This window comes from Diorhabda carinulata, chromosome 2 (genome assembly GCF_026250575.1).
Source record: "Diorhabda carinulata isolate Delta chromosome 2, icDioCari1.1, whole genome shotgun sequence".
Taxonomy (NCBI): Eukaryota; Metazoa; Arthropoda; class Insecta; order Coleoptera; family Chrysomelidae; genus Diorhabda; species Diorhabda carinulata.
Window position 1 is genome coordinate 14,930,578 of NC_079461.1, and position 72,089 is coordinate 15,002,666.

General features: G+C 30.1%; 2 protein-coding genes across 5 annotated transcripts; one reads left to right on the forward strand and one right to left on the reverse strand.

The window, feature by feature from the left end:
- Nucleotides 1-2,452: 2,452 nt before the first annotated feature.
- Nucleotides 2,453-10,847, reverse strand: LOC130890729 (uncharacterized). The gene is made up of 2 exons (XM_057794981.1): nucleotides 10,405-10,847; nucleotides 2,453-2,607 (listed from the first exon to the last, which is right to left on the reverse strand). Exons 1-2 carry the CDS (start codon nucleotides 10,680-10,682, stop codon nucleotides 2,571-2,573), a joined length of 315 nt encoding a protein of 104 aa, XP_057650964.1. The 5' UTR covers nucleotides 10,683-10,847; the 3' UTR covers nucleotides 2,453-2,570.
- On the forward strand, nucleotides 2,790-58,156 carry LOC130890699 (S1 RNA-binding domain-containing protein 1). 4 transcript variants are annotated; one of them, XM_057794931.1, is made up of 13 exons: nucleotides 2,790-2,990; nucleotides 9,365-9,442; nucleotides 9,552-9,753; nucleotides 17,879-18,051; nucleotides 21,285-21,520; nucleotides 35,278-35,437; nucleotides 37,059-37,239; nucleotides 37,665-37,739; nucleotides 37,797-37,947; nucleotides 50,449-50,648; nucleotides 53,845-54,034; nucleotides 55,298-55,833; nucleotides 56,577-56,676. In XM_057794931.1, the coding sequence occupies exons 1-13, from the start codon at nucleotides 2,931-2,933 to the stop codon at nucleotides 56,609-56,611; spliced, it is 2,277 nt and encodes a 758-aa protein (XP_057650914.1). In that variant the 5' UTR covers nucleotides 2,790-2,930; the 3' UTR covers nucleotides 56,612-56,676. The 4 variants fall into 4 exon arrangements, with proteins under 4 accessions (XP_057650914.1, XP_057650913.1, XP_057650912.1 ...); XM_057794929.1 differs by lacking the exon at nucleotides 56,577-56,676 and adding an exon at nucleotides 57,737-58,156 and having other exon boundaries at nucleotides 2,792-2,990; XM_057794930.1 differs by having other exon boundaries at nucleotides 2,791-2,990; nucleotides 37,665-37,947.
- The last annotated feature ends 13,933 nt before the right edge of the window (nucleotides 58,157-72,089 follow it).

Sequence of the window (72,089 nt, forward strand, 5' to 3'; positions counted from 1 at the left end):
AATCGATCATAAACCATTATAACAGGTTCTACAGACTAAACCAATCGACGAATTAACACCGCGTTTACAACGCTTCAGACTATACTTAATGAGCTATATTATCAAGTATATGTAGTGGATGCCTTAACGCAAAATACGCTAGTTTCCGACAGTTGCAACATTCTAAAAAGCTGCCCTCTTAGGAATGTCCTAAATAATTTTACCGTTCTTTTTAAGCAGCTGTGAGAGGCCCTAGAAGCTCTGAAGGATTTCGACAAAGATTATATACTTGGAATAAATCTACTAGAAAAATTTAACATGCCCAAGTATTGCAAAACTAGTTTACAGGACTGGGTATTCACCAATAGCTCGAATTATTTCTTCATCTACTAAAATTCCTGTTCTAGGAATATTGTGACCTAAAAAAGTTAAAGACTGAACCCCAAAGATTCATCTATGTTGATTTAGAGTTATACCCTCTTCTTATATTCTTTTTAGAACTTTTCAAAATATTTTGTTATGTTGTTCATGCGTAGGTGCATAGATTAAAATATCCTCAATGTGACTAACCGCTCACTCTATACCTTATACATTGAAGCCATTATAAAGAGAGGGGTGTAGGGTCGTTATTCGTTCATTGTTAAAACGAAAGTATCTGAAAACAGTGTTTAATGGATTCCGATAAACAGTCACACTTTTATTTCTTGATATTCGTTCAAGAAAATCCGTTTTCTGTCTAATTAAAATAAGTGTATTATTATTAGTGATGGAGAGTAATAATGAGGAAAGTTTAAACTGCACACCAGAAGATGTTGAGTCAACAACTGCAGCGACTATGAATCTTCTCCCTGAGAAATCTTGGGAACAGCATTTAAAGGAATATAATTCTTTTATGAACTGGCGTACTAAAAAAGTCATAAACAGCTTCAAAGAAAGACTGTTACTAGCTTACTTCGAAACTAAATCCAAAATGTGGAAGTCTTCAACACTTTGGTCGACTTATTCAAAACTGAAAGTCACCCTAATAATGGTAATTAACGACGTAGACATCAGTGAATACACGAAACTTATTGCATATTTGAAAAATAAATCAGTTGGCTATAGACCCAAAAAATCTATAACATTTGCCCGTGAATAAATTCATAAGTTTCTGTTACAAGCTCCAGACCGATCATTATCTCATGCATAAGTTATGACAACAAAAAATTTTAATGTAAGCTTAGATATTATTTGTAACATCTTTCAGGTTGCTTCAATATTCTGAATCACAGGACATCTGGGGATGGAGGAATTATATAAAATGAAGTGTAACGATATTAATAATACCGGAAATGTTTTAATTATCACAGTACCTGATAGAAAAACTAATGTTCAACGTCGATTAAGTGTTATTTACTTAGTAAATATTTATAAAAAATATAAAAACCAACGACCCACAAATGTCCAAACAGATAATTTCTTTTTGCAGTATAGAAATGGAAAATGCAAAACCCAAGTTGTGTATCAATATCTTTTCAAAAATTCCCTCGCTTATCGCAACATATTTGAATTTACCTCATTCAAAACATAGACGACTCAATAAAAAACAAAATGGATTCCGCAGTGAAAATTTTAATAGGAACAACTAATTCGACTTCAAGCAGTATTGTGAATGTTCACGATCCTACCAACAATCCAATAAGTACTAATACAACTATAAACGATGTTATTTCTTTGAACTCGTTAAATGCTGCAAATTCAATTACCAATAGTAATGTAACTTCTCTACTTCAAATTAATAATGCACACAGTTGTATTTTTAATATTACTATTCCAAAATAAAAATTGATAAAAGTTTTGTCGAATTGTTCCAAGTCTACGGACGTAGAAAAAAATTTTTATGAAACTCGTGAGTAAAGTAACTTTTTTCACTCGTTAGAGAGAGTAAGAGGAAAAAAATTTATTTCAATTAACTATCTTATACTCAGATAATGACGTCACTGCTCAGTGAATAAAAGAACGCGTAATGAGAGTTAATATTCTCAATAACCACATAAAATTAACCATTATCATTGATGATCCAATCGACTTATTGGCAGCGAAAGAAAGGACATAACTAAAATAATATTATTTATAAGATTATTTACATTAATGACTATTTGTAATCTTTCAGTATTATGTACTTTCTTGCTGAACTCCTTGTTCTTGAACTTTCTTGCTTCTTGAACTGAGTTATGACGTCAGAAGTGAGAATAATCTGAGTTTTGATGTGAATGGAATTAGCAGCTGATATTAAATAATTACCTAAATCAGGCCAACTTCAAGAAGTTATAAAATTACCGTAATAATTGGAACGAATCAGGTTAGGTTATTTAATTATTTATTATTAATTGAAATAATTACTCTCCAACAATTTTTTTCTCTCTTACTCGGTCTAAGGAAAAATTAAACGTCCAAGTCTATTTAACGGCATCAGATAGCCAACTCCACACAATAAATTGAAGTCATTTTTATATCAAAAGTAATTACTGGCTAAAACACTTTTGTTTCTTTTTTAATCTTCTTTAACGATGAGCACGGCCGCACGTAGATAAACTGTTTTCTTAGATTGCCTAAATCTTGATCCATTTCAAAAGACTTACTAATTTTCTGAAAATAAAAATGTTTACAATACAATAACAATTCCAAATATTGAGTTAATGGACTTCGGGACATACATAACACTGTTAAAGTCAGTCGACTAAACTTCAGCTCAGAATCATGTACTAAATTAATTGTAGAGGCCATTCGCAAATGGCCACAAAATCAAATAAGAAGTCTTCAACCATCCGATTAACTGTCAATTTTCAATTGGGACACCATTTTAGTCACAGAATTTTAGTACTGTGCATAAGTGTGACTGTTATGAACGGTTTTGTTTGAATAAACCTAATGACCACTTTGTGAATTTTTGAGAAATTGAATAATTTAAAATGACTACGTGTTGTTCGGTTTCTATATCTGATGAAGATCATAATTCAGTCAATAAACAGGTCAGTTAATTTGATTTTTAGTTTGATAATGTAAGGGGTTATTCGAATTTGTTTACAAGAAGTAATAAAAAGAGAACTCTAGCTACGTACATCAAGTTCTATAGTGTCGACAATAACTTATCCAATGATGATAGTAATCAAGAAAATGATAGCCAAACATATATATTAGTAGAATCCAAAGAAGATATGACTAATGGGCTTTCATTTTCTTGTGTTTTTTACTGTAAAATCGTTTTTAAAATATACAAAAGTTGAGTTTAATTTAAATAAGTATACAACACTAGAGCTCAACAAAGAATAGTTGAAAATTTAACAGTCAAATTAAGTAATAGATTACCACTGAAATCTCTGCACTTCTACCAATCCATCAATTTGGAAAATGATTACCCAACCAAGACGTTTAACATTAAAACTAATATCTAGAATAAGTCATTCTTATAAAACTCCAGGTACATATCATCACTTAAATTTCTAGGAGGAATGTGATAATCTATTAATTTCTAACTTAAGGATGCTGCCCAATCATTAACTTTAATGGGTATTGGTAATGTGGATCCTGATGAATTAAAAATAATTAATACTTTCTTAATTAATAGTTTGTTGTTCTTGGTCTACCAGAAATCATTTCTTTTTGTCTCACATTCCCAGTTTCTCGGCAACGACTTTTAATAGATCTAAATATATTTTTACTTGAAAAGTTTATTCTAGAAAACTTTTCTGTATAATAAGTAACAGCTGTACTAGAGTTTCTTAAACACTCGTCTTAAGTTGATAACATATCAGTGTAATCAACGTTGAGTACATTGTAATTATCAATTTGATAAAAATAATCAAGATATAAGTACTGATTAATGGATTGTTTTGAAACACAAGAAAGGAAAGACCTCAATCCCAATTTTAAACATGTATCTGATTTATCGATGAGGTCGAATTTATGCAACAAAAATTTTTTAATTTTACTAATGCATATTATACACAGTAAATGAGCGTTAAATCAATTACCTTCTTGATATAAAACATTGACTCTTCAGTGATATACATAATATGGAGTATGAGTGCAAAACCCTACACATTGACAAAGGTATTCTCATAAACGAAAATATGCAGCTACCCAACTGAGTATGCGCCTAGCCTTATTCCAGACAATCAACACCTTTTGGAATCCTGAAATGGACAAAAACAGAGCTAGAAGGTATTCAGAGGTCAACACAAGCAATGATAATGGAAAACAATAACCACGCTATTGGAACATTACCCTAAAAAGAGGTCGAAAGAGGCCTCATTGATCTTGTCAACCTACACTTTCGACAGGTAATGGAACTAAGTGAATTATTTTACAGGAAATCAGAAAACTCAGCCCTAAATCAAACTACAGTTATCCAAGGCGGATAAGAATTACTTAAGTAGCGGAACGCTTATTTCAGAAACTGAATGCTTTATGATAGCTATCCAGGATCAATTTATCGACACAACAACATTCAACATATAACATCTGCTTGTAGTTTGTTAGCTAGTACTGACTATCTGCACTGACATAATCAAGCGTGCTACACCATTGATCAAAAACAGGCCATAGCCATAACGAACACTCATAACATTATCAACAAACATCAGGAGAAACTGGCCAAGTATGCGGATCTTGCAATTGAGATTGAACAGATCTGGCACAGCAAAAATGTGGAAATAGTTCCAGTTATTATGTCAGCAACCGTAGTCGTGCCTAGGACCCCACATCATAGCATCGTCAACCTGGGAGTACCAAAAAATACCTTCGCCGACATCCAGAAGGCTGTAACACACAGTGTGCAAGTTGGTTACGTCATCAGTCTTTCCATAATAATTTATTTATATATTATAATTAATAATTTATCATCAATTTTTACCAGCATTGATTATTACTTCATAATTTCAAATAAAAATATTTTGTAAATGGTACACAGTATCGAGTTTTACCTAGAGTACCATTTTGGTGTTAAATTGAGTGATATATTTTTCTCAAAATTTTGTAAGAGTTTCTTTTTAGTTTATAAAGTTTTTTTTTTAATCAATCAATTCCCATTTTCAATATATAAAACGTCTAAAATGTGAACGTAATAATAGTATAGGTAGTCGCACCAAAAAAACGACAAATCAATAAGTTAATGTCTGGAACAAATGTATTGTAGAAAAATTCTGTCCAACAAACATTTGAATTAGTTACATCGACTGATAAAGCACCATTCAAATCATGATAAAAAATTCCTAAATAATCAGATCAAGCTCACTAAATCCCAATTTACAAGCACATTATAGAATTATAGGCTCAGTCAATCTACCTTTTATTTTCAGATCAGCTACATATTATTGTAATTTGAAATAGATGAAGAATTAAAAGAATTTATTTATTTATTAAGTACATCTCAAGTTGTGAAAATAAGTTGTAAATCATTGTGAAAATTAAAGACAATTGATATACATGAATTAGATTTTTTTACTGAAAACAATGCAGTTTACCATTGCCATTTGAAACTTACTTTAAGCTAGGGTTCTTTGAATTATGTCTTTCGCTTAGACCGTTAAGAAAGAAGGGGTGAAGTAGCTATTCTAATTTAAAAAAATTTCAAAAATATTTTTATCTAATATTCCTTACATACCCAATAAATGGATGATTATTTGTTGTGATTCGTATAATTAGAACATTCACGATACACGAACTATTTATTGCTCCCTCTTAAGAATAGTATCAACTTTTCTCCAGGAAATACCAAATACCCAATGTAAACCAATTTAATCAAAAAACTTAGAAGAACCACCCGATAATCATCAATCTAGAACCATATCGTGTTTTAGAGACGTATAAAAAGCTAAAGATCACCTAGAATTTTGGTTAGAAAAAAACTAGTTGTTACCTGAATCCCAATACGGTTTCAAAATTGGAATGTTCTACATAAGATATTCAAGGATATGATAATGTAAATCAATCATCAACAGCATGCGACAGTCATAGATAAGTTTACTCCAAGGAAGCATACTAAGTTATCTACTTTATTCAATGTACACAAATGAATTAGAATTAGAAATCTTACTAGGAAACTTAAAATAGATCGTCCTGGAGTGTCCCAATAAATGCCTACATGTCAACAAATTCTTCCATAATATAGTGCAAAGCAAATCCCATTACCAATTAACATAAGCTATCAGGTTTGTTTTTCTGCTTTACGACGATATATAAATGAAGCAGGTATAGAAGTTTAAATATACAGTAAGTATCCAAGAATTAACTGTATGTTTACACCCATGAGGTCCTCTGGCGATTACATTTTCCCACCTAGTATTCCGGTCAAAAAAATGAATTTATAACTGGATAACGTCGAATTAGTTGAAATAATAATGACAAACATGAAGTGTATAATACTGAACGACAACTGTCAAGCTATGGAAGCTAGAATGCTAATTGTCAAAAATTGAAGATCAATTGTAAAAATAAAAGGTAAAATAGAATCAATAAATAAAGAGACATATTTATAAATAAAGAAATACGAGTTGTTAAATTGATTGTGGAAAAGAGATGAGAGTATTCTTATTTCTTAGATCTTTTGATATGTTTGTTTCTAAATGCTCTTGATTTTAAGTCTCTTCTGTTTCAATATTAGTTTTTTTAATAAATTTTAAAAAATAGATAGATAAAAATTGACGTTGCGACTTTTCTTCAAGTCTTTAGCAAAATATGATATCAACACTGAGAAGTTGCGTATTTATATTGATCAATAGATCACCTTCATGGTGAATATCAAAATAAGTATAAAATCAAAATAGAACTTTGTTCTAATAAGAAAAATCTATTTTTCCTTAGTCCTTACATCTGAAATATGTAGCAATAATTAATTAAATTATTTGTAGTTTTATTAGAATTTACAAAATAGAGCTATAAATTTTACTTAAATTATTTAGATCTTTTTTATCATTTATACGAGTAGCGTTCTCTTTCTTATGAATGTGAACCATTTCTAAAAATTCTCTTTTTCGTTTATTAGATTCCGTTTCAAGAATTCTGGAATCTTTATTAATGAATTCATGTTTTTTTTTGATATTTCATAGTTCGTTAATGATTTTTAATTTTTTTTATCGTATTGATGACCTCAATAAAAGGATAAACAGATACTACAATCAATTAAAAAATAAATTAGGAACAAAACATAAAACATTTTTCCTTACCATGTACAAGGACTTTCCCAACAATTATCGAATTATTCCAATAAATATGGTATTAGTGCATCTAAATGCTCTGGACTTAGGTCTCTTCTGTTTTAAAATTAGTTTTTTTTGATAATTTTTAAAAGAAAGATAAATTTTGACGTTTATAGCAGTAATCAATTAAATTATTTGTAGTTTTATTAGAATTTACAAAATAGAATTATAAATTTTACTTAATTTATTTAGATCTTTTTTATCATTTATAGCTTTTTCGTTCTAAGTTGATTTCATCCTTATTTTGATATTCATGATGAAGGTGATCCATAAATCAATATAAATAAGTAAATTGTCAGTGTCAATACCATATTTTGATTAAGACTTAAAGAAAAGTCGAAACTTCAAAATTTATTTTTTAAAAATTATAAAAAAAAAAACTAATGTTACAGAAGAGACATAACTAAAATCAAAAACAATATATATATATATATATATATATATATATATATATATATATATATATATTATCACTATTAAATTTATATAAACGTTCTTTAATTACCGATACGAAATTTTTTAATAATTACACATAATTAGATTCGTATTATCTAAATTGTGCAAAAAGTCTGCAATTTGTAATAAAGACAAAACTAGTTTGATAATTTGATGCCGTGAAATATTAATAAATAATAATATATTCTCTATTCGATACCAGATAGTGATTAGGTATCACTATTACTAAAGTCATATTCGGAATAATCATTAATATCACTGTCATTGTTGATGTTTATCATCAGCTCATCAACTACAGTATCTATTAGAGGTTCCCTCCCAAAATTGTTGAAATAATACATTCATGAGTATTATTTGAAATATAAGGAGCTAATCTTAAAATATCATTATATGATGATTTTATACTATAGTTTGTTCATCTGAATCAATACAAATAATTCATGTTTTACTACATCTCATGAATTTTGGTCGTTGCAGATGTAGGACTTTTTTCTTACTGTTTGTTGTAATGTGGCGCATTGTCTATGACTACAACATTGTTGGGCGGTAATTTGGGAATTAACTGACTCTAGAATCATTTCTTAAAATTTTCATAATTTTCACCTAACTCTTCATTAGATTGCACCAAGCCTTCGATTGCGTGTGGCCACCAGTATGCAACTTTGGCCCGTATATATGATATTACGTTCTTCCGCCTCCATTTGTAAAAATATCTGTACTACCTAAATGTCGAATTCTACAAATATTTGGTGAATTTTTTTAAGCATCGTTGCTTGTTTTTGGGTGACATTAAAACTGTTTTTTTTATTATAATATATGAGAAAATGACAAACGATAGAAAACGGGTAAAAAACTAAATCGGCCTCAAAAAAAGCTATGAAATTTCCCTTGAATACAATGCACTTTGTTCGCATTCCGCCGGTAAAGACACTTCACTTTTAACGAGAAATGCGAAATACATAAACACAATAGCGTACGCTGTTTAATATCGTTCGCTAAATTTCTTGATTTATTTCTCTGCTATTCGGGTTACTATATCTAATGTTGTTTAAACAAATACCAAACTATTGCCAATTTACAGAATCAATGAAAGTATTTCATAGTTTCATTACATAAATTATTATTCCTTTTTTTTAAATTAATCTTGTATAGGACCGTGTTTATTACATTATTAACTTGATCCCTTTTTTATTTGGTGTGCCTCTATTGTCAACTAACTTGTTCTTTTTTCATTCTAATTAATTGTTACTGCACACTCAAATCTCATATACCATCCAACTTTTGGCGAAAAGTGATATATCTTAAAGTCTGATTGCTTACTTTTTCCTAAGAAATAAGTAACTAAGGAGTGTTATTGAAAAGAAGTTTATTTTATAAAAATTAATGAAATCAGTAGCATGGAAGGCATAATGATAAGGGAAGAAAAAGACTTTCGGTATAATTAAAATGAAATAGAGAGGTGGGGTTGTCAAAAAATGAAGAGCGAATCAAATGAGGAGCGTTCCCGATTAGTAGAGATTTTCGTTAGGTTTATTTTTGATATAAGATTTGGTTGATTTTGGATGGCCCTGATTCGTTTCCTCTTCAGGGTTTTCCGATTAGTAAAAAAATATATAATATCAATATAACATCATCATGAAAGAATGTATCAAGATTTTTTTTTCTTATTTATATATGTATTTCATTAATAGGCTCAAAAAAAAGAAATGAAATGGACAAAAAGAAAAAATATGGATCACATAGAATCGGAAGAACCAACTGTACCGAAGGTAATGAGACAACATGTTATTTATAAAAATATATATGGTTGAAACTCGATTTTTATTTGAAGTAAATTTTTAAAAATCAAAATATGAACGAAAAACTCAATTTTTTCAGGTCAAAAAACGTCGAATCGCTGAATCTAGATTAGATGTGAAAAATAAAGATTGTGACAATATATCTGAAACTTTATGGACAGATTACGAACTTTTAGCAGATAGAATGAATTTAAGCTCCGAAATTGCTAAAAATGTATCCAATCTTTTTGATAATGGTAGTACTATACCATTTATTGCTAGATATAGGAGAAATGTCACAGGTAATATCAACTTCAATAATATTAATAAAAATACTAGTATTAAACGATAGAAATATTGTTAGAAGAGGCCGAATGTCAAGTTTATTAATTCATCAATAATCATAATGTGAATTTTCAATAAAATTTTGTCTACTTTATCAACTATCTTTGATTGTACACACTGTTTATACTACTACTATACCAACACTCACAATTATACAATAAACAGTGTGCTTAGTATGAATACCATTGGTTTAGAAAATTCCAACTTAGTTACTATCAGATATATCAGACTATATGATTTATCAGAAATGATGTTAGACATCAAAACTGTTATTAATAAATTAATAATTTTGGCAAGAATTAGCATAGGAGTCTTGTTACATAATGGTGTGAGAGCTTTAGTTATAAAGACGTTTCAAGTTCAAGCTTGCCTTCTCAATATAGGGATATAATATGTTAATAATACAACCTTCTGTCGTAATCACGATCAACCAATTGTTGACGCAGTACTATAGGATATGGATGAAATTTAAAAGAAATATAAAGTCCTATTAAATATATTTCTGGAATGATCAATGAATTATTATGTTAACATATAACGATGCCCACAAATAATATTATGCGGGTATATTTTGTTTAAGAAATATATATTTTTACATCATAATTTACCTGTGTCCTGTCAAAATACGTTGAATGGTTGTTCTGCATATTCCCAAGTCTCTACTTATTGCTCTAATATTTAAATGCGGGTTAAACTGCATATATGCCAAAACATTTATTGTGTTTTCCTCTGAACGACCTATGCCGCGTCTTCTAAATACAGGAAGATTTATATTTCCAGTTGTTCTTAAACGGTGTATGAGTCGACGAAAAACTCTGCTACCGGGATGACGTCTTTGGGGATATTGTATGGCATATACCATAGCCGCAACAGTTGCATTTCTCATACATTCAAATGTATCATATGCCTATCATATCAAATGCTTCTTAGTTTGTAAGAATCACCTTAGATATAACTTTTAAGTAAATGTTATATCGAATTTAATGCACACAAATCGCAATGACATGTAAATGAACTAATTTCTAGATTTATTAATTTGACACAAGACATATCTTTTTGTTTTGTTTTTTTCATGGCCCACTACTTGTTTTCATATATTTCCATTTTAACTTCCTTAAGGCAGTTTCCCGGTGACAGCATATTGACATAATAATTGGAACTATTATTAATAGAACAAGAAAAGATAGTTTTGAGGAGTAAAAAAATGTTAAAATCCGTTCATTCAACCCGGAGTAAATTATGTTTAAAGGAAGATGCTTAAAATTTACACACTTCTTAGGATATCTCGTAATATGAAAAAGATATCGACATGCTGTTTTCACTATTCTGGTTTTCAAGGATAGCTAGATTTAAAAAAATAAATAAATAGCGCCCTATAGCGTATACATTACTCATTAGATGGTTTCGTAATTATAACTCTTACATTGGTAGAAAGAAGCTCTCTTCAAAAAAGTTTGCATAGATAGGTTAAGTAGAACTGGCCTTACAGGATGAATTTGCTTAATCAGGCAAAATTTGTGAATTATTCATTTTATAATTTTTGGTATTTAATTACGCCCTCTAGCGGTGGAGCTACAACTCTGTAAATAATTTCCACTCGTTTTTCTCGAGGTCACTTTTGTTATTAATTTTTTATTTTCCCGAAGCTGTACTATAAACAGTTCCCGAGATTTGGCCGAGAGCCATTCTTATTGGGACACCTGGTACACTTAAATATATGCGTACATAAGGAAAGAAAATAATAAAATTTTAATTGACTGGTATAGGAAACCAATAAGTTCTGGAAGATATATCAATTATCATTCATATTACCCATGTAACACTAAAATTAAAATACTTTACTAAACTTTTTATGAAAATTCATATCCTGTATATCTTTTGAAACGAATTTTGTATAATTCATTTGACATTTTGAACAAACAAAATCTATAAAAATTCAACAAAATTAACAACCAACTAACCTCACCTAACCTATAAATTTCAACTTCACTTATAACGACCTAACCTCTATTCAACAACTTTCTTAAAGACCTTACCTATTGAAATTTAATGTTATCGCGGTATCGCATATTTTCGGCATGTTAGCCTAATTGCCGCTCCATTCTTCACTTCTTCTAGAGCCTTTTGTATACTCTCTTCGGAATATTGATGAAACTTTCGTTTCCTTTGGTTGGGCATTATCTGAAATCAATAATTTCAAATTTATAGCAAAAAAATGTTGCGGAGGGCGGTTTGAAATCTTAAGGCCGACTACTGGCTCAATGATCTGGCCGACTCACTGGCGCATTTACCCAATATATAAATGCATCTCAATGTTCTTGATTTTAGAACATTGAGATGCATTAATATATCAAAAGGTCTAAGAAATAAGAAATTAAAGAAATATGAGGTTGTTCTAATTTTTATACAAATCACTTTTTATGTTGGCATGTGCCTTAAGGCAACATTATCTATTTCAAAATATCCATAATACAACGTTCACAAATTCATGATGTAAAGACTACAAGGTGTGCTATTGCGCACCAGCTGGGAAGCAGACAATGAGAATTCGCCCCCAAAAAGACGTGCCAATTTGAAACATTTGAATTGAATACATGATGTGAAGACTACAAGGTGTGCAACAGTGCAAGAAGTCTTTTTCCGTCAGTTCCTTCGAATCGTGCATCAGACAGTGTAAATTGTATAGTGACTGCATACAAAGTGTTTCATTACATGGAAATTTATTTTTGATTTGTTATTTTTCTCTAAATTTTATATCGCTACTGATTTTTTGTTGTGTATTTCTAGTATTTCAAAAGTACTGATTTTCTCTTTTTCGGTATAGACAACGTTAACCTCACACATTTTCGTGTAAGAATGGACTCCATTCTTAAACGATTCTTGGTAATTTTCTCTAGTGGATTGGTGCCCCTGAATATTAGTTTAATTTTAACAGCTGACTGGAAGATGTATCCTAAGATTATATACTCGATAGATCTGCCACTCTGTATAAAAATTTGATGACAAAGTTCGATCCTAGCGACATCTCTCGAACTGGCTTCGTACTAAGGAAAAAGATTTCTATAATTAAATATTTGATCTAAGGTTCATATCCATGCTAATTTCGCGGGAAATTTAAAAATAACTCGAGTAATTTTAAATGCTCGAAGCTAGTTGTATCAAATTGTGAATGAAACAAAAGTATTATGCAAAATACTTTCATTTTGCTAACATTTAAAATTCAAATATTGTTGTTTACAAGCAAATATAAATACCTGAAATTAAAATGCTGTTTAAATGAAGTATTTTGTAAAATATTTTGGTTTCATTTTCAATTTATGTGACAACCAGGCCCGACCATCTAAATTTCACAATTAAATGGTTTATATAAGATATAGGTAGATGAAATATTGAAACATAGGATGATTATTATAATTTTTATTTTGTTTTTGACATTTTATAACTATATCCACAAACAAAAAATTTTCCTCCACACTTTAGCGGGCTAAGGACTGTCAACAGTGAGATGTTGGCATGTTTAAAAAATGTTTCTGTTTGTACAACAAGTCCACAAAGACTTTGTGGACGAAAAAAATGCAGCAAATGAAGGATTCGTATTCCTAATGCCATGACTTCTTACCATGCCAAAGAAATTCTCAATAGTATCTTGATTTAAGTTTCCGGCACTCAAATATTTGATTTCTTCTTGCCTCAACTTTTGCCAAATGTACACAAATCCTTTAATGGTGAATGGTAGTTTCTTAATTGATGGTGTTATACATTTACCACTCTTTTTGATGGGTCTATAAAATGAAATGAATTTAAAACTGGCAATGCATTGAGCCAAGTATCTAGATGTTTGTATGTGGCAGTGATAACTCCCCTCAATTCTTTCCATAAAGGAGGATTTAACAAATTTCCATTAAGGCTGTCGAACAACATGTCCAAAAACAATAATAAATCTGCAGTTTCAGTTGCTATGGGATTCAAGTAAAGGCGAGATTCTGGCTGCAACTCATTGCTGATCTCTGTACAAGTTTTCATTGTCGTTGCTACTGTCCGACTAAATATTAGCGTACAAAATTTTCGCCCTCATCTTCTTAATTTTGTCTTTAAAAATATGTTGATCCGTTAATCTGGGGAAGCTACTGAAAAATCCTATTTGTTTATCCATACTTTTGAAGCCTCATTCTGAAAAAATTGTAGATTTTTATTTATTAATCCATTTCTCAAACATCTGAATAAATGAGGATAATCAAACAAATGGACTATTTCTTCCTCATCTATTAAATACCCCTGAAATTTATTATCTATATTATTCCTGATACAGTACGCTTTTGTATCATCCAACAGTTTATTAACAGTGCTAACATTAGTATATCCCAAATCACAAACTGGCGCAACTATTTGCCATTACTACGTAGTGCTCTCACAACTTCCTTAATAATTCTTACTAAATCCACAGTTTTTGTGGATAAAATAAAATGCTATCGGTTGCTTCCAGCTTCTACGTATACCTTTAACCATAAAAAGTAGAGCATGATCAGCAAAGCCAGCTCTCCTATCCCCTTTTTCAAAATCAATTAACCCTTCAAAACAATCTGCCACCCGATTATATGTGAGCTCAGTATCTAATGACGTTTCATCAAATATTAATACGCAATATTTATCAAGACTGACTATTTTCTCTACAACCCTTTTTAAGTGATTAAATATATGTTCGTTTATTCCACAACTGAAAGGCATATGATTTAATAACCTACTTAATGTTCTTCGGCTCGGTAAAGAAAATATTTTAGAAAGAAACCTGTAACCTTTTTCACTATTCTTGTAACAGGATAGTGAAAATATCTTGTCATCTAAGGTAAATCTTCTTCCTCTAGATTTTAATTTTTGATTCCTTTGCTGTTGCATAAAAAAATTGTGAGTGGTTATATTTACATTTTTAAGCCATTTTGAATGTTCGATATTTTTTTCTAAGTATTTTATTATTGTTTTTGGACGATATTTTTGCGCTTTATTAGCAGCTGACTTCCACCGACTGACTTTGCGTCGCAAATATTAATGCTCCTGAGATAGGGGCTACGTCTTTTATTATGTTTCCTTGGTTGATTTAGATCTGAAAGGATATGACTATACTCACCTGTCACAGTCGAGTGCCCTTCAAGTTTATCTGTTTCCATATTAGTCGATATTGATGATTGACCTACAAATTATATAAATTCATGACTTCAGGTTCAATTCAAATTTATTATATGGACAGTGTCAATAGTTGTGACTACGACTATTACAATTATATATAAAAATATTGCCATTTTGAATTCATACTTACAAGGTTCTTCAACAAGGGCTTGAAATAATCACTTCCTTGTGTACACCTTAACAGGTTTTTTTGTTCCTTCTATTGGGCTGTTACCAGTAAAGGTGCTGACAGAGGAACTAGAAAAAGGAAATCGGTAAGTGAAAATAAACAATTGGACAACTACATTATAGAAAATACACAATGACATTTATCTTTCACCTAAATTATTATTGAATAATCCTCTTGGTTATTAATATGAAATAAAAACATGAAACCTGTTCCCCAGATGTTAAACACATCAATCCATTTCTACCTGCTTATAACTGCCATAAATAGTTGAGTCATGCCTATTCCCAAAATGTACAATGAATCAAACAATTTAGCATCCTGTGTTTAAAAATGTCCATTTTTTTAAAGCATAATTTAATTTTTGTGTTCATTTTCTTTCTAATTTTAAAAGAATTTTAAGTTTATGTTGTCAGTTAGTATAAGAACATATGGCACTACCTTAGAAGGTAGTGTTGGTAGTTTTGGACATCTGTATTTTATCGTTTTATTACTTTATTGTAGGCACAGAAAATACTTTATCTGGCAAACACATGGCTTGTCTGTTTCTCGTCTTCTAACCTTTTTCTTATTTACCAATCACAATTGTATTTTTGGTTAACACCATGTCAATGGGTGTGCTTCTTTTCTTGCAAGACTTCAGAAGGAAAAAATAAAATGCAAAAAAATCAGTCTCACTCAACCAGTTCATACCGAAGTACCAAGTTCCAAATTCGCATACCGCGGCTAGTAAACCGAACATACCGTTCAAGTTACCTACTTTTCAAATTATTATAATTAAAACGCTAATTAATAAACTATTAACTTAATATTAATTTATTTAGTTAATCTCTCTGACTTTAATTTTTGAATCTCCATTTAAAATTCGAAACAAGTTAGAGATTAAAAACAACTTGTTTACATGACTAGAAGAATTAACAGGCAGATTTTTGTGGAAATAATATACTACAATTCATACCTACCTATCAGCTTTTTTGGAGTTGAAAATGAAGATGGTTGCTCCTGTACGTAGAGTTGGCAGTGAAAGTTTTTTTACGTTCCATTGGGGTTTCTACAACAAATTGGTTCAAAATGAATGGATAGTTCAATATATTGATATTATTATGTGTTACGGAGTAATTTCCCTAATGTTTATTTTTAATAATTTTTCTATTAACAAAGAATGTGAATAAATGGCGAAACAGAGGAAATGACACTTGAAAAGTATTTCAGCATTGTTCCTTCCTATGGTGTAAACCACTTTGTTTTGTTTATCGAATTAATATAATAACATCAAAAGGTAATATACTGAAGGGGCGTTCGTTATGATAATCCACTGAGTTTATTGAAATAATGTAGAATATTATCTTTCTACGTATCCGTTACTTTGCGGTAACCGACACTTGAATTTAACTCAATCAAATGTATTAGAAAGAAAACTGATATTTTAAAATCAGTGTAGCGGTTAGAGAATTTATAATTCTTGACATGACTTTCGACATGTGAAACTCAGAACCACTGTCGTTTAAAACAGTAAAAAGTCTAAATTAAAATGCAGTAGTACGGAGTTAAACTTAAAACATGGCCACCATTTAGTTGGAATTTTACGAATTTAGTACTGGTACCAATTTTTCTTCGAACCAAAACTAAAAAAGGGTTCCTTCAATACCCTGGTAGTAATCTAAAGAGCTATCCTTAACATACTTCAAACTTAATAATAATGCATCATTCGTTCAACCTTGCCCCCTGCTCCAATGTTATATGCATATGCGTTTACCTCTGTACTTTCTAATTATAAGTTGTCCAGGCTTTACGAACAGTATAATGGCTGTCAAACCATGTTTCATCCAAGTAATAGATTTATTTTTCTTCATTACGATACAAATGAATTTTTGTTATATACTCGTTTCTCCACTTTATCAAACGACTACTTTTCATTGCTGTTTGCCTTTTATTTACTGTTTTATATCTAAAACCATTTTGTTATTCTTCCCAGTGTTCATACCGAACATACCTCAAGGACATTTTCCTTTTCAGCTCTGCAAGCCTTGAAGATTGGGCATTATTTTTGATGAGAACATGTTGTAAATTGTTTCGCATATTGGAGTGAACCTATCAGATTTGATTTCCCGAAATATTCCCTTTTCGACTCAATGTCACACCTTGCTTTGCAATTTTGTAGAGTATAGTCTGAGAAATATTTGTCAAAAACATTCTTTCCTGGATAGCATCTTTTCTGGACATTCCTCGACTACAAAGTCGGTTAATAACAGTTAAAATCAGACTCCAGTCGAAATCCTGATATTAATCGTGATTTAGATTCAGGATTTATTGGAATCATAATTACAAGTATTTTCCTTATTGTGGTTAAAAAAAAAGTATTATAGGTTAATAGGAGTACTAGGGTTAATGTCTTGACAATCAATTATCAAAGTATTAATCTGGATTATCATAATAATTTTGAATATTGTCTATATAATAGCCATAATTGTTATACTAGTTATAAGAATCATGATTTCTGAGAGATTGAGATTGAAGTAAATTGCTGACTTGTGCACAATTTTTCAAAAACTCTATATTTTTATATTCTTCTAATTTCTAGTTAGTCAGTTGTTAATGAGATTTCAGATAAGTTATCAAATTCATTCCTTTTCCTTAGAAAAAAATGTGCTTGTTATGGAACTAAAAAAAGCTTGATTCAGAATTAATACTAGCGTTTCTTTATTAATGTAAAATTAATATACTAATACTTTTAGGTAATATGTCTCCAGAGTTATTGAGGGAGGTGAAAAATAACTATGATGATATTTGTATGTTGAAAACGAAAATCAAGACTGTACTACATTCCTTGCAGAAAGCAGGACACCTGAACAAAAGACTTGAAAATATAGTAAAATCTTCAAAGACATCAGATGAATTGGAAATCATAGTAAGTTTAATAATATTTTGTATTACAAAAGCGTCATATCGTAAACCAAACATTATCATTGTTATCCACTAGTTACTATCATTTTAAGATAATATATTCATACAATCTTAATTCAGTCAAAGATGTAAAAATTATAGAACTAACCTTGTGCTTTCACTAAACCTAATATACCTAACCAATTCTCCCAATAAGAATGGCTGTTGGCCATTTCAATTCCAAGTCAGTCCGATAATCGGTGAGTGCTGGTACTAGGTTGGTTGTCTATTGCTTACCTTATAACCTCAATATCCCACGCAGGTGGATAACTTAAACGCGAACGAGTTCCAAAAGTCAAATCCCCACTCTTAAAATGATTAAACCAAAGCTGTGCTAATCGCTTATTAACAGTCCTCCCCTTCAATTTCACCTATTTTTCTTGCTGCCACGGCTGCTTTAAACTTTTGTTCATTATCAAAATGTTCTGCGTCGTAAATAGACAAACAGAGAATGATTGAATGAAAGAAAAGCAAATGCACTCTTCATAGCATTAGAGACTACTCTTAACATGTTGCGACATGTTTGAAATGGGGGCGTAGGAATTTTCACATATGAAAACCGACATTTCTTATAAGACATCCCAACATTTCGAATGTTGTTAACAATTTTTCACTGGTGCTGTTTGATTAGGATCTATTAGAAAAGCTGAACTTTCACCATTTTATGATTTTCATTGTTTATAATATTGAATCTATTCCTATGTATCCTAAATATATACTTTATAATTCTTGTACATATCTATTTAAACAACATAGTCCAATTATAATAATTGTAATGATCCTTATTCAAATTATAATAACTATTATATAATTTCATGTTACAATACTATCTCTGCCTCAAATTAAAACTTATGAAAATAAAGTTCGATGTAACTCCTCCCTCCGTCCTAAGAATAAAAAATTATGGAATAATTTTTCGATTTTTGAAACCATTGATATTTCTATTTCGTTGGTTTCTCCAGTTTTCGTACATTTGGATGATATCAGTAATCTTCTTCTAAAAATTTTATTTGTATCTATTATTTTGATATTATTATAGTTCTATAATAATGTTTTATTTATTTATTTATTTAAACTATTGTAACAGTAACGTAAATTTATACACACTTTCTTTTACTTACTTAATTTATTTACACACTCACACTAGACTTACTATTTATAATAATTAACTATTCATTACTTATGCAATTTATTTAAATTCACTGGTTGCTTTCTATTTTGTTGAGTTCTCGCTGCTAAACAAGTACCTATTTATATCAAAAAGAATTTTTATCTATAGGTAGTGAACAAACAAAGAAATAAACAATAATATAAACAAATCGCCGTTGAATAAAAAAACATGTAGAAAAACAATATCAAACGGTTTCTGAGAACCGACGCATTCGCCATACTCTTCCATCATAACCGTTTATAAATTAGTCTGCAAAAATCTTTCCAATTTACATACAAATATGGAATATTTCCAAACTATCTCAAAAACAATAGTCAATTAATTGTTAAAAATTTAAAATCATATATAGAAAAAAACTCATGCGCCAGGAACAAGAGACCAACAATTTTATCTATAATAGGTTAGTACATAAGCTTTTATATGAAGAAATTTTAATCAAAACACTAAATAATTGATACAACAGATGAACTAATTTTTGAAAACAGACAAGTTATTTATAATAAATTATTTCATCAAATCTAAAACAAGCAAGAGAATCAAAGTTAGTTAAGTAAAATAGCCAAAATTTATTCCATTACATAATCTGCTAGTGATATCGATGAGGTAATTTTTATTATTATAAGAAAAATATGTATTATTAAAAATGAACGTTATTAATTCTATTAGAGTTTGCAATTTTTACTTATATCATTCCATTTGTGTTGTAGAGCTGTTAGATATGGATTTAAGTAAACATTACAAAAAAGTGTTATTACATTTAATCGGATTAAAAATATTTTACAGTATTGATTATTAGGCTCTAAATTTAGTATTGAACCTATAATTACTAAAAATATTTCAATTAAAACAAAATGAACAAGAAAGAAATATAGTTATAACGAAAACAACCAACATTTTAACTAACCACAATAATGAACCCAAACAATTTTCTATATTTGCAGATCTATTATACAAAACCAAAAAGTTTTTAAAATAAAATCCAAATTTGATAGTCATACCATCTGACAAAGGTAATGTCACAGTTTTAATGGAGAAACAGCAATATTTATATTTAGATCTATCCAGAGAACTTATTAACAATAATACATCATATATAGAGCCTACTAATGATCTGACTTTTGAAACAACTAATAATTGTAATGAATTAGAAAAAATTTCTGACAATTGACAAAAAAACTAGAGAGAAATAAACGATATTTCTGCTAAGCTCTATTGTAGCACCAATAAACACTCCAATTGAACCTCTTACTGTGTGGTTAATTGAAATTTTGATAAATTCTTATAACTATTATTATTATTATTATTATTATTATTATTATTATTATTATTATATATATATATATATATATATATATATTTATATTATATATATAATTATATCTAAGACTGCTTTGAAATGAATGAAACTTATAATGATATATGTGATATATAGTGATATAGTGATAGATATGAGATAGATATGATCACCACAAAATTATGTTCTTTTAGATTTAGATGAAATATCACTTTCAAGAAATATTCACTTAAATAGGTTTAAATGAAATTGCATTTTTAATAAAGAAACTCTGTAAGAACTAATGACATCTATTTTTAATAATACAAATTTTCGCTCGGAATATATATCAAAAAATTTAGTATTTACTAATAATACTTACTAGTTAAAAAACAAAATGAAGAAAAATATTTTTCTGTTACACAAAAAGTAAGCTTTCAATCATGGGGACGCAGTCAAAATAAGGTAGTTTAAATAATAATAATTTATCAAAAAATTACAGCTTACTTGTAAGTCGGATCTCATATTACACAAATTCACAGGAAAACATAATTTAAAATTATTGTGAGCTATAAAGCATTCATTTGGAAATTGACATTTAGTTAAAATATGAAAATATCAGTTGACCATGATAATTCCATTCCTGAAATTTAATGCTAGTGTTAAGATACTTCCAACATTTATCTTTTATCTGTAATAAATATATAAATACATTTATATTATAATTTCATTTTTATTCACTTTCGTTTTTCAGTATGCTCCTCTTAAGCCAGAAGGAAAAAGAACTCATGCAGAACGAGCTAAAGCCTTAGGTTTGGAACAACCTGCTTTAGATTTATTATATAACACTTCTGATGTAGACCTAACATTTTGGGTTAATAGTTATAAAGAAGACTTAGAAACTCTTACCAAAGTTGAGAAAGGGATCATTCATATCATTGCACATAAAGTAGCAACAGATGCAGATGTTCTCGAATTTTTGAGGGAAATGTGAGTTATTAGTATTCTATTCTATAATCTATTACACCTCTGAGTATATATTTTTATGTTCAAACCAGATGGAAATTAATTATTCGAGGTTATATTTAAAAATTCTTAGCCTACTATAGAACCAAACAAAATTTCAATGTCAAAATATTTTATCACTCAACATATTCTCCTCTTAATTGGATACATTTATTATAGCGAACCTGCAACGTCCCTAGACCTTTAAAAAAATGTTTCTTCTTGCTCTGCAAACCAGACCTCCACAGTTTTATTACCTCCTTGTTAGAAGAAAATTTACGATCTTTTAAACTTTTTTTAGTTGAGGAAAGAGATGATAGTCTGACGGATCCAAATCTGGTGAATAAGGGGGTGTTCTAGTAATTCAAATCCTAAATCACGAATTTTTGCACGGCGCTGCCCTGCAAAAACAAAACACCTTTCGATAGCTTCCCGCTCCAGTTATTGTTCTACCCTTACACCACTGTACTCTACCAAGTACAGATCGAACACGATGCTTCTACCTTTGCACGCTTTTGGTCAACTTTCAAACATTTGGGGATCCATTTTGGAGCAATTTTTCTCATGTCCACATAGACGTGAACCTTATGATGAACGCGATCGTATGGAATATTCAGTTCTTCAGATATCCGTTTTAGCCCAATTCGACGGTCTGATAAAATCATGTCATGAACTGCACCGATATTTTCGGGGACTGACACAGAAACTGGCCTTCCCGATCGGTCATCATCTTCAATGGAAAATTTACCTTTATTTGAAGTTTGAAGCTTGCAGACCAGTTTTTCACGGTCGCATACGAAGGACATTGATCACCAAGGGTATTATATCTTCGTAAATCTGCATACCCCTTAACCCTTTTAAATACAGGTACTTGATGATGGCTCGATACTCCAATAGGTTGCGTATGTCTGGTTTACTTTTTTGACATCAAACTCAACACTGACACTTCTAATAAGTTATTGTTCGTTGCTATGGTAACGCAATATTTTGCTTATGCATGGAAGTGGTCTAGGCTAACTAGATATCAATACTTCCAGTATTAATATTCTCTCAACAGGGGTTGGTTCAGAGAAGCTATTTGTTTAAAAAAGACAATTTAATTTTTTAAGGTATTCTATTACATCTACCTACAATTCTACTTTCTACTTACTATTCCAAATTTAGCTAAGTTACTTTATTATTACCTTCCTGATATTTGTTACTTATCAAGAGAACTATTTTCATATACTTTCTTACTTGTGTAACTAATATATTAATTCTTTTTAGTAGAACTGTCATAAAAGTGACATTTTTAATTACTGTCAAAAACGTTAAGATGACGTTTATAAAGAAACGTGTTAATAGTATACTTTTTACAAGTGTATAATGTAGTTTCTTATTAATTTAATATTAATAATAACTCATACGCGAGTAGAATACTATACTTTATCCAAGACTACCAAATATTTGTATTGTAGTGTTTTTTTGTCAAATTTTGTTACATTGTTAGAACACTTATTTTATTCTAAAAAATATTCCATAAAAAATATTATTGTTAACTTGACTTTTCTGGCAATAAGTTTGATTAGGTAACTTCAGCAGCTTCTGTAATTTCTGGTGGTGTTAAAGATATATATCAATTTTTAGTTGATTTTTAAACATAATTTCGGAAGGATGCAAAAGAGATAATAATTTATCATAGCATTCAATTTCATGCCTCCGACTGCAATTCGGTTTATAATGTTGCAAAAAAGTGAAAAAACTACCGTGCTGATATTTCTAAGTGTACAATATGCAGGTACATTGGTTTGGTACTGTTTCAATTTATGTTTCTGGTTTTAAGTACTTAATCATTGTTTTTTTAAAATACCTTATCATTGAATTTTCATCTTGTTTCAGTCTTTTCAGTTGAGAATTGTAGGTATCCATGCAGGCGGTTTTTTTTGTTTTTTTTATTATTATTTTATTTATGTCTTTTTAGTTAAGATTACGTAACCGGATTAATTCCTTGAATGAGTTTATGTCATGTGGTTGATTAAGCAATTTGTTAGGGTCAAGAGAACTAATAGCAAGTCCGGAGAGAGTCTTCACTCTGCTCAAAGCAACGTAAGCTTGACCTTTTGCAAATAAGTTTCTACTTAAATCTACAACTGCTCAGTCTAAAGTTGTGCCCTGTAATTTATGCACCGTCACTGCCCAGCATAAAATTAAGGGAAGCATTCGTCGCTTTACTACGTAAAGCATCAAATTCTGTAGCACAAGGCTCTATCCGGATTCCAATCCAATATATTTGGGTCATTGAACTCCACAAATACTGCTTGTGGCAGTTCTCCTGGCTCCAACTGCTCTCTGCGTAGTGCTGGCCAATCTATTCGTTGGGTAACATCCATAGCACCGTTAATCAGCCCATGGTTAACATTGATGTTTCGTCTTAGCATGGCTCGAGAGCGTACACCTAATTTGAGTTGGTTTGGTATACCACCTGTTTTATTGGGATCTTCAGGTAAGTATTCATTTCGTGGTTTTCGACCATATGTTTTAGGATCCAATGAGAGATGTCTACAGCACTAACGGTGTATACTTTTGTGAGCTTTTCTAACTTTTCTGTCATAGTCGTGTTATATGCATCAACCAGTCTAGTTGTTAGGAAAATTCTGACAGCTTCTCAATCGTCAAATGGCCCTATCAACAGTATTCTGCGGTTTTCTATGATAAATAACTGCTGCAAGTTCTCCAACGCCAAGACTGTTTAATATGTCCACAAAAGTTGTATCTCCAGCTTGCCTCATATTTTGTGACAACTCACAATTATGAAGATATTTAAATCGCACAAGGCAATTATAATTATAGTAACAACGTAGGTCCGTCCTCGTAATAAATATATTAGTCTTAGATAACAAGAAGTCACAACGATACCGCGTTTTAAAAACCTAGTGGCGTCATCTATCCGAATTGTTTGTTGCGCGCTGACCGATGCTTCATAAGTAATATTAAGAAAACACAATGATACCGCGTTTTAAAAACCTAGTGGTGCCATCTATCTGCACAGGTCTGAATTATTTTAATTAGCTATTTTTTATCGTTCTATTTAATATTAAAACTGCAAGTTATATACCTATTTACAATCAGTGTTTAAAATCCTTCATTTTGATACCCAACTCGATATGCTTGAAAGTAAAAAAAAATTTTTTACCTCACAATATGACGTCCAAAATCCGCTACTTTGGTTTTTTTTAAATGTCTCCTATCTAAGAACTCTTGGGCTAATGAAACGAATCTAATGAAACCTCAAATGTGGAAATCCGTTTAGCGGTTCTGGATATACAAGGTAATAAAGAATATTACATACATACAAGATACGCGTTAAAAACATAACCCTTCTTGGCAGTCGGGTAAATAGTCCAATTGACATGGCTTTGTGGATTTTGTATTACATGAATTGGTTTTAAATTTCTTGCGTTTTTATCTATTTCGTAAAGTTTTCCAAAATCTAATTTAATTTGAATTCGTTGATTTATACATTTGATTATTTAAAAACTTAAAATCTAATTTCGGTAAGATTATTGATTTTCCTTTTTTAATTTGTACATTAGTTGAAAAAATTTTATTTTTTATTTAAATATTACAGTTCTTTGGAATTCTTATGATTGATGGATATTTTGACGATCTGAAGTACATTTAGATAATATTTCAGTCTCTAAATTTGGAATAATTAAAACTTCACTGTTTGTCACTTGTTCTACTATAGTTTCTTGTGGATACTATTTCTTAAAGTATCAAAATATTGTATTAAATTTTCTATTTGCGTATTAGTATTTCTTAAATCTATATAATATATAAAAGTATGCTTAGAATATACAAGCTCATATGATCCTAAATTCACATCATTAACGTTGCAAACATCATATTTCTGTAATAATTTTCGAGAATTCATTTTAGGTTTTCTAATTATGTTCTTACGATAAGTACCAAATGAATAAAATTATTATATGCAAGAAGTGAATGTTTCATTAATTGATCTGGAATCAAATTTTTATTAGTTTCTCTTTAACATCTAAAATATTCAATTAGACTAGAATGAAATATTTCGACAGGTGAATTAGAATTGCTATTTTTTGCAGTGATATAATGTAATTCACTTTTATCTAATTTACAAGTCTTGAAGTCATTGTTCTTGAACTCTGAACCACAGTCACCTGTTATTTTATAAGGTAAACTATGATGACTAATATAGTTCAATAAATTATCAACAATAGAAACTCCTGTTACACTTGAAATGGGATATGCCTGACCGTAACGAGAGATAGGTGCATTTTCGCGTTATTTTTGAATATGAAAGATTTTCTATCCTCATAAATTTGATATATTAAATTAAATTCAATTACTGGAGGGTTTATATCATATTTATTAATTTAACACACTTAATAATTATTAACAAAGTTTTCTATGTCTTCTGAACACATAAGTCTGCTCTGATTAATTTACTTATATCTTTTTTTGTAATGATTCAATTATAAGTGTTATTTGTATTACACTGACTATTATTCATCTTTTTATATTATTTTCTTCTTTTTTCTTTAGTTAAATAAACAAAGTTATGAATTATATTATTAAATTTCTTATATATTCTAATTAATAATAATTTTTTTCATTATTCTAGTTTCTAAAAGTATCTTAATTATTTTATGTATTCTACTTATTTTAATTCCTATTGTTTCTAAATCTTATCGATTCCTATGAATTAATAAACAAGAAAGATCTTATTATAAAAATCCATTTTATAATTTCCTGAATTGCGTACCACTTCAAAGAATGATATTTATTTTTCAAAAAAAGGTTCTTCCACTATCTTTTCAGTTAGTATTGCATTTAATATTTTATTGAAATATTTTAGACTTATATTATCATTATTCTTATCAAATTCTGTGTGAATTATTTCGTAATTAATTTCAATTGCAAATTCAAATTTCTTTTACTTCAATTTCAGTATTCTTTTCATTCATTTTTAATTCATATAATCCTGTATATTGTAATTCTACGTCTAACTTCATTTTATCAAATAATTCTGTTTCTAATTTTCCTTTTGTATCACTAATTATTTTTTTTCCCTTAGAATAGTTTTTCTCAAATACTTTTCCGTTACATTCAGTTTGCCTTCTTCTTCAAATAATTTACCCAGATTTAGTTCTACTTGTTCATTTCTTTCTTCACAATGATTTAAGTCCGATTCTTTCGTTTCTATAAATTTTTGAATTTGTGGTAATGATTTATTAGAAGTAAAATTTATTTCAATTATTTGTTCATTGAATTCCGATTCGCTAGATTTTATAATTTTTCAAAGTATACTAATGGATCATCAGTAGTAAAATTTATTTCTACTATTTCTGATTATTTTTTAGAGGCTCGTTCGAAAATTTACTTTCTGTTTCTTCATTATTATATAATTATTCTGATATAAAATTTGGTTTTTCATTTCTTGATTGGAAATATTTGTTATTAGGACTAGTATTAACATTTCTTGAAGGTCTATCAGTGAGATTTCTAGATGTTGCAGGTTCTAGGTTTGGTAGTCTTTGTATAGGTATCTGGTTTGGCCAGAAAACATTTTTTATGGTGCCAAACACCTTAGCGTTAGTTGGGTAGTTTCGTCGTTGTTGAGGTATTAGGTTTATATTAATTGGTTGACTAGGAAAATTATTATTATGATTGTTATTATTATATCCATTATAATTATTGTTTCGTGGATAGTTAAAATGATTCTATTATGATTATTATTATTATAATACTGATAATAGGGATAATTAGTTAATGACTTATTATCATTATTATTAGTGTATTGATTTTGATTCTTTTTCGTTAAATTCATATTGCGTTTTATTACGCCTGAACACCCTGCAATAAAGGTATTCAGTGCCGTTTTTTCGCAATGATTAATTTGACATCTCTTATCTTATCTTATCTCACTTAAATTCAAATTATTACTTATTCTTTACATAGTTTGACTTTTTAAAAGTTGTAATCAATTTCCAAATGTTGTTAAGTTTTCATTTTTTAATGCTCTTGCTCTTGTTAATTAACTGATTTCGATTTACTCCCTTTACCGTCGTTAGATAGCAATATTGTTTCTAAGAGATCTGCATGAGATTTAACAAAATCTTTAAAATCATCTAATGTAGGAGAATAATTTTTCACAGTTCCCAAAGAGGGCTTACGCTCCTCCCATTCCCCTAATGATGTTTTGTCCAATTTATTTGCAAGTATATAAATTAACAAAGTTTCCCACGATTTTGTAGGCTGTTTTAATATTTGTAATGATCGTAAATGTTTGAAAACTGTGTCTATCATCCGCCTCAATTCAATAGCAGACTCTTCCTTAATAAATGGAATGTTGAATATTGCTTGAACATGGTTGTATATTAATAAATTATTATTGTTGAATCGATTTAGAAGTATTTCCCAAGCTACAGAGTAGTTTACTGCAGAATATTCCAAATATCTAATAACTTGTGTAACTTGTGCAGCTCCCCCTTCTAAAGAGACCCTCAGATAATGGAACTTCTGGATGTCACTGTTAATTGAATGATATCCCTACTAGTAAATCTAAAGAATTATATACTTTCGCCGTATTTCGATAGATTCTAGCAGAATTAACACGATTCGAAACTTTCGACCAAAACAGGATATATGTATAGATATAGATGAAGACTTACATCAAAGAAAAAGTTCTTCGAGAGTATCGTCGACTAGCTCAGATAGTAATTTCCACAAGACGTTATTGAGGTTGATGCTAATTCTTACTTTATCTAGATTCAAAGAACCACAATGTTGAATTGTTTATAGTTGTCCCGTCCGGGATTAATACTTTCGATAAGTTTTATTGAAACTTGCATTCGGTTTTTTACAAGATTTTTATTTTATTTTATATTGGTTGCTAAGAGAAAAAAAACGTTATAACATTCTTGATCATTAACAAAAATGTAAAACTCAAAGATAAACATAATAAAAAAAGATACAAGTTGATCTTCCTGGTTTAAAGCCGTTTTGATAATCTCTTAGTTCTTTCTCTGAAAGTTCTTTCAATCTTTTGTTTATTAAATTTGCCAATATTAGTGTGATTATGTCTGTTCTCCACTCGTCTGGGTTTTTGTTTTGTTTCCATATCTGCTCGATTAGTTAATGAATATGTTTATTTAGTTTTTCTCCACCATAATACCATAATACTATAGAGGAAGACTTAGCGAGAAAGATAGAATCAAAGCAAATAAAGAAATAATGTAAACAGAGTAAGAAGAGGACGAGGTAAAATGCCCAACAGAAAATAAGGTGCAAGACGAAATAAATGATAAAGCCCCAGGAGAAGATAGAATGAGAACCGGAACTTCTTAAATATGGTGGAGAAAAACTAAATAAACATATTCATTAACTAATCGAGCAGATATGGAAACAAAACAAAAACCCAGACGAGTGGAGATCAGACATAATCACACTAATATTGGCAAATTTAATAAACAAAAGATTGAAAGAACTTTCAGAGAAAGAACTAAGAGATTATCAAAACGGCTTTAAACCAGGAAGATCAACTTGTTGTATTTTTTTTTATTATGTTTATCTTTGAGTTTTACATTTTTGTTAATGATCAAGAATGTTATGACGTTTTTTTTTCTCTTAGCAACCAATATAAAATAAAATAAAAAACTTTGAAAAAATCGAATGCAAGTTTCAATAAAACTTATCGAAAGTATTCTGTAAGAATTAGCATCAACCTCAATAACGACTTGTGGAAATTACTATCTGAGCTAGTCGACGATACTCTCGAAGAACTTTTTCTTTGATGTAAGTCTTCATCTATATCTATACATATATCCTGTTTTGGTCGAAAGTTTCGAATCGTGTTAATTCTGCTAGAATCTATTGAAATAGGGCGAAAGTATATAATTCTTTAGATTTACTAGTAGGGATATCATTCAATTAACAGAACTTATTATAGGTAAAATAGCAGTATTTTATTTAGTAAACCAATCAGTTTAAACGAAAAATGTCTTCTATTGGCCTAGGAAAATCTAGGAAAATTAACAACTAAACGGAAATCATTAAAATTTAGACTTGTCAGTCAGTCAATCAGTATCAGTTACCTTGATACTTTTAAAACTAAATTATTTGATACAAATGTTACTGAGTTACCGACTAGCTACCAAAAGTACGAAATTTGCTCGAGTTTCGAGACACATTTGACTCCTTAATTCATACGAATAATTTAATCAGTGACATCCAAAAGTTCCATTATCTGAGGGTCACTTTAGAAGCGGGAGTTGCACAAGTAATTTATTAATATACAACCATGTGCCAGCAATATTCAACATTCCATTCATTAAGGAAGAATCTGCTATTGAATTGACCTAAGGTCACCAACGCTATTCAATATAATATTGGAAGTCATTGTGAGAAACGCAGGATTACAAAATAAGAACATTATAACAGACAAAACACAGATAGTAGCATACGCAGATGATATAACTATCATAGCAAATGAAAGAAGGGAATTAATAAAGGTATTGAACAAATTATAAGAACAAGCAAGCAATTACGGACTGGAAATAAATGCAGAAAAAACAAAATATATGAAAATAGGGGGAAACCAGAGAAGAGAGCAAACTAACTGAAAACTCACAAATACAATTTAGAAACAGTGTCGACCTTTAACTATCTAGTAATAATATTGGGACAAACAGCCAGAGACAGGATAAAGGAAAGGATACAAAAAAGGTATCAAGCCTATGGAATAAACAAAAACCCATTTAAAAACAAAAACATAACCAAACAAAACAAAATAAAAATGTACAAGACACTAATAAGACCAGTAATCACGTATGCGATGGAAACAACAGTAATTAACAAAAGAGAAGGAGATGAACTTAAAAGAACCGAGAGAAAGATAATGAGAATTATAACAGGTACATACATAACACAGGAGGGAGAAAGGAGAGCAAAGAAAAACGAAGAAATAGAGAAAGATCTGGCGACGGAAAATATAGTGAGATACATAAAAAGACAAGATTCAACTGGGCTGGGCATATAATGAGAAGAAAACCAAGTGAAATGATCAAAATAATAACGCAATGGACCCCATTATGGCCAAGGAGAAGGAGCAATCCGAGAATGACTTGGAGAAACGAAATAGAAGAGAACATAAGAGTACTTAATATAGAGAACTGAGGGGCAAAATGCCAGAATAGAAAGGAAAGGAAAATAATAACAAAAGCAGCCAAGATAAACGATAAACTATAAAGAAAACAAAAATAAAAAATGAGTAATCCACCTCAAAAAAGGATTTTAAAGCGCATAAAGCAATAGTCATAATCCAAAGGATTGAAAGGCTTGATGATGATGAAACTTATATATACTAAACATACTTTTGTATAATACATAGATTTAAGAGAAATTCATAAGCAAATAGAATATTTGAAACAATATTTTTGTACTTTAAGAAATAGTTTAATACAAGCAAATGCAACAAATCCTACTTCGTACCATAACCTGGCTGAACAAATAATGAAAAGAACAAAAATTTTAATTCACATTTTAAACAGAAAATCAGAAAATATTTATCCACATATTAAATTAAAAAGAGGTTGAATGAATGATGAAGAGAGATATGATAACGCGATAGATGTTCTACAACAAAATTAAAAACAAATAATTCTACAAGTAAATCTACAAATATCATTACTTAAAAAATGAATTGATCATTATAATTAATCTATATAATAATTTAAAACAATTTTATTACATTTTATAGTACAATTTCATAAATTAAACTGGATTGTCAAAACTAAATTACACTAATTGATAATATTACATTACAATTACATTTTCCAAATTAAATACAATCCATAGTTCAGTAATATCTAGTCAAGAAATTTTGGAAATGATGAAATATTTAAATACTATTTATAACGAGGAACAAATTCCAAAATTTAATAATATCATCTCTTTCTGGGCTCTCAAGTAATTTTTTACAAATCCAGGATAATCTTTGCTACACATGCACCAATATTAATATACCAAACCTCTGAATTTTTCCGCTTATATCTCGACATCCAGGATCAAAAAAATATTTATTTCTTCTCAACCTTACTTGGCCAAGAATCCAGAAGAAGTAATTTTGGTTAAAGAAGAATGTCCCGTTTTGGAAGAAACATATTGCTAAGAAAAATTTAAACTTAATAGATAAAATTACAAAAAACATAAAACCGATTCATGAAATACAAAATCTACAAAGCCATGTGTCAATTGGACTATTTTCAATAATAGCAATAATTTGTGTAATTATTTCAATATTTCTGTTAATTCGAAAATTTAAAGGAAGACTTTTAAGAAATCAGAAAATTGAAGAAAAGAAGAATATAAATTTGAGGAAAGAAGAACAGAACAAGATCTGAAAAATACCTCCGTTATTTTTGTAATAGGATTGTTGTACACATTTAATGGATGTTGAGTTCATTCGCTTATAAAATTGTGAATTGTGTTTTTTTTAATAATAAAATTTTTGAAAACGACTTTTCGAAAATTAAATATATAATTAGCGGACGTATAAAAGGTACATTATACAACAGTTGTGGACAAAAATATTTTGACACTAATGTCAAAAATATTTACAACGTTTTTAACCAAATAACAGTAAACGGGACATAATGAATTTTTAATGGGACTTGCTAGTTTTATTAAGATTTAGAACAATCGCTGATATTAATACCTGATAATTTAGTAAATGTTGAATTAGTCGAGCTGCCAATTTAATTAACATTGGCAGCCATTTCATGTAATGAAGTATATGTATCTTTGCAGCTTGCAGTCGGGATCATTCTTTCAACAACTGCCATTTTATGAATAGTAGATTGATTGATGTAACCCTTAGCTACTGTTGTACACTTCTGTCCTCCGTGCATTTTTCTTTTTGTTGTATGAGTCTACTAGCCAAGAAAGAGAAACAGTGACCCGTATTTTTGTTTCTCCGGTAGATTCAAAAACTCTGTTATCGAGGAAAACATTTTCCCGTACATGTTTTTACTAACTTAGTTCGTAGCGCATTCATGATTTGAGTATTCCGATTAATATCAACTGAATAGTCTAGTGCAGCGTATTTATCGAAATAGTTTTTATATATTTTCCAGTAATACAAAAAGAATGACCTCTTCTTGTTTTAGTGTTTGTAATTTGAATTATTGAATATGTATCTATTAATTGCACAACTCCTCACGGCAGGCTTCGCATTTACTAAAAATAGTAGCAACTTTTCCGATCCATTAAGTACTTATTGATACCTTATGTAATGATTTAATATATGATTATAAATCTTAGAAGAATGAATTCTCACAAACATAAGAGTTTTTTGGACTATAACCCTTATTTTCCATCTTCAAGAATACTATTACTTTGAAATATTTGTTTACATCGACGAAAGTACTCGAGTTTATCATATAAAACTTCTCCACAATGTTGACGAATTCCATTGTTTCGATTTCTCCTCTACCTCCAAATAGGTGGGCTCCTTGAATTCTCATTTTATACTACTTTTTAAAATTAGATTATGCAATATTATATTACTATGCCGTTTTTTTCGATAATAATTCAAATGTAGGTTTTTTGTAGGATCTTGAATATCGCCAGAAATATTATAAGGTTCATCATTGCTAGTCTTCATAATGTGACATTAATTTTGAACACTAGTATGAACTTTTAATCAAAAACGTGAATAATTGTAAACAACATTGATTTGTGACAACCAAGGCTATTCAGCGTCATCAACATTTTTCCTAAAAATTACTTTCACTTGTAATAAATAACTTTAATCGTCATAGACAAGAGTTGAATAACTGTACCAATCTTGTGGTACTGTTTAAGAAGACTAATAGTGCAGACATTCAAGCTCAAAATGGTATCAAACCTCCGAATTCTTTAATGCAACTCTTGAAAATTTATAACTAAGCTCATCTTACCCTCTACATCAAGATCTACATGGTCGCAAGGTGTGCAGATTGTTTTTAGGGGGTGAAAACCACCCCTTACCGAAAAATACCAATATTATAGTTTTTCCTACTTTTTTTCAATTCAAATGTTTTTCTATTATGCAGCATAAATATCTTAACATATTGTATAATATAAAATTTATATATTTTGAAGTATCAACCTTTAAAAATCTTTAAAAACTACGCTTCTGATGAAAATAATATAGGAAAAAATCTTATAACGATTTAAAACATTGCAATTTCATTTTTACTGTGAAAAATTCATAGCATTTTAATAAACTTTAATTGGTTATTAATTTTTATTATTCAATCATCAAAAACTACCCCTTTGCAGAGAAAGAAATAAAAATAAATCTAATGACCGCCAATTTTTTGTTTTTTTTTGCATTTTTTTAGTATTAAAGTTTCTTGTTTCTGCTTGAAGTAATTTTTGCACACTTCGGCACCATGTAGATCTCGATCTCGATACACACCTATCATCTGTCAACATTTCAAATAAATCAGTGTTGCATTAAATAATTCGGAGGGGAAATGCTTGAATATCTGGCCTATAATAGGTCAATATATACAGTTCAGTTTGCAAATATTTCAAATATAGGGGAATATGGGATAAGAATATCAAACTTCTGAACTTCCTGATTTTGAAACATCAAGCTTTGGAGTATTGTACAATTAAAATTTTAGTAGCAATTAAATTCAAAACAAAAAATTAAAATAACCAGCCATTTTATATACTATCAAAGCATTTTGGCCATCGGAAAAGACGACGAAGATAACATGAAATTACAAACATATATAGACCTGATTAACACCTGGACTAATAGATGGCGTATCAAGTTGAACGAAAACAAATCTGCTTATGTTAAATTTATGAACAAACAAAACCAAAATATCCTAGTAAAAATAAATAATGCTCATATTCCTTATACCAATAATGCTAAGTATCTGGGAATGACACTTAACGCTAGACTTCGCTGGAGAGTTTAGGGTAAAAATAAACGCGAAAATCTAGGTATAGGATATAAAAAGATGTATTGGCTTCTAGGAAAGAACTCCAAATTGTCCACACACAACAAACTGCTTCTCTACAGATATTGAAAGAAGTGTGGACCTATGGCGTACAACTTTGGGGTTGTGCGAGTAAAAGTAATATTTGAGTGATACAAGTTTTCCAAAATAAAATATTAAGGAACATCGTTAATGCACTTTGGTACTGTCGTAACAGGGTACTCAATGTAAAAACTGTTAACAAGGTTATAGCCAAATTCGCCAGTAGCCATGAACAACGGATGGGAACATGGGAACGTTGAGGTTATCCAACTCCTCGACAATACCCATTTATCGAGAAGGCTTAATAGCATCGAGCTGTTTGAGTTAGTTTAAATGATTGTGTTAGTTAAAAGCAAAGTATTGTGGAAATATTAAGCAACACGTAAACGGTAGTGTTGATAAAATTACTAGAGACTAAGGTATACTAATGAGTAAGATCTTAGCATTGAGTTAGGTTAGAAAAAAATGCTTATTGATCTTTATTGTCAGACTGTAGAACAGAAAAATATATACTTGGGTATTTTTTTAACAAAAACAAATTGTTGAATATATTTTTTTCCTTTTTCCTAAATTAACATGTCAGTAGTTTATTATGATCTTTTCACATACTGACTGGTCTATCTATCAATAACTGATTAAAAGATGATAATAATAACGAAATAATTTCATATTTTTATGCATTTTCAGTCGAAGGGATAGTAACATCACAATTGAAACCAAAAAAAAGCAATCCAAACAAACCGGGGAATCGAAGAAAAAACAAATCTCAGAAGAATCAGTAGATGAATTGAAATACAAACTTTATTTTGATTTCAAAAATACAATACACAACATTAAACCTCATCAGGTATTTATTTTTCCAATTTTTCACCTTTTAAACCGTTTTATATTTAAATTTTTGAATAAATGTTCTGGTTTTTTTCTTTATAGACATGATTTTTGCTCTAACTTGAGTCTTTATCAACATATTAACTGACTTTGCCATATGGCAACGACATGCACACTTCAAATAGTTCTCGGTGGAAACAAGACTGACTGACTGACTGACTACGTGTCGTCACCACACATATTTATACAGGTAATCGTCTCATCTGGAATTTCCGTTAAGAACAATCTGGATAATTGTTCTGGGCTATTACTATCAAAATAGACATTGCTCTGGACGTCAAAATTTCTAACCTCAAAAATAATAGTTATACATCTCGTCAAGAGATGATGCCAGACAACTCGTAAAACTATTATTTTTCTTGCAACTTTTTACTCCTTAGACCTTTTTATACGTTTTTCTTGATAATCGTTTTTATTTTGGGTCTCTTTTGATAGATAATTAGTTTCAAAAAAAAGGTGAAAATTGAAGTTTTGACCTTTTCCGATCTTCTATCAAAATATGGCTTCATATTGACAATTGAAAATTGCCATAATTACATTAATAGATTGCCTACAACATGAACATAATTTTGTCTTAGTTGTCCCATTTCAAAAATAAGAAGTGGTCATCAATTAAATCATTTGTCATTGAATTGATATTAGTAGAATAAAATTATAAGTTTAACTCCAATTGTTTAGGTCTTTTTTATCATTTACAACAATCTTGTTCCTAGGTACTTAATATATAATGTTACTTTTTTTCTTTTTGGGTATTTTAAACATTATTTTAGTGAAATATTTAGATAATGTCCTTTATGACTTATGTTGGTGTATTAAACATTGTTTGTGAAAACGGCAAAAGCGCTTAAAATAAAACTTCAGTTTGCTACAAATGATCAGCGACGTAGGGTGTTGTATCGAAGAATTATATTTTATTATAAAAAATGAAGTTTCCACTTGAGCATGTAAGTTTCTTCCAATCAAAGTGTACCCCAACAACTTATACTAATATATAATAGTATCTAAATATTTTCATCAATAAGTTATTTATAATTTTTTCAGGATAATTATTTTCTTTTAATTTAAATAAAATTTATAGATCCATTTTATAAATTTTAATGTAATCACGAATAATTGGATTAATGACTGCTACATATTTTTGAAATGTAACAACTAAGGAAAAAATTTTTTTTGTGGTTATAATTTCATTTTTTGTTTATGTTGAAAGTGATCTATTTATTAATATAGATATGCAATTGTAAATGTTGAAACCTATTTTGATACCTGTTTTTTGAAATCAATTTTTTATAAAAAGAGACTAATTAATGCTTTTTCAAAAAATACTATTTTTCACCATGACAAATATTTTCTATCCTCATTTGTCAAATTTTAATATACAAAAATGAAGCAACTATCATTTCAAATTATTTATTCAAATTGAAATTTACAAAATAAAAATATTTTTTTTCGACAAACTGAAACATGATACAATATAATTCTAAAAAATCGGTACTTTTTGCTACTTTATCAATTTAGAAAAAAAATATTTTTCCTACTATGATTATCTTTCATTGTGAAAATTTAATCTTGATTTTTTGTAGGTTTTGGCCATCAACAGAGGTGAACATTGTAAAATATTGTCAGTGAAAATAAGTATCCCGAACTTTGTAAAAGATAGATTCCACCAAATTTGTTCTAAGAAATGGATAAATCATGGTCGATATAATGTAAATAGGAGACGTATATTGGAAGAAGCTATGCAAGATTCATATATTCGACTAGGTAAGCTATCAGTTCAATAAATTAATGCCAAGAAATTTGATACAACTTCCAGTTTTAAAAAATATGTAAGTATTCAAACGGAAAGAAGAATAATAATTCCAATATTGAAGAAAAGGTCTATAGTGTTAATGTAAACTTTTTATTACTATTAAAATTATTTATTATTTGTACTTGTCATTGTCTCATAAGTTGTTTTTGGAATTAATTTCACGATATAATTACAGTTTTCATTAGTTCAATCAATAGATACTAGAAAAAAATCCCATATATTTTAACATTTAACACTAATATAATGGAAATATCTACAATAATCTTCTTGGTAGAATAATATGAAAATCTTCTGAATTTATATTAAAGATTCTCTATTCAGAATATCACTTCATAATTATTTATGTGTAATTGATTATCTAATTTTATCTTTTTAGTTCATCCGTTACTGGTAAGAGAAATACGGACAGAGTTGAATACTATGGCAGAAAAAGCATCATGTGACGTTTTTAGTAAAAACTTGAAACAAATATTATTAGCAAAACCAATAAAAGGACAAACCATTTTAGGAATAGATCCTGGTTTTGCTCATGGCTGTAAGATAGCAATAATATCACCCACAGGAATAGTATTGGATCATGGAGTTATTTATCCCCATTCATCCCAATATAAAAAAGCTACTGCTGAAAAATATTTGAAAAATATGTTACATAAGAATAAGTGAGTGGTTTTATTCCAACATTAGTTGTATACTATTTTGATTTCAGAACTTGGTATAAAAGATATAATAAAAAAACTGAGGTTTAATTATATACATCAGAACTGACTATGGATTGTTGACAAAATATCTAATTACTAACAACTATATATATAGGGTGTTTCAAATTAAGTGCGCACTATTGTTAACTTTTTTAATATTCTAGATGCGAAGTCGGTTAAATTAGCAAAGTAGTAGTATTTTTCACGCTAATTAAGACAGAAAAATAATTGCTTATACCGTTTTCGAGTAAATCGGAAAAATAGGATATTTTTGGCTCAAATTTTTCCAAATTATTTGCAGAATATAAAAGCTTCTATACAACATTAGTGTAAAGTTAAAAATAACCAAGTGATTAACCTATTCGTCTTTCTAACAAGTTGGCTGTCGATATTTATCCTTTTGACAAGTTGGCGGTGTACGTCAAACAAAAAACATCGTTTCGTGCATCAGAGGATTACACTGCTGTCAAAGAACATGTCATTTGTATTAGTCTATGTGGATTAACCACTTTGGAATGAGCGTAATATTCAACATCAGGCTCATATTGGAATGCTAGTCGAAGAAATGAATCTGATGTAAATGTTCGAAAAATTTGTTGGCGTTGTTGGTCAATGCTTCTACGCCTGTTTACTATGAATCTGCGCGTTTCTCTTCATTCTAATTGTCTTTGTTGATATCGTTCATCTCGCGCCTCTTGCGATAGTGATTCACGTAACTGCGCCATGCTTGCACGCACATTATTTTGTTGGACTTGTTCGCCAGACCTTCGTGCTCGTATATCTCGCATGAATGTTGAATTGGTTGTTCTACGACTCAAATTGGCCCCCCTTTACGTCTTTTTGGCATTGCTGACTGTACTGAAATTTATTTTCCATTTTTGACTTGGATTTTCTTTAAAGTGTGTTTTTTTAGTTTTTTTAAACTATTATTTATTTCTGGTAATAAATTATTATTATTATTATTATTATTATTATTATTATTATTATTATATTGTATTCATTTGTTTATTATTTGACTTACCTTTCACAATAATGAAAAAGGTATATTTATTAAACTCGTACACGCTTATTAAAACTATTTTCAAAAAGCGTTAAGTTCAATATATACAGGTACGGTAATGGTCGTTGTTGGCGGGAGATCACAGCACGTGTTTATTTATATGAGATCACTTATTAAAATAATCCGTATAAGTCACTGCTACGATCGATACACAACGAAAACTGTATATTGAGTAAGACAGGAGACCGGCTTCCTTCTCATCCCTACTCCGTGATGTTTGCTGGATGAGAGGTGACCCAGGTAGACATCTAGCGGGGACAACTGATCGATTGATCGTTGATCGGTTATCGACTGGTGAAGGCGGAAGATCAAATTGAATTGAGAGAAAAAAAAAAGAAATTATTAAAAATAAAAATCGCGATGGTAAAATAGGGGTAGCTTGTAAAGGGTTATATGTATATATATATATATATATATATAAATCAATTCAGTTCCTTTCACTTCATCTGGTATGACAGTATCAGTTAAATTTTCGATCCATTTTGATTTTATTTCATTTGTATTTTTAGCTATAGGTTGTTGTTTTAATATTAGGTTATCAATTTTCTCAATATTTTTTTCCTTGCATTTATTAAAAAGTGATTCAGTTCTTTCTTGACATTTTCCTCAAATCTTTTAAAAATATTAATGGGAATTACTTCACTTCTTTTAGTTGTTATGATTTTTGAGTAATTTTCTTATTAGAGTAGTTGATTCGGTAATAGATAGTTGTATGATTTGAGAAATAAACTTAGATAAAACGTAATTTTGATATTCATGCTGCATGCGACTATTTGTAAATTTTATATGGGACAATAATTTTAAATTTAGAAATTTAGGTATCAATTTATCTTTTTTGCATCTGGAACGGAATCTAATACAAGAAAAAGAGAATTTTTAGACATGGTTCACATTTATAAAAACTAAAAAGCTATAAATGATAAAAAAGACAAAGTAAAATTTATAGCTCTATTTTGTAAATTCTAATAAAACTACAAATAATTTGATTGATTGAGTACTGCTATTTGACAAGTAAGGACTAATGAAAAATTAATTTTTCTTATTAGAACATTTAGTATTTTGATTTTATTCTTATTTTTATGTTCATGATGTAGCTGATCTATTGATAAATATAAATATGCAAATTGTCGATGTCAATATCATATTTTGATAAAGAATTAAAGAAAAGTCGAAACCTAACGTATGCTAAAGTAAAAATAATCAACTATATTGGATGGTTGTTACTGTTTCTGTATCGACAGACCAACAAAAAACCTGTTTTTGTCTTCACCGGTGTTTTTGTAATGCAGGACGGCGCGAGCATATATTTATGGCTACAACAGGAATGTTTCTATTCAACAATTTTTTTTACGTCAACAAAGCAATTTAGTTGCATAAAATAATTGCGGAAATTATATATTTCGGGTTTCGAAATTTATTTTTAAAAATTTTATTTTGAATATTTGAATGAATACAATTAATCTCAAGATCGAACTAATTATAAACATTAAATATCATCGAGTTGTTTACAAACATCTTATTTATAGTAAAAATAGTGCTGATACATATTTACGTTATTTGATACAAAAATAGAATAATTGCTGATACATGTTAATGATATTTGAGACAATGGTGTTGTTTTAAAAATGTCCTTCAAAAATTCTTCATATGTAACTCCTCCATCTTTAAGAATGAAAAATGACGGAGGTATTTTTCATCTTTTGTTTTCCTTCCTCTTCTAATTCGATGTCTTCTTTCTTCATTTCTTCTATTTTCTGTTTTCTTACAAACTTATATTTATATTTACGAATTATCCAAAATATTATTAAAATTATACAAATTATTATTATTACAGTAAATAGTCCTATTGATATATGGCTTTGCGGATTATGAATTTCATGGATTGGTTTTGTATTCTTAGCAATGTTATTAATTTCATATAATTTATTAAAATCTATATTAGTTAAATTAGGAGATTTATAAATTTGATTATTCAAAAATTTAGAGTTTAATTTCGGTAATATTATTGATTTCCCTTTTTTAATTTGTACATTAGTTGAGAAAATTTCACCTCCTATTTGAATATTACAATTTTTTGGAATTTTTATAAGTGATGGATACATTAATTTAAAAAAACGGTCTGAGACACATTTAGAAATTACGTCAGTTTCTAAATTTGGAATCACTAAAAGTTCATCATTTGTTACTTGTTCCAATATTGTTTCTTAAAGATTAATTTCACTAATAACACAATTTTTACCGGAATGTCCATTTAAAAGTTCAACAGTACAATTATCTTGTAATTTGAGAGTCTCTTTACAATAGTGTTTTTCTTCTAACTCGGGGCATTCTTCTTTGATGAAAGTAACTTCATTTTGACTTCTGGCCAAGTAAGGTTGAGGAGGGATAAATATTGTATGGTTTTGAATTACGGGGTATAAATGGAAAAATTCATAGGTTTTAGGTTTTAGGATAGGAACATGGGTAGCAAATATTATTTTGGATTTGGAAAAGGTTACTTGTGAACCAAGAAAGAGATAATATGTCAAAATATTACTAAATTTTGGTATTTGTTCTTCATTGTAAATAGTACTCAAATATTTTATTATTTCTAAAATTTCTTGGCTTGATATAACTGAACTGTGAATTGTATTTAATTTAGAAAAAGTTATTGCATTTTCAATATTATCGATCAATGTAATTAAACTCTGACAATCCAGATTAATTTGTGAAATTGTACTTTAAAATGTTATAAAATTATTTAAAGTTATTATTTTGTTTTCAATTGAAATGTGAAATTTCTCTATATTATTAAAAAGTTTCTGTTGATTATCCCATAGAGTCGTAATCGACTTGTTATAATGATCAATTAATTTTTTATGTAATGATATTTGTAAATTAACTTCGTTTATTATTTGTTTCTGATTTTGTTGTAGAACATTTATAGCGTTATTATATCTTTCTTCATCATCCGAATCTATTTATCTATTTTGCCTACAGCATTTATATGTGGATAAATATTTTCTGATTTTTTATCTAAAGTGTTAATTAAAATTTCTGTTCTACTCAAAGATTGTTCAGCTAAGTTATGGTATGAAATAGGATTTGTTGCGTTCGCTTGAGATAAATTATTTCTTAGGTTATAATAATATTGTTTTAAATTATTGATTTGTTTATGAATGAATTCTTAATCTATATAGTAGATGAAAGTATGTTTAGTATGTATAAGACTACTAGTTCCTAAATTGATAGGTAATAATAAGTTATTTACGTTCGTAACTGTTATGTCTTCCGTCTTGATCGTCTTGTAAAGTAATAGTAACGTTAATACTATTGTCAGCTTCATTATCTGTAACAATTTTTTTTGTTTTAGTTTTTTGGTTTTCTAATTATATTTTTATGATATGTTCCTTTGTTTGTTTCTAATAATATGCCAGAATCTTTTACAATTTCGGCTTTTTTGAATTTAGGTAGTTTCTTGTCTCGAAATTTTGTTTTTATGTAGGCTATGTCCTGATTTTCATAGGATAAGGGATCATTTCTATTTTCGTTTCTCTTATTAATTATTTTTTTTTTAATGTTAGCATTTCTTTCTTTAATTTTTTCATATAGTAATTTTGATGTTTCCTTGTGATTTTGTATGTAATTAGATATTATTAGGTAATCGTCTGAGTCGAATGGATCAGGGTTATTTATATGGCCTTTAATAATTTCAAATGGTGTGAATTGCGTTACCGAATGAATTGAATTGTTATATGCTAATATTGAGTGTTTTATCAATTGATTGGGAGTCAAATCTTTATTATTTTCTTTTATGCACCTAAAATGTTCAATTACACTGGAATGAAAACGTTCTACGGGTGAATTAGAATTGCTATTTTTAGACGTGGTATAATGTAACTCAATTTTGTGTAATTTGCAAAAATCTTGTAGATCATTATTCTTAAACTCTGAACCACAGTCAGCTGTTATTTTATAAGGTAACCCATGATGAGTAACGTAATTTAATATATTATTAACAACTGAAGTTCCATTCACACTTGACATTGAATATGCTTGACCGTAAGAGAAATAGATACATTTTCTCGTTATTGTTGAATATGAAAGATCTTCTATCTTAATAACATTGATATATTAAATCAAATTTAATTGAAGGGTTTATATTATATTTATTCATTTAACACAATTCACAATTATTAATAAAGTTTTCTACGTCTTCTGAACTCATAGGTCTATTTTATTTTTCCGCCAATTATAAGTTTCGTGCCAATTATAATTTTCGTTAATTAGTTGTTTATCTTCTTTCAAATAGTTAAAGTTTTGAATATCATATTGGTTTGTTTCAAATGGTTGGACTTTAAGAGGTTCATTCAAAATTCTATAAATTGTCTTAAACGTTTCATTTGTGTTACATTGATTGTAATTTAAATTTTTATATTATTTTCTTTTTCCATTAGTCGAATAAGCAAAGTTATGAATTATATTATCAAATTTCTTATATATATTCTAATTAATAATAACTTTCTATTATTATAGTTTCTAAAAGTTTATTAATTTAATTTTTTATATTTTACTTATTTTATTTTCTATTGAATCTAAATCTTATCTATTCTTACAACATAATAAAAAAATAAGAAAGTTCTTTGCATAAAAATCCATTTTATAATTTCTTGAATTGCGTACCATTTCAATGAATGATAATATTTATTTTTCCAAAATTGTTCTTCTATTAACTTTTCATTTAATATAGCATATAATTTTCTATTGAAATATTTTAGACTTATTTCATTATTATTTCTATCAAATTCTTTGTTAATTGTTTCATAATTAATCTCTATTTTCTCATTTTCATTATTCATATCTCTTTTATTAATCATATTATTTTTATTTTGTATGTCCAATATATTTGTATTTAATTCAGATTTTATAACATAACATTCTTTTTCTAATATATCATTATCTATTTTTATAACATCATTTATATCTTGTTCGTCCATTGTCTCATCATTATTTATTTGATTTATTTTTCTATTTAATTCTATTACATTTTCTTTTACTTCAATTTCATTATCCTTTTCATTCATTTTTAATTCATCTAATTCCGTATATTTTAATTCTACGTTTAATTCCACTTTATCAAATAATTCTACTTTTAATTCTCCTTTTATATTATTATTCATTTGTTCTACCATTATAATATTTTCTTCTGAATTCTTTTCTGTTACATTTAATTTATCTTCTTCTTCTTTATCAAATAGTTTACTAAGATCTAGTTCTACTTGTTCATTTATTTCTTTACATTGATTTAATTCCGATTCTTTCGTTTTTATGAATTTTTGGTGATGAATTATTAGATGTAAAATGTATTTCAATTATTTTTTCACTAGGTTTTGACTCGTTAGTTTCTATAAAATTTTCAAAATATGTTAATGCATCATTAGGAGTAAAATTTATTTCTTCTATTTTTGATTCTTTTTCCGAGGCTCTTTTCGAAAATTTACGATTCGATTATTATCTTCGTCGGACTCAAATAAATGTTGAAAATCAATTATTTCTTCCTCTTCCTCTTCTTCGCTATTTTTATAATTATTATTATATAATTCTTCGGGTGTAAAATTCGGTTCATTTCGTGATTTGAAATATTTGTTATTATTTGTATTATTATTATTATAATTATTATTTATACGTCTACTAGGTCTGTCAGAAAAATTTCTCGATGTCGTTGACATCGGTTCTGGTCTAGGTAAACGATTTACAGGTATTTGGTTCGGGCGGAAAACATTTTTCCTATGACCAAATACTTGCGCATTCGTTGGGTAGTTTTGTCTTCTTTGCGGTATTGGATTTACGTTTATAGGTTGACTAGGGAAATTATTGTTATTATTATTATTATATTTTTCATTATAATAGTTGTTATTATTATATCTATCATAATTATTATTATTAGGTTGTCGGTAGAAAGAATTATGATTATGTTGATTGTTTCTATTATTTCTTGTTTGATTCATTTGAACATTATTATTATTATTATTATATTTAACTTTAGGTTCGTAAAATTGACCATAAAGTTTTTCGAAATTTTCAAATTCGTCTACGTAAGCCATAGCGTCTTCTAGAGAGCTAGGCTTTTTTAAATACATGTTGTTACGTATAACGCCTGAACATCCCGCAATAAAGGTGTTCAAAGCTGTTTTCTCACAGTGATTAATTTGACATCTTTTATCAATCTCTCCTAGGTTTAAATTATTACTGATAATTTGTATAGTTTGACTTTTCAATAATTGCAATCTATTACCAAATGCTATTAAATTTTCATTTTTAAATGGTCTCGTTCTCGTTAATTCTTGCAAAATACAATCCAAATCGCGCCTATCTGCAAAACACTGAATCAATGCTTCTTTTAATTTAAACCATGTATTCAACTCAATTCTATTTCCCACCATTAACTCGGCTTTATCTATTAATTTTTCTTGAATACATTCTAATACGTGATTATTAATGTCTTGATCATTATAAATTGAATACGTCTCTATTAGGTTTTCACATCGATTTATAAATTTATTTAAAGTATTTTTATTTCCGTCGTAAGGTTTAATATTCTCTAACTTTGATTTGAATAAATCCCAATTTAGGGTTTTTGGATTTGACGTTGCCATTTTTATATATTCTGGATTATCTTTTAAGTTTAACTCACTAAATGTATTTAATAATTTATCAAAATCGTTCATAAAATTATATATTCAAAATTATTAAATTATCTCTTCCTTATTCAACGTTTTGATAAGGATGGATAATAAAAGGAATGAAAATAATAGGGAAACTTGGCACTTACAGCTATCTGAAGTCCTGTCCCTCGTTGAATATGTAGGTCTAGTGCTGAGGTACTGAAGTACTTAGCCGGAACTTTATCGCACTTTGCGTAAACTCGCGACCGCACTAATCCGAATGACTGCGCCAATTATATATTTCGGGTTTCGAAATTTATTTTTAAAAATTTTATTTTGAATATTTGAATGAATACAATTAATCTCAAGATCGAACTAATTATAAACATTAAATATCATCGAGTTGTTTACAAACATCTTATTTATAGTAAAAATAGTGCTGATATATATTTACGTTATTTGATACAAAAATAGAATAAATGCTGATACATGTTTATGATATTTGATACAATGGTATTGTTTTAAAAATGTCCTTCAAAAATTCTTTGTATGTAACTCGGAGTAGTTCATTATACAAAAAGTATTCAAATTTCAATGCAATCAACAAAGCAACAGCTAGAAATGTTTGTAATTACCATTATTTTAATGAAATATAAAAAAATATTGAAATTTTCAGCTGACCGATTAGAAAGATTAATACAAGGTATGATGTCCTCATTGGTTTGTTAGATTCTATTATACATTGTGAAAATGAATATCAATGCCTCAGGATGTGTCCATTCGGCATTTCCTAATATTTGACGCAATTTTGCGTTGAAGCATGCTCTACACATATGAGATAGGTTTAAGGTCGGGGCATTGTAGTGGCCAGTAGAGCAATTTCTTCATAAATCACTGTAACATATAGACAGGCAAGTTATATTATAATAATTAAATTATATTTATTCAATACGCATTTAATTATGTTTATTTAGTATGCATATCCAGTGATATGGATCTTCAAGTAAGATAGCTCCTTTGAGGAGAGTTAAGCTTTGGAATATAAAATTTTCCCCAAAATATGTTTGAATTCGGGTTTTAATGAATAACATGTAAAATAGATTTGCATTTATAAAAAAGACAGGTAACGAATAGATCTTTAATCACATTCAATCTTATCCAGTTATCCAAGTTTTCAGCTTTGATAACCACAGGCAGTCTTTTATAACTCGAAAGTGTAGAAAAGCGGTCCGGTGAAAATTAACAGTTGCACGTTCAATTTAGGTACGAAAAAACGCTCCTGCTCGTTCGACAGTAAAAGGTCTTTTAGGCACGTTTTTTATACTCAAAAAACTCAGTTTTCATTTTGGCTGTCTACCTCGAAGGAAAATAAAAATTTTATAGTTTTAAAAGAAATCAACAATTATAATTCTTATAGTATTGCTACACTGATAGCGCAGAATATGCATATAAATTTAATTATGTATCATATCCGTGGGATCTGATGTAGAATTAAACTTTGTTCACTTATATTTTCAAATAAATTCGTGTTACAAAAAACGATTTTGAAGGATAATTTGCATGTGATGGTAATATTAAAAATGAATGCAGTATACATCAAAGAATGTCAAGATAAGTTCTCTATCATTATTCAATCCCTCATCAGTATTATAGCACTTTGATATGTGTGACTTTCCTGGACATGTCCCAAACTTTACAGCTTACTAGCTCGTCTCAAATATGTTACAAGATAACAATAGAGAGAGAATTATTGCCCATAAAATTGCTTCTAGCTCCCAAGTTTTAGTGTTCTGTTGCTTTCATCTTTCGTAAGCTACATTCTAGAGGGTAACGCCTTCATAATAGAATTATGACACTTTTGACTGCCACGCATTCATTTGCAACTCTATATTTTGCTGAATTAAAAATTTAGTTCCATGTTAAGACTACATTGTCAACATTCTTACACTACAATTTATAACAGCTATCAAGCCCAGAGACCGAATTGAGCATCTAAGCATTCTAAAACAGTGTAAGCTACTCATGGATCTAACCATAGATGCTACGTATTTCAAATTATAATTAAAACTATAAAGTCCGAACAAGTCGACAGCCATTGGACAAGTGCAGGTATTGAAACATTTTGAAGTACACATATATAATATAAAAACTATAGAGCGTGTATAGATAAGTGTTATACAAGCGAACTCGTAAAGTGAAAATATAGAAGTGGAATCTTTTTGCCCAGTTGCAAACAACCTATCATACGGCCTTTCGGCAATTTGGAGTCATTTTCACCCCAACTTACCTCAACTCGAAAACGCTTTCCAAATATAAAAGTGATAAACATATTTTCTGATGGACCCAAAAATCAATATGAATAGTTATATTTTCATAATTTCATAAAACATACAAAGTAACAGAGCATACAAATTTTTAAGTATTACTAATAGTTAATAAACAATACTGAGATTTTTCATGTGAAATGTGAGAATGGAGATTTATTTAATATTGATTCCATAGAGAAAGAATAATAAAATGTTTTTGTTGTTCAACTGCCGGTAAATATATTGTGGTAACAGATATGATGTTTTTGTACCCAGATCTAGTAAAATCGTCTAAAAATCTGAAAATAGAGAAGAAAATAGCGGCCAAATGCAAAATTGTTATGTTATCCTCATAACATGAATACCTTTATGTCTAAATTAAACGTAATTAATTTTTTTTAAATCTAGATTTATTGTCATGATTTTATGCAACGGATTTTAGAATGACCGATATGTCATGTCAATTATTTCTTCTGGGTGAGTTCCTCTTATCATTTTGTTGCTATCTTGAGTCTTTCTCTTATCACTAGGCATTTTAATTATTTTTATCCATATTGTAATGACTATCGTGGTAGATTTATGCATTTTTTTGTTCTGGCAACTGTGTGTCGAAGATATCTAAAGTAATAAGTGTTCTACTGGTAAAACCTTTTAGTGAAACATAGGTAAGAAAAAGTTACTCATTGAGTTTACTACTGGGGAAAAACTATATTAATATTCTAGCTGTTGATAATAACATACTGTTACTGTGAGTAGAAATGAAAGCAATTATCGATTGACTACCAAATAAATAGAGGCAGCTTCAAAAGATAATTTTGCGACGTTACCAACTCATGCACAATACATATTATAATGCGTCAAAAACTGTTGAATGTAATAGAAATTATTGCTGCGATCACTTCTTCCATTAGTTCCATTCCGTTAGTCTATCCATGTTCTTAATGAATAGTGCTGTTCATTCTTCTCATCAAATCTTCATTTTATTTTCGTGTCTTTTTGTTTTGATATAAGTAGGTTACTGAGTTCGGTTGCATTGTCATCGTTGCCTTTTCCATTTTTATAAATATCTTTGCATCTTTTGACTTTCTTATTTCGTTTATGCTTCGTTTCCAGGTCTGTTCTCACTGACTTCAGTAGTTCTGTATAGATCAGTTCTTTATTACTTACAATTATTGTATCTTTATATCTACTCTATATTATGTATTTCTCTAATTTCTTAGATCTTCTATATATGATTATGTTCCTAAATTTTCTTGATTTTAGGTCTTTATTGTTATAAAATTGGGTTTATTTTTGGAAAACGGTTAAAACATTGTTTATTATTGTTTATAATGTCTCCTGTGCAAACACATTCCAGGTTCATTCTTTGTTTGAATCCAATTCTGTCATCTGCATCAAAGCAATCTTTGTGCGATCCATTAATTTCAAGTTTTATTATGATTCTTTACCGTTCAATTTGGGTTATATTGATTTATAATGGTTTGAATTCTAATATACGTGATTCTTCCGTCAGTATCTGCAAATTCTGGATCTTTTCCAAGAATTGTCTTAGCAGGTTCACTTTTCAGAAATCCAGTCTTATAAACAGTTTTCAGCCATGTCCTATCAGTTATATAGTCTGCGTGAATTTTTCACTCTTTTACTTCCTCTGAATTTAAGTTTTGTTAGTATAATAGCTTGTCTTCATTGATATTAACTTGACAACCAACGTCAACCATTTCATTCGATGTTTTAGTGAAAGGAATATTTTCCTCAACTTGAACATTAATTAGGGGGTTTTCAAAGTAATGGCTCCAAAAGCTTCTGGACGTTTTTCGTCATCAATTGATTCATAAGGCTTCTCACACTTAGATTACAGCTTCTTATCTCCCGTTTTACTTTGCTCTCTCGTACTACTTTTTTTAAGTTAGGAGATGGAATCAGCCTTTTTTTCTGTGTTCTGGTTTTTGTATATTCCTCACATGTCTTTTTCTTCTTGTGAGATCTGAGCTCATTTCTATCTCAAACCAGACTTATATAACTGATCTTAAGATTTGCGGGTGATACACCTTATTTGTCTGGCGGCGCGAGCTTATGACAATAGTCTTATCTGCGTCAACCTCTTTGGGATTCTCTGCTTTCCGCAGGACAAATTTTCTCCATTGTGTAACTTGTTCCCTTTTATCACAAGCAGAGAATGGTGCGGGTCTATTCTACCCACAAACCTTCAGATGGTGTCATTTTAATACATCTAATCTAATTTACTGTCTCAAAAATAACAAATTCCGACATACAAACATTCATTTCAACAGAATCGCGCTAATTGTATATTTTTAAAATATATTAATGATGATATTCAAACACATTATTTTAATTTATTTCTTTAAGCCCCTTCTACTCCTAATAATATACTCTACTACTACTAATTTAGAAGGAACTGGTGTTATATTCTCAATTTTTATTTCTTCAATAGCTGTTCATTGATAGCACTGGGAGATGCTACCGCTAGCAAAACAACGGAGAAATGGTTAACTGACTTAATCAAGGATAGATATTTTCATCCAATTGATGTGAAATACACGATAGTTAGTGAAGATGGGTCATCAGTTTATTCTTGTAGTCTAGAAGCAAAAAAAGAGTTTCCAGATTTGGATACCAACGTTGTTAGCGCAAGTATGTACATTTTTTATTATTTGGAAATATATACTCATATTGATATATATGTATATAAATATATATATATATATATATATATATATATATATATATATATATATATATATATATATATATATATATATAAATTTCTCAACGCGAGGGTCAGGATATGCATATAATTTATCTAAATGTTCTTGATTTTAGGTCTTATCTGTTTTAAAATTAATTTTTGAAAGATTGATGAGATATTGACGTTTCGACTAATTTAAAGTCTTTATCAAAATCAAGAACATTTAGAAGCATTAATCTTTCAAAAGATCTAATGGCTTTAGAGCCAATATCAAGAGAAGGGCGGGGATAGGGTGGTTATTCGTTCATTGGTCTCAATCTGCCGATTCTACGCAACGAATCACCCCTTTTTCCTGGCTGATTCCAAGACCTTGGAAATTTACCGAGGAACTGAAAATCTGAAACAAAAAAATATAAAATGGAGGTGGAGAAGACATCTCTTCCGTTTCTTGACGTCAAACCAGAAAACTTGCACACTGTTTCTATCACACCGTCCATCGTAAACTTACTCATACTTCTCATCGCTCAATCCCATCATCATCCGGACCCTCGCGTTGATTGACGAATCCAGTCGGCCATCTGAAATCAATTTTTTGATGTAAACATTGATTCGAAATGATTACAACCGTTCCAAATTTCTAGAGGCATCCACAAATTTTCATCTCCAACTCCTCCATACTCCTTCACTGGTTTGAAAGATCAACTGACGGTATCTGTTCCTTACATCAAAGGTATAACAGACAAAATTTGCAGTATCTTCAAACCCTACGGTATTCCCACAATCTTCAAACCCAATCAGAAATTTTTCCACCTAATCCAATCCAATATCCAATGAACACCATGGAGTATATGAAAACCCCTGCTCAGATTGCCCCCGTTCCTATATTGGCCAGACAAATCAACGTACTTCCCTCAGAGCGAAAGAACACTTGTTGTCTGTCCCTAATCCGAAATTTCCTCCACCCTTGCCCAACATCGTGTCCATACCGCACACACTTTCAATAGAACCAAAACTATGGCCTCACTGTTCCTTCAAGTCCAGGATTATTCGAGAAGCTATCGAAATAGAGAAACGTCCAATCTATCTGAATTCAAGATACGATAGCTAGAACCCATTATGCAATTTCTTTAAAAATAGGACATGTTTTCTTAAGTAACATGCTATGAAAATTTCATGTCATTTATATCGTCAATTTCTTGAACAAAGCATGATTGTATCCGAACATTTTCTCAACTTTATCTACGAATATGTCTGAGAGTAGTAAAAGTGATGAAATTATGAGAACTTCACCGGATATTTTAGTAAAAGCTCAAGCTGCCACACATAATTTGTTAGCGCTAAAATTCAAAGAAAGGTACAAAATTACCTATTAAAAATTTATGGATTGGTGACACAAGATTAACGTTAAATGCTTTTCGGAGAATGCTTCCTTTATTTTTCAATTACAGCTCAATTGCTGAATATCTTGAGCTACCAGAACCAAAGCAATATACCGCCATTATTTCATGAGATCATCAGCCACTATGTTAGTTGATGCAGGAGGTGATATGCTATCATTAAAACGACTTGGTGGCTGGCAATTTTCTATGCATTACGAATATTGGAGGCAATTATCAATCTTCGTCTTCTGATGTATCGAGAAGTACTACATTTATAAATAACCGTTCATCGCCATTAAATAATAAGGTGCAGTCGATTTACAATAATTGTTCAATTGTTATCAACAACTATTATAATAAAGTTCAAATAATTGCGATTTTTTTCATTTAATGGAAAAAAATTAATGGGTGTAGAAAAAGTATAGTACGTTACAAGAGTTGTAAGCCCATTATGCTCTCAAGAAATTTATGTATAAAATTTTTCACTTCGTACCTACAACTCTTGTTATGTAATATATTATTTGATTCATCCTGTTAGTTGTTAACCAAATTTTTTTTATATCTCAATTCACTAGTAAAGTTGTTCTATTCTTACTAGACGAAGCAAAAATTCACTTAAAGAAAAGATTCTACCATCTTCAGCGGGATCAAGTGGTTAAAATAACTAAGTTGTATAATATCAGCTAATAGAAGTTTTATATAGATATTTAATGGAAAAGTTACTTTGCAACAAAAAATAAAAATTATCCACAACTCGCTTTGGTCATAAAGAGATGAAATGATAAAGGTTTGATAGGATAACTGACTCAAATTTTAATTTGAATTTTTTTTTCACAATCAACAACCTTTGTTAAAAATATATTATCTATAAATTACTTTCATTTCACCTCGCGAGCGTTCATTAAACATTTTTTATTACGCATTAGTTTCGTATGTTTATTTTATTTTCTACAACATAAAGAATATAGAATATTCATTTTCTTGCTTTGGAACATGTTCAACAGAATTTCTCTATACATCATTGTCAGATTCCGATTCTGTTTTAGTGTGTGATCTCCATCATCCCCAAGTTTTATGTATGGATCATTTGCTAGGCCTACCGTCTTCAGGTGTTTGTTGAGGCGACAGTGTCCCGATAGAACTCCTGTTAGTATTCATAGATATTGTAGTTACTTAGGTTGATCTACTACAGCAGATCTACTCTGGTTATAAGTTCCCAGAATAGTCTTTGCGTGTCTCAGTCCTTGTAGGTTGTCCCAATTATTGGTTTTGCTCCTATTTACCTTCTTTCCCAGTGTTTTTATTATTTTCTTGTCTAGGCAATCCCAAACGAGTTTGGATTTTATGATATTGGAGCTTAGAGCTAGCTCTAATGGCTGCTTATCCCCAACTTGTAAAACGCGATAAATGTTTGAATATGGAATTAAAGTTAATTATTCAATCCCTTTCTAACTAATCTCTCAACATGTAAATTTTGTCCAAACTCTCGAGTGACTTCCGAAATAACACTTTTTTCACTATTAGACACTCTCTACTTCAAAAGGTCGCCATAAAGAAACATCGTGCAATGCTACTTTACTCTATCAGTAGATCATTCCCCACAGTTAAAATTTACTTTGAAGTTCGACCCAGACCCGCCAAGAGGCTACTCGAGGGACGCGAGTGTAAATGTATGGACGGTGCCGCTCGCTTTCACTCACCACGGGCATAAGAAATTTAACTAATGACTAAAATAAAATAAAAATAGTTTTATTATTTGTAGTTTCATTGGCAAGAAGAATTCAAGATCCTATGGCTGAATTGGTAAAAGTAGAACCTAGACACCTAGGAATTGGAATGTATCAACATGATCTTAAAAAAAAGACTTTGAATGCAGCTTTGGATGAAGTTGTTTCTGAATGCGTCAGTTTTGTAGGAGTGGATTTGAATACTGCATCACAGTGTTTATTAAGGTACATAATTTTTTATTATCTTCTTATTTAATACTCATCTTAAAATGATAAATGTAAGCTTGTAAAAACTAAAAAACAAACAAAAAAATAACTAAATAAAGATACAAATAAAATTAAATTTCAATATACAGAAGAAAACCGCAAATTATAGGTAATGGTAGTAGGTAATAATTAGTATATAAGTCGTATATGAGTCCTTAGCAAAAATTAAACCAGTAGGCAGCATGCCCGGAATTAAATATTATTAATAAAAGTCGTTTACGGAGTAGAAGGCACTTTCCAGTAAATATGCTCTCAAATTATTGCGGTTTGATTTCAATTGGCAAGTGATTGTTCATTTTTATTTGCACTGTACAATATTGAGCTCTTAACTAATTCTGAACGTGGAGTAGGTAGGTTCTCAAGTGGATAGCCGTGCAACGGCCTTTCTGAAATTGGAGAAGCGTGCTTACGAATTAGGCGAACGGAATCAAAGATGAATAAGGAAAGAATTTTTAATATTTAAAAGAAGTCCCTGCAGTTTAGTCAGAGTTAATATCTAATGTTGGGCACTACCCCGTTTTTCCAAGATGGAGATGAAAAAACAATTGTATTTTCGTTTTTTGTATGGTCGGTCGGCGTTAATATTGTATTTTTTACTGTTTATGGTCTATTGCTAATATTTGTCTTATTTTGGGCAACAGACTTTTCGAGCATATGTGTTATTTGTTTAATACCTTGTATACTTCCTCCTTCATATAACGTTTAAGTTTTATATTTAGTGATTACATAACACGAATAAATTAGACAATAATTGTTAAATGACAATAGAAGTGTTCCTCTCCTTTAAAATAAAATATCATTTATTGGGTACATAATATAATGATAATTATTACTCACAAAGATATTTTCTTATAACATAATAAATATCATTAATAAAAATATATTATAATTATTAAATGGTGAAACGTATAAACACTTTAATTTAATTCTATTTTATATAGTATCGAAATGTTTGTAATGTTCATCAAATAATATTCAAAGTAGTTTTCAATAATTCACTTAAAGGCCTCTGGTAAGTATTACATTGAAAGTATGAACTCCAATAGTACTAAATAAACGAAAATGTATTTTCTGTTTTGATACCATGATAAAATTAGACAGGAGTGCATACGATTTAGAAATAATGAAAGAAGCAGAACATTAACACAATCAAAAATAAGAGGAAATGATGGGCAAATAATGGATGAAACGGGTGTATTCATGTGCTTTATTTTGTTTCAGGCGTATCGCAGGTTTGACAGATAAACGAGCAACAGAAATAGTTAAATACAGAGAAAAGAACGGACCCTTTGTAACTCGAAAAACATTACTAAAAGTAATGGGCATAGGACCAAAAGTATTTGAGCAATGTGCCGGTTTTTTGAAAATTTGTCCATTGACATCCAAATCAGAAAATAACAAACTCAACAAATTAGATCAAACTATAATTCATCCAGAATCGTATGATATAACGAAAAAGTTTTTAGAAAGACTTGACTTGAAAATTGACGACATAGGTGAAAGTAAACTAATAGATAAGATAAAGTCTATAAAGACTGCGTTAGTTGAAATATCTAAGGAGCTAATTACTAATGTAGAAACTTTAGATCTAATTTGCAATGCTCTTGAAAAACCTTTGAACTATGATCTTCGATGTGAGTTCCCACAAGCTACCTTCTTTTCAACAGGTCTAAATAGTATTAACGACCTCAGTATTGGTAGTAAAGTTTTAGGTAGGGTGAAAAATGTTACCCATTTTGGTTGTTTCGTGGATATAGGTAAGTGAATATTTTGGAATGGAATAAAAAACCTTGAGCTAAATATATATATATATATATATATATATATATATATATATATATATATATATATATATATAACAATTAAAAACAGAATAAAACAACAAATCCGCACGTGGAGAAATATGTAACACAACTAAAAGATATAGGTTGAACGACAACTTCAACACAATATTATTAGCTATTCTTACAATAAGAGAGGTTAGGAATAATAATAACAATAGCAGGCAGCTGTTCTTTTGTTCCCTCATGGTCACTTGGCTATTTTCTACCTGAACAGTATTCTCGGTAGCGGCCATCAGATTTAAATTTATTTTAAAAATCAATAATTGTTAAATCCTGTTATGGAGTGAAAATGAGTCAATAATTAATTTTTAATAATTTAATAAATAATTTTTAATAATATTGCAATATTGTAATTAAATAAGTTATAATAACAAAATAAAAAAAAAACAATAAGTGATGTCATATTATTACTTCACACGTATAATATAGGTATAGTTAAGAGTGCTGAAAAATAGTACTCATTTCGGAGCGCTGTAAAATCTTAGCTATTGACTTAATGAAAAAATGTTGCGAATAAAAGTTGTTCCTCAAAAAACGATCTACAAAAATGCTCAGATATAGTTTTTTCGTAAAATAATAAAAAAAGTTACATCGAAAAATATAAATTTTTTTCTGGAATTTCTGAAGATTGTCGCTTATAACTTTTTTATTTATAGTTGTACGACAAAAAGTTACTGGACCAACGTTGTGAAGAAATTAATTTGGAACAAAAAATGTGAACAAATTTTTTTTATCAAATAAATAGTTTAAGAGATATATCGTAAAAACAATTTCAATCCCTATTTTCAAGATGGCGGTCGTGGGACAAGGGTTGCGACCGCACAAACTTGTTTTTAGCTTTAAACTGACCCCCTCTACACATCAAAAAAATAAAATTGCGTCCTCTAAAAAACGCAAGGTAATGCCTAAAAAATGTAACATTTCAATGGACTAAAACAATATCAAACATCTTTGCAAAGATTTTATACACGTTTGCAAGATGGACATTGTTCATTTAATAATCTTGGTTGTTTCTCGATGCATGATTGCAAATTAGTTTTAGAATCCAGATTGACAAACATTCAAAAATAAAACACCAAAAAGTAAGCTTTTAGATGTAAACCGATAACATAGATGGCGTTGAAACTCGTTCTGAACTTCTCTTATTCCAGTGCACAGGCACTGGTTCAGACTCAGACTGGACTCGCTATATAAATACAACAAGTAACAAAAAAAGCTTCCGCCAGAGGCATAGTGTTAAACGAATTTCTAAACACAGTTGAACTAAAATCAAAAATTTATATTGATCTATAGATCACCTTCATCATGAATATCAAATTCTGTTTTAGAATTGGTTGTTTTTGATGGTTTTTAAAAGAAAGATAAATTTTGACGTTTCGACTTTTCTAAAAATGTTTTGTTTTGATAAAGACTTGAAGAAAAGTCGAAACGTCAAAATTTATCTTTCTTTTAAAAACTATAGAAATAACTAATTTTGAAGAGACCTTAAATCAAGAACATATATATATATATATATATATATATATATATATATATATATATATATACTTTCAAGTGTGCTAGTTAATATACAGTGATGGCTTATTCTCAGTTATATATTTCAAAACTTCAAATCCCTGCTTGCATCACCTGATAAGAATGGTGGTAATATACTATCAAAGATTTGACAAAAATCTTTTATAAAATATATTTGACAAAGATCTTATAATAGTTATTTCTCAAATTTGTGATTGTTTCATAATTACATTCATTTGAATCTATAGAATAACCTTTATAAAATAGTTGTTGAAAATACTCTTTTATTTGTAATTTTTAGGTGTTGGTAAAGATGGCCTGATCCATTGCAGCAAATTAAATGACTTTTACCTCCAAATTGGAGACAAAATAGAAGGGGAAATTTGCTCCTTGGATCATCAATCTCAACGAATTGGTATCAAGCCACTGAAAAAAATTTAGCTCAATGACCTTTATTACATTAATTGATACATACCTTGATAACCGTTTTTTGCTATAGGTAGAACTTAAAATATAAGAAATTTGTAACTTTTTTTAAATAAACCCTTCTATTTGTCACTTGTTCACCAAATTTCACCAATTTTTTGTATTATGTTTTGATTTGCTGATTCACTAATTCACTAAACTTGGAGAATGCTATTGATGGGGTATGTTCCTTTCCATTTTAATGTATCTCAAAACTAGAGAATTAAAAACACATACACATGTCACTTATAATAAATATTGTTTACTATATGAATCCCTATCTTACCATTTTACAAAATCTCTAATAGGTATTAAAATAACTGAAAAGATAATCTAATAAATGAATAAGGAACTAGAAGTTGGCAACTGCTGGTAACACTGAGATGTCTGCCTTATGTAGACAGCGTCAAAATCAGTACAATATCTTTGATGATACTGAGGTTGCGAAATCAGGACTTATATTTAAGTATGTTTTCTAAATTATACATTCAAACATTATTTTTAATGGATGATTATGTATGTCTTAGTATATATGTCTTTGACGTAATAAATAATTCTACACTACTATTCGAACACCAGAGGCGGCTCATGCCCAATGGTTAATAACTTTTACAGGGACAACTTGTACAATGGATAAGTAGAAAAAATTAATTATTCAATTGATGCGCTTTTTGCTAAATCGATGAAATTTATGGTTTAGGAGATATGTCGATTTTTAGATCATTGTACATGCCAACAAAACCGTTTGCCATAAAGAGATATTCTGAAGAAAATTATCATAAATTGTAATTATCTATTGAAAATACTTACCGGAGGTATTAAAATACAATTAAACATTTCTAATTGAACTGCATACTGTCGAACATCGTGCTACTTAAGTAAAACAAAATTGAAATTTAGAGAAATTTAGTTCATTAGTCTACAACTTATCAAATAAAACCAAAAAAAATTATAACAAATGTTCGAAGTGGGCACCTTGCACTTCCGGAGACTACGGAGGATATTTCTTATATATACTGTTTATTCTATCGATTATTTCGTTCCTTCTGTTTACCGGTGTTGCATATATCAAGCATTTAAGATATCCCTAAAAGAAGGAAGTATTAGACACAATCAAACATTTCTTGGAGAAGTAATGAATAAATAAATAAACATTTCTATTACGTTCTAGCAAAGATCATATTACTGGCATAAGGAAAAACTTGAAACAGATTGATAATTATTTTTTAACCTACTACTGATGAAGCCGGTTTCACACGAGTGTGTTTTGGTGTGCATGCGTGTGTGGGTGTGTGTGTGTGTGTGTTGTGTGTGTATATAATAATAATTTTTTGGCACAGAAGAGAAGGAATGGTTGATGGATATTGACAAACGGATTTTAAAATGAAAAGAGTTGAGGGACTTAAAATTTTTTATTTTTTAAAATACAATTTGCAATGAGTTCTACTACTTAAACCATAAATGAAACGAATAGCTCTTGTAATTTGAAGATAGATTTGATGAGGTACAAACTACAAGATCCCCAGAAAGGCAAACCATATCGAAATGCGATTCAAACTACGAATAGTAAGTTGTTAAAGCAGTACTAGAATCTAGCTGGAGATAATGGCAAAACAAGCAGAGGTCTCTACATGTACAGACCATTTGATGGCAACGTCAATATGTAGACCAAAAAATTTGATAGTATTTGAGAATCGTAATAAGTAATTGTTGAATTTTAGAGGTTGTAAAACTAATTTTTAGGATTAAACTAAAGTTTTCTCAGTGTTTAAACAGAGACTCTTCGCGCCAGACCAGTAATGAGATCTTTGATAGACTGTAAAGCTGTAAAGATAAAGTTAATTTACCGTTAATTAGTAAGTCTGTGACATCATTAATGAAAACCAAAAAAAAAACCTAAAACTTAACCCTGAGGTACAACACTGCCAACTGGCAAATAACTCGAAACTTTACCATTAGCAGGTACCAGTTGTTTTCTACATTCAAAGTAAGATACAAACCATTTTAAAGAAACATCGAAGCCGTATAAAATTTATTATTGAGTGGGGTATGTATTTCATTAAGAACAGAAAGCATAGCGTCATTAGTGTATTTATTAGGTAGGAAAAAAATCAAAAGACGGTTTTTCATTATTCTTTCAATTATCTTTGATAATATAGGTAATAGTGCAATAGGACGATAGTTACTAGTGTTATTTTTCTCACCACCCTTTTACAGAGGAACAATTATAGTTGTTTTTAGATAGCTAGGGAAAAGACCCGTTTCAAAAGATTCGTAAATAAGTAGCTGATAACCCATCGATACCGCAGGAAGTCTTGCTGCGTATGCTCTAGCTCAAATCCATTTACAGGTCTAAGGAAGAGACTGCGATTGTTATAATAGTTTTCCGATACAATGATCTATACTTATTGATGTAATTGAGTATGTGAGGATTGTCTTTCAACTTTTTACTATACAAGAATGATCTCATATTCTTGGATGAAGCACGTGTTCCTTTCGTAGTCCATTGCTTCATGATCAGAGAGACTTGCATTGAGACTAAGCTATTCACATTATGGGATAGGAAGTCGGAAATATGTAATCTAGAATTTAGTAGGCAAATCGTCGAGTAAAATTGGAGGTTCTTAAAAAAAGAATGAGTATTTGATTGAGGAGATCAATAAATACAAATTATATATAAATCGATAGTTATGTTTTAAATTATAGAAAACTAAAAAGTATTTCCTACTAGTAAAAAATCATAATTTAATACAGCCGAGAAATCCTCGTCGGAAGGCAAAATTAGGATTCCGCCGTGAGATGAAATATCTCTGTCATATCTGCTAATAGCTATATTTTTCAATAAAAACTGGTTCATTTTCATGTAGCCAGTGTTCACTAATAGCAACCATCTGTAGCAACACAGCAAAATCAAATACAACTCGTCCGTTTTGTTGCGTCTAGACTGAATATCAATTAGAACCATTTTCAATTCACAGTCCTTAAAACTAAGTGAGGATTCTAGTTCCCCTGGACACGATCTATTATCTAAAAATTTCTCCCATAATAATAATAAAGTAACGGCTATTACTCTCTTTTAACTTTTGGTTGGTGAATTCTACGTTCCGAGGTGATGTAAGTTCTGAAAGTGGATAGATCATCATCCACTTCAGCCGATCTATGCCATAATAATAATGAAACTTATAGTAAATTGCCGTTAAAGCTATGAGATCAACGGACAGTCCCTCTGATGCCTAAAACACCTCAAAACTTGTGGAAGTATAACCTTCAAAACAAACAGATGTTGGTGTGTTATGTAGACAGACGAGGAATAGTTTGAAAGACGATAAAATAGCCGGTTCTCTTAGTCTAGACACTTTTTGATATATTATTTTGAGGTCATACTCTTTGAGACGTAGGTGCCAACTTTGAATTGGGTTTCTCAGGACAGAAGAGCCAAGTTAAGGCTTGAGGTCTGTGTAAATCATTGTAATAAACGGGAACCTATGATAGATTAATCGGAAAAAGAAAGGAATCTTCTATAAAATGGAGAGTCTTTAAAGAAGTCAAACCCTTAACCAGGGAGGGTTCGTTTAGCGACTTCCAGTAGAGTTACTCCCGCGATCCCAGAAGGCAATGAAACAGTAAACTAACTTCAATATATTTTCCAAATTTTCGAATACTTATGTATTCATCGTCTGGGACTGACATTACGATCAAGTACAATATAAGAAATATAAATAAAAATTATTATACTGATGAGTTGAAAGAATTTAATGATATTTATTCTTTCTTAATATCAATTGAGATGGCTTTCTCTGAGAATCTATCAAAATTTAGATCGGTTTTATACATTGATACTCTAATAAAACACATTTACAGGTTTCTACACTTTGTGCCAAGTAGAAATCGAATCTATTATATACTGTCATCATAGACGTCATCATCACTAACTCGATAGGTTCTCAAATTTGGTACACAGAAACACCAGATAATTGACAGAAAAAGCTATTATATCCAATGTTGTTTGTCCAAACTCACTCTAAACTTTGAAGTTGTATAGATAATAATATATCAACTTGAAGGGTTAGCAAACTAAATAAGCTTCTGAAAACATGAACTTCCAAAACTTTGAATAAACGGAATAGGGAATAAATCTGCCAAGATTTTTGTGATAGAAGTTATCTTTAAATTAGGTAGAGATGAAGTGCACATAAAAGAACTATGTAAAGGTTAAATATAACAACAGAATAACAGATTAAGTTTCGACCTACACCAAATAATACCGTTACCCACAAATTTACAAAGGAGAGGTACAGAAACAAATACCATCAATATTGGAGCTAGGAATCTTTAGACCTGGTAAATCGCCTGGGTCTTCACTGATTTGGGTTGTTCTCAAAAAACCCAATGCTTCTAAAAAAACTAAATGGCGAATAGTGGTAGACTACCGCAAAGTGAACGCAAAAAAAATGATGATAGATACCCAACTCCAAACATCTAAAACGGTCACTTTAAATGCAATTTAACTCAATAATGCTCTTGCGACATTCCAGAGATAGATGTACAATGTGCATATAGGACTTCAAGGAGAAATTGGTTTAGTTTACATGGACAACATAATTGTTTTCTCCATATCCCTATCTTGTCCATCTAACAAAAATCTTCAAGAGACTCAGAGAAACAGGATTCAAAATTCAACTGGATAAATATTACTTCCAGGATAAAAGAAGTCAGCTTCATTAATCACATTGTCTCTCCAGGAGGAAATTAACCGAATCCAGATAAAATCAATGTCATTGCCTACTACCCAATTCCAAAAACAGCAAAATAAATCAGAGAATTTCTGGGATTAACGACTATTATATAAAAGTCATCAAATACTACCAGGATACCGAAACCTTCAACTCATGTTTAAAGAGAGACGCGAAAATAGAACACACACCAGAGTTTTCAGAATAAGTTGAGACATGTAAAAATCTTTTACCTACTACCAATATGTAATATCAAACATTACGATACTAATATGAGTTTCGTAATGAGTTACTTACCGCACTAGTAGAATGAACTCATGAATAAAAAATTGCACCTTATTTATTATAATAATTAAACACCTGTATAATTGATGATATTTATTACAGCTCACGAGGAGGCAATTGAAAAATTGTAGTTTTCAATTTCAATTGAATTTTTTGAAAATATAATAGATTTTTTCGGCTTGCGACCTTCACTTTTTCGCTTCAAAAAAGCCAATAGCTGTGTATATTTACTTATGTCCACATTTTTCTTCACAGATATTATTGTTCTCAGCATACTATGTGTCCATAGTGATGAAGCCTTTTCTTTTTCAGCTTTCCTAGCAAAATAAGCTGATAAAATTTGAACCGTATTCGAATCGTATCTATTGCGGGATTTAGTGGGTATTAGGATTTGTATTGCGTTATTTGCTGCAAGTTCTATATCAGAGTCCATACTTTCATAGTCGGAGCTCATGTCGATACAATTATACCAAACTGAAATGAACTCGTCAAAATTTACAGTTCGCAAAATAAATCAACAATGAGCGCAACACTTGCTTGTTACATGATTCTAATATCATTAATTTCAAGAATATTGTCTGATTTTGAGTAAATAATGAACATTATTGGTAGTAGGTAAAATAATGTACTATATTCGTATCGTAAATTCATATTACGATATTCAATGGGCTATGACGAATTTCCCATCTCATTTCGTAATTTGGATCTTTACTACACTTATATCGTAAATATCTATTAACCAAAGAACCATTGCTATAATGTACAGACTTCATGAATCCGTTCAACTTAATTACAGATGCAAACAACTTTGCCATTGGAGCCGAACTCTCTTAAGGCTCCATCGGCAACGACAAGCCAATCGCATACGCATCCAGAACTCTGATAGACAAGAAATTAAATATTCGACTATGTAAAAATAGATGCTAGCAACAATTTGGATTGCCAAATATCTTTATAGATAAAAATTCAAAATTTCATCAGACCATCAATCGCTCAAATGGTTGTTTCCACTAAAGGACCCAAATTCCAAATTAGTGAAGTGGAAACTAAAACTAGAATAATTTGACTATGAAGATGCAAATAAAAAAAGGCAAAGGTAATACCAATGCCGACGCCCTTTTTAGAGTTAAGTTCAACAAACATAAACTCGATAATCACCTCCAAGAAGAGGCAGACATCGAAGACTTGGCATCATTATATAATCACCCAGGTTCTCTCATCACCACAACAATGGTAAAATAGAATTTGTGCAACAGAGCATCTAAATACAGAAGAACTGGAAATTATCGAAGAACTGCTGGAAGAAGAAGCGAATCAACACTCTCCTAAGGAGATATTCATCCTCAAGGTATAGAAAACTTACACCCTAAAAACAAGACGACTCAAACGCAATACAATACACAGCCCAAGAAAATCCCATCCTAGGAATTTCTATTAGCTATATACCAATAAAGCACTTCAGTAACCAGTGATATTCAGACTTGTTAACCATAGCCCAGCTCCGACTTTTCAATGACTATATCAATTCAAAAGATATTGATAATCCCTAAAGACAAAAACATTGCCAACAAGGAATAATCAACCACCGGGGCATAAATGAAGTAGAAAGTCGAAGACGATACTATTGGCGTACTCCAGAGAAAGATGTTGAAGAAATTATGAATGTATGTGAGAATTGTCTGACCATCAAATACGACAGAAATCCTCCAAATTCACTCAAAACCCATTTGACTTAGATATCAATAGAGCTCTGCTGATTAACCACATACAAAATTATTGAGAAATAACTTAAGAAATATATAAAGCCATCAAAAGAAGTCAAAACGTAAAAGAAAGGGTTATAGAGAGATGGAACGAGACACGAAAAACCTATAGCATACAAACCTTCCACTGAAGTGAACACAAAAACAAATGGTTAAGGGGAGCAAACTTCCATGAAGATTCTTTCCTTAATTTGTCACAAAAAAAAGCAAAGTCACCATTGAGACACAATACAATACAACTCTACAAAGTAATGATCAAAGATATCAAGGACAACCCAGGAATTATTCCCCTTAAGCTGGGACCAGCGAAAGTCCAAACTAGCAAATAAGATTTTATCCACTATTTTCACGTGAGACCATTAGCTAAAGAAATAAATGCACTAGAAACGTAATATCAAATAGTCTTGTCAGAAATCAACACAGGCTTCTTTTGATCAGTTGTAAAATTTTGGTCGAAGCTATACATTAAATTAAACAGAGGTTTAATCAACAGTTTGGGAAGTACAATCAAGACAATATCAGGAAGTTTGAATCAGAAGACTCCGAAAGATATGGTAGGGGTATCGCCTCACTTGAGAAAAACTAGAACAATATGATAACGGAAATTGATTTTAACTTTATAAATTGGTAATGGCGAACTTTAATAAAACAGTATCACGTGTTAAACACAACCAAGAAAATATCGCTTTGGAAATAAAAAAATCAACATCAATTGGAAATTACGTAATATACTAGACCAACTCAATTTAATTCTTCAAACCGCTCTACAGCTTCTCACTGATTTAGAAACAGCTATTACATTTGCAAGATTCAACATCAACCATAGCAGTCTGATTAACTTATTTAACTTAAACAAGCAATTGCCATACATGGAAAATAATTCTAGAAAATACTTCAATATCCTAAAAGTTGACAGTTATTACACCAACCACACCAGTATTTGTTATTCACCACTCATATTTCCATCTTTTTTCTACCCCTACACCTAATCAAACTATAACCACCCAACCTGGTCCCTACACAGCCTCTAAGAGAAATTTGTACACAAAATAATCAAGCTTACCAACAAAGAAGCCCAGTGCGAACATCTACCCATCTCAATTAACTCCACATTCATACAAGATATGCCAGAAGCCTATTACATAGCCGTTTTTTCATACAATACGCTACTTCAAACATTATGGTACTCCAAAGAATGTACCTCATCGAACTGAAATGGAAAAGGCAAAACAATGCATTATAAGAAGCAAAACTGCTCCGAAAGAGATGAAAACGATTTCGGCGGCCAAAGAAGTAATAACGATCGTTTTTGGGGACTTTTACTTCTGCTGGATATCAAAATTAAATCAAAATGAAGAAAGACGATCATTTTTACGCTGGTATAAACTTGAACATTACAAAATTTTTGAGAAAGTTATCTCTGAATGACTTGAGATTTTCCTAATTTATGTTTTACTATCTGTGATTCAATACTCCATTACAATTCTAAAGGTATACTGTTCTATGCATCCAGAGCAACTGTCAGTCTCTTCTCCTCCAAAAAAGGGGGGTTTCCGAATAATTACTTCAAAATACTAAATTGAAAGTAAGTTGTGTAAAATGACGTTACCGAACGCTCCCTTAATCTGTGTTGATGCGTTCCCTCGTGGCATTTATTATAAATGTACCTATTTGTTTTAACTGTTAGATCAATACTTATCTAGTCAATACTTCTCTAGTCACCATTCAATAGAAAATAATATTACATATTAAATACATACCCATTTTATTAAAGTTGTTCCCTTCCCTTAGAGGAACATCCGTATTTGATATGATACTTTCGTCCATCTTTAATGCTTGCGACCCTTTTTGATTGCCCTCCACGTTGATTACTCCACCAACTATATTTTCATTTTTATTGTTACCAATAGTAGAGACTTTAACTTGACCGTCATCAAACTGCATATTGATATTGGGATTTCTTGTATTTTTTATTTCATTCACTATACCGATTATTTCCGGTTTTTCTTTTTCGTTTAGATGGTTTCCAACCAAAGGTTCCCTGATCAAATATTGATCCGCTGGTGAAGGTTGATGTTCATGAGTCTCTGGATAAGGTGACGATTGATAGGATCCGTTAGGATACTGGAAATATTGCCCAAATGAAGGGGGATATCTATTCAAATTGTTGCCAAACGCATTTATTTGTGCTTCTCCTAGAGGATTGGTGCTTTCAGTTGTTGGTCCTACTTGCACCCCTTTTTGATCGCCCTCCACTTTAATTATTTCACCACCGTTATTTTGGTCTTTTTGCTCACTAGTCACTTCGTCTTGATTACTGTCGAACCGAATATTAATGTCTGGTTTTTTGTTCCCATTCACAGGACCAGTGCTTAGCGTGTTTCCATTTCCATCAAAGCGGTTGTCTACAAAATGTTGCGTTATCATATGTTGATCATCCGGTACTGGTCGATATTTATGAGTCCATATGTTGGGTAGCCATTGGATGTATTCGTTAGGACGATGAAAATGGTGTACAAGCGAGGGAAAATGCCTATTTTGTAGACGATCCAAGAAGGAAATAATGTGCTGAGTAGGACCTTGTGGAATGAATAGAGTTCTCGAGGATTTATGTAACATTGGACGATTACTGGATCGATCAAATATATCACTATTTCTCAAAAAGTTTGGTCGGTATAAATTATCTAAATTTGATAAGTAGCCATGATTGTTTCTATAATGTATATGCCGTAGTTTTCCCAAATACTTCCGTATCCGTTTCTCGCTTCTATGTCTTATCTCCCTTATAAAATCTTGGTTACGTAAATTGTTCGGATTCTCCAAATATTCTGATGTATCAATATACGGCAAAGCTGGACCGTAAAACTCACTGTTTTCACTTCCATATCCCTCGTTTGTGTATCGATCTACAAGTGGCTCACAGTTCGTTGATCCAACTTGGTGAGGAACATCAAATCGGTCTATGAATTGATTACCAACTAATTCAGAATTTGGCAAGACGTGTTTTTGATAAGTTCCACCGATTGTTGGGGAGTATTCTGAAAGCAAACAAAAAATAAATGAAGATTGAGAGATTCGAAATTTATAAAAACAAAGTAGCTCAAAACATTGTCCATAGATTCTTGTATATCATTCATCACCTTGAATAATTCAAAACGGCGATATAATGTGCTAATCACCTAAAAATATAACCAAAATTTTTATATTGATAACTGCAGATTTCTCTTCAAATTTATGTGATATCTGACACAGGTAGGTCTTCTGGATTTAAACTAGTTCATTTGTGTTTCAAAATTGAGATTTTTCCACAAAATTCCATTTCCAAGTGAAATGCGTAATATGTGGCATAAAGAACCGAACACCAAGTGAAATTATCTATGACAAGAAGCTATCGATAAGTAACGATCTCCAAAAGCCAATAATCACAAGCAACAATCTTGCCCCTCCGTATTCCACTTATTTGTACTCTTTATGTTCAGACTTCCTGATGCTATAACTGATAACATCTGTCAACACTGTGCATTTAATCTACCAACAATTTCATCGAACAACAGCCAAGCTTTACTAACATCAACAATTTGATTGAAACTCAGCTACTGTTAGTTCGCAGTTTTTGAATCGTAAATGTATGTTTACACCAAAAAAACTAGTTGGAATTTCCAATGGCGAGCACTCAAATATGAAACAATATGTATTGGGTTTTTTCTATGCCATTTAGTATAGTGAGAATGCCCTGCTCTTATAACTAACGCCAATAATTTTTAACGTACTTTTTTCGAATATTAAGTTAGATCAAATTTATTATTATGATTCAGTCTTTTCAAATTTTCTATAATATTCCACTTATTATGGCACATTGAGCATTTGGGTACGATGGTCACTTTTCCTAATCAGGCAATTAACAAACCCTTTAAGGGTACAAGATAGTTAGGTGCATCCCCAAGATTAATGGGTTACACAAATTACGGAGTGAACAGGTACATTATCTTGGAAACTTTGTTGGTGGGTGCCTAATGGAACTCATATTGAGTACGCGTGGAAAAAAGTCAATAACTTATAACAATTATACGTTTTGCAAAGATAAGAAAACAGTACGATTTTTCTTAATTTTGTGAATATTATCATTATCTTAATTATCATATTTATAAGTGGATATATCTTTATTGTTTTCCATAATATTATCGCTTGATATCAATACACTTTTGAAAGCAATTGAACAAATTGTCGAAGAATCTTTTCGATCTTCAAAACATGTGATTTGAACGCATCAACCGCTTCTTCAGATATAGAAAAACGTTGACTTCGCAATTTATTTTCGATCCGCGGTAATAAGAAAAGAACATTAAATGCCAAACAAAAACTGTACGGTGGATGATCCATAAATTCGAGGTTTTGACTATTTAAAAACATTTCTGTTTGAACTGATGTGTGAGAGCACGCATTGTCCTGGTGGAGAATGATTGGCCTTCTGCGATTGGTTTCATTGGCTTCCCCGATTTTTCGGGACACATATGGAAAACAAGTGCTGTTGTTCCATTTAGAATTGACTGTTCTATGTTGCTCCAAAGTAAGGGTGGTGACGTCTCCAGTTAATCCAAAAAAACAAGCTACTAATTAGACGTCTTTTGAAGCACCGCGATTGAATTTTTTTCCTTGCACAAATCGACACGAGCGCTTGTCAAATTATAAGGTATCCAACAAAAATATCAAAAAGACAGCATTATGTTCATGCAATATTGAATGTATGCTGGTGAAAGAAACGCCCAAGTATATTTCAATCCCACATTATGTCACATAACGATCTTGTCATATCATTACGCACAGCATCGATGTTTTCTTGCACAATAGCCGAGATTAGGGACGACCTTCACGAAATTCATCCTGTAGCGAAAAGCGACCACGATTGAATTCGGAAAACCAGTGAAACTCGGTGGCTCGAGATGGTGCTTCATCATCAAAAGTTGAAACAAATTGAACGATTTTATCCAAGATAAAAGTGATAGAAAATTATCGCACAAAAATGTTCGCGATTTAATTTCATTTTTATACCAAGATGAATGTTCCATGTATCTGTAAACAACTCAAAAGCACGACAACACGTTCTAATTGCGTTCACCATCAAAAATGTCAAACTCTGTGATGGCAATATCAGATTTACATATTCACATCAATGTTGTATTTCTCAAAACTTAAGTAGTAGCCGTCGTAACGTAAAGAAAGAATTTATTTTATTCAATGACTGTACATATAATATTATCATTTTTTCTTCTTAGTCGATTGTCACATATTTATGTTGTCTACCCACATCATATGTTGAAGGAACTTTCTAGTAGTGTGAGGTTTTTCTTACAGTTCACTATTCATACAGCAGACAATATTCGTTACATACCTTAAGTTTTTATTATTTTGCCTATCAACCAAATGACGTATTGTACCGCCTTCAAACTGATTTCACCATTTCAAATTGTTTGCGACTTCGAAATGGCTAGTCAAGAAAGCTCAAGCTATGTATAAACCGAAATAAAAATAATTTAATATCGGATTCATTTAAAACAGTTACGGTTCCGATACAAGAGTATATGGCCGAAGATTCCGAAATTGACCATTGGTTACTTCACATTGTACTTTGGGGAGAAATATATCCAAATTCTAGTTAAAATTACTATACAATAACACCAAATAATCAGTTCAATTGAATTGACCCCGATTACTAAGTCGACAATTACATATCATATTACACTGAAAATGTCCGTGATTCATTCCATAGCAGCTATAAATCACAATTCTATAATGCTCAATCAGTTATCTTCAAATTATTGAATGTTTTGGAAGACGTAAAATTCCAAACTTATATTCATATTCCTTTACAATAAAAAAAATTTAGTTCCATATCGAGACATAGAACTCCTGATCCAATTAATATGTGAAAGAATAAATATGTAAATAGGCTGGATATTAGCTGAGAATTATCTCTGTTTACTTACTATTATCATAATCAAATAAAGTTCTTGGTATTCCAGGCACAAAATCCGTATAATCTTCATAATTTCGTCCCCCTCCTATATTGTCCTCTTCTATAAAACTCCATTGTTCTGGAATATTCCTATAAGCTTCCTGTTCTACTAAAAAAGGAGGAGTATAGAACGAATCATCCACATATCGGGTGTTGTGATATGGCAGTTGTGAATGATAGGGCACAAACACTGCTGAAATCGTGGTTAGCAGATTTGATAAAAGTACCTAGAAATTGAAAACTGTTAATGGTTTATAGGTGATATTCAATAGATAACACGAGAAAAATAGGTAATAAAAGTTTCTAAATGTCTCAGGATGACACTATCTTGAGTAAAGTTATTGCTATAATTCCTCTGATGTTATTCTGGTGGATTACTTGGAGTGTGGCCGAACCATCATAACAAATGTTGAAGTGCTGTTTAAACAATATTATACGCGATATAGCGATACATCTCAAACAGCCAGACCCACTGAGAGATGCCCATATTATTAAAGCAATGCAGAAACTATTATTCCTCAGGAATCATTCTCCATATAGTTAATAACTATTACTGAATTCAGAGACTGAAGAAGTAATTTCCAGCCCACAGATTTCCAGATAGGGTTGTGAAAACATCCGAGGTCACTCTGTATGATCGGGTATTTAATTCCTACCAATACGGGCCGAACAAGTAAATCTTGCGATATGATGAATAGACATGAAAAAGTGTTGGATGCATATTTTAATTTTAATTCGATTTGTAACCTTTTTCGCCTTTCCTATTATTGAATGTGGGATGCGTGACATGAAAATTGGATGGTATATATCAATGAAAAATTTGTGATAATAACAAATGTAATTTAGTTGGTAAATGTATTAAAGTTTATCTCCTATTTTGGCTTTGTCAAAGTCGACATTTCATAATGACCAAATATCATTGAATTGGAAAAGATTAATAATTACGGTAATCAATTTTGTTGATAGAGTTGAATATAATTGGCATTAATAGGTCTAGCAATAAATATAGTTTAAAAAAACTGGAAAACACGCTTTTAAAGTCCATCAGACTAAAAAGTTGGAAATAATTTTTGAAATAAGCTTAAAACAATAGTGAGTGAAAAATACTAGTATTATTGTGAAAAAAGCGTCGGGCCCGATGTTCGCAATACTACTAGTATTTTTCATTCATGATTATTTTAAGCTTATTTTGAGAATTATTTTCAACTTCTTAGTTTGCCGTGCTTTAAAACTATATTAATTTTTCACTTTCTAGTTTCATCTGCTATGAAAGGGTGCTTTCTAGTTTTTTCAAACTATATTTCTTCAATTGATTCCGTATAAAATTTTCGCTGTTATACATCCCGTCTAAACATGTATCGAGCCCTAACGGTGTGGTAGTTAAGGTTAGGTTGA

Bases quoted from the DNA above. Each gene is read 5' to 3' on its own strand.
- LOC130890729 (XM_057794981.1), bottom strand. From the start codon at position 10,682: ATGAGAAATGCAACTGTTGCGGCTATGGTATATGCCATACAATATCCC. The intron at 2,608-10,404 runs GTAAATTATGAT...TTTTATTTTCAG, and splicing joins CGTATTTTGACAGGACACAG to AAAATTAGTAAGTCTTTTGA.
- LOC130890699 (XM_057794928.1), top strand. From the start codon at position 2,931: ATGACTACGTGTTGTTCGGTTTCTATATCTGATGAAGATCATAATTCA. The intron at 21,521-35,277 runs GTGAGTTATTAG...ATGCATTTTCAG, and splicing joins CTCGAATTTTTGAGGGAAAT to TCGAAGGGATAGTAACATCA. The intron at 54,035-55,297 runs GTACATAATTTT...ATTTTGTTTCAG, and splicing joins GCATCACAGTGTTTATTAAG to GCGTATCGCAGGTTTGACAG.